The sequence below is a fragment of the Phoenix dactylifera genome, chromosome 7 (genome assembly GCF_051530095.1).
Source record: "Phoenix dactylifera cultivar Ajwa chromosome 7, Ajwa_hap1_PhDact_Kaust_v1.1, whole genome shotgun sequence".
NCBI lineage: Eukaryota > Viridiplantae > Streptophyta > Magnoliopsida > Arecales > Arecaceae > Phoenix > Phoenix dactylifera.
The window spans coordinates 16,259,752-16,331,840 of record NC_143196.1 but is presented as its reverse complement, the minus strand read 5'-3'; the positions used below and the strand labels follow the sequence as shown (position 1 = coordinate 16,331,840).

Here is a 72,089-nt window from a genome sequence, read left to right as displayed (position 1 = left end):
CTTAATGAGTTTTTCTGTCTGTTTTTCTACTTCAAATCTGAATTCTTTGAACCTTTCAAATGCTTCAGATTTTTGTCTCATAAGATAGACATAACCATACCGTGAGAAATCATCGGTAAAAGTAATAAAGTAGAAAAATTGACCCCTAGCCTGCACCATCAAATGGGCCACACACATCAGTGCGTACTAGGGCAAGTATTTCTGTGGACCTCTCCCCGTGTCCTACAAAGGATAATTTGGCCATTTTTTCTTGAAGGCAGGATTCACAAATCAGATATGACTCAGAAGTCAATGAACTCAAAAGTTCATGTTTCTCCAATTTGTTAATTCTGTCTTCTTCTATATGACCAAGTCTGAGGTGCCATAAATACTTTTGATCTATTTCATCTCTAGATCTTTTAGATCCTATGGTACTCACTATACGCTTAGATACGTTTACAAATACATCCATATGTAAGTGATAGAGACCGTCAATCATAAAACCATGTCCAAACAGTTTATTTCGCAAATAAATAGAAACATAGCCTTTATTTAAATTGAATTCATAATGTTTTTATGCTAGACAAGATACAGAAATCAGATTTCTGCTAGTACTAGGTACAAAATAACAATCTCTAAGTATCAAACTAAATTCTGACGGTAAATGCAAAAGGAATGTGCCCACAGCAACAGCAGCAACTCTTGCTCTATTGCCAACCCTTAAGGTTACCGTACCTTCCGTAAGCCTTCTACTTTCCTTTAGATCCTGCATGGTAGTGCACAAGTGAACACTAGAACCAGAGTCTATAATCCAACTGAAAATAGAAGAAACCGTTAGATTAGTTTCAATAATGAGCATATTAGATATACCTTCAGAAGGCGTGTCACCCTTCTTGCTCTTTATGTTTCCCATGTAGATAGGACAGTTCCTCTTTCAATAGCCGTCTTCATTGCAATGGAAATATTTTCCTTTGGGTTCGGCCTTCTTCTTAGGAACTTCCTTCTTCGGCTTTTTCTCGGTCTTCTGCTTCTTCGCAGGCTTCTTCTTCTTCCCAGTAGACTTTCTCTTAGAAGGAGAAGCTAGCTCAGCAGCGAGAACCGTGCCCCTTGAACCTTTCAAAGCTCCCTCAGTTGTTACCAACATATTCAACAATTAAAGTTTGTTGCATTCAATTTTATTCATATGGTAGTTTACAATAAACTGCCTATATGAAGATGGCAACGATTGTAGGATCAAATCTGTTTGCAAATCCTTGTGCATGGTCATGCCAAGCTTCTCAAACTCTTCAAGATCCTTGATCATGGTCAAACCATGTTCATGGACGGACTGCCCATCATGCATATTGGCTTTGAAGAGCCGCTTGCATACTTCAAACCTTGCTGCGCGACTCTGTTCACCATACAACTCTTGTAGGTGATCAAGTATGTCCTTAGCAGTCTTCATGCTCTCATGCTGGCATTGCAATTCGTTGGACATGGATGCCAAAATGTAGCACCTAACCTTATTGTCATCATCCAACCATTTTGCATGCGTCTCACGCTGCTCATCGGTTGCACGGGTTGGTAACACCGGGAGTTCATAGTCAAGAACTTAAGCTATCTTTTTGCAACTCAAGACAATCTTCAAGTTGCGGAGCCAATCTTTATAGTTTGGTCTGGTCAACCTATTGTTATCTAGAATTCGAACTATCGGGTTGGAAGCCATTGACATCTGCAGAGAGTAAAGATTCTAATTAGAAATTTGTATTTAACATTAATTTGTTTTAGAGACTTTTAAAACAAAATTGGATCAAATCCTTCCACTATTTTTCGAATCTCTCACACTCCCCTAGTAAAGATACGGAAACCTACGACTTAGGGTTTCGAGTGGGGTGCTGCGGTCCCACCAATCTACATGTCACCTCACCTAACAGTTATTGGAGACACATAGACGATGAGTGTACAACTTTTGTACAATGCTTCGTAAGCATATTGAGCTAATCTGGTCTCCAAGTCATAAGGATCTCACCTAACAGTTATTGGACCCGTTCCTTGGTTAAGTCAGACCCACCGTATATCCCGCGAAAATAAAACTATGATTGGGTCCTCACCTAACAGTTATTGGAGCCCAACCCCACCTTTATCCCACAACATCTCATGTTAATAGAGAAGTCCAATCCTCCGATGTAACTAGCCCACTGTATCCAGCCGAGACTAATCAACGCCGGAAAGATCTTAGCAACTCTACTACGGTGGAAGACCAATCGACTTAATATTGGGTAATCAGATCTTAGTGATTCCAATTTTGAGCTTTCCATAGGAGGTAATCGATCAATTGGCCAGGTAAGCAGGTGGGAGGCTCCCCTTACTCAGAGAGTAAGGTCCTAATTAAGTAACCACCTTTGAGCTTGCCTAGACACCAATTAGATTAATTAATCAAATATGGCTAGCTCAATGTATCGTTCACTCTCGATTGATTTAGGGAGGTTTTAGGTCTCTTGGGATTTACATCTAATGTAACCATCTACCCCATACCATATATCATTCGATTTACATCTTATGTAAATGTCACATTGGTTCAGGTTTACATCCTATGTAATTATGAAACCCTTTCATATATTATGTGATTACATCTTATGTAAATGACATAATTGTTTCAGTTTACATCTTATGTAAATGTCCTATTGTTTAAGAGTTTTATTTACATCTCATGCAAATAAATTTTTGTTTAACTAATACATATATTTCATGCATACATTATTTTAAACATAACCTTAAACGAGTATGAACATTATGATTATCATATGCATCTCATGTATATTTTCAGATCTGAAATTTTAAACCTATTATGCTATTCTCTGGATTTCAGATCATGCATTACTTGATTTAAAACATTGTAATCTAATTACAATTCTAAAATAATTTGCAAGATCATAGCAAATAAAAATCTGCATGCTGAAAATTTCAGCAATCTGAAATTTCAGCATGCAGAAAATCCAGCAAGCATAATTCCTTTAAAAATCAGATTAAAAATGTGGTAATCAATCCTTAGGTCCTAATCATGCTCCCTAGAACCATGGCTCTGATACCACTGCTAAGTTACGCCCCGTTCGATGCGACGTTCGCAGCAGAATTCGAACGGGACGTCGTTCATCGAATGAACGCGCCTCGGATCATAGAATTCAAAAAATTTTCTGGATCCAAATCCAGAAGATCTTTGAATTCATTAGGGAGGGAAGATTAGGATCTGAGGAAAGTTGATTAAGATTCATAAAACTGAAACTAAAATCAGAAGAAATTAATTTGAAGATCTCATCTTCAAAAATTCTGCAGGTGAATAGGTTAATTTGACAGCTTCCGAATAGGTCAGAGGATCATTATTCTGAACAATGTGGGCTTCATCATTCTCAATGATGAACCCATACCTTTCAAGTGCTCTTCGCACTCTATCTGACCTTTGGAGAGGAGATGTGTGTTGTGGTTGTACCTCATTTATGGGTACATCTGGTTGAAGAATTTTTTGTGTTTTTATTTGTAGGTCTTGAACTTCATTAAGTTCAATTCTTCTTTCACTGCCATTTTCTAAGATAAACTCTTTTTCTAAGAAAGTGGCATGTTTACTAACAAATATCTTTTGTTCAGTAGGGTGATAGAAGAGATATCCAATACTTTCTTTGGAATAACCTACAAATATATATTTATCTGATATAGCACTTAGCTTATGTCCAAAATTTCTTTTGACATATGCTTGGCACCCCCATATTTTAAAATATTTAAGATTAGGCTTCCTACCTCTCCATATTTCATATGGAGTACTAGATACAGATTTTGAAGGTATCCTGTTTAGCACATATGTGGCAGTTTCTAAAGCATAACCCTAGAAGAAAATAGGAAGATCTGTAAAGCACATCATGGACCTTACCATATCTAATAGAGTACGATTCCTCCGTTCAGCTACACCATTTAATTGTGGCGTATACGAAGGTGTCCATTCAGAGAGAATGCCCTTTTCTTTAAGATAATTTAAAAACTCACTAGAAAGGTATTCACCTCCTCGATCAGATCGAAGGATTTTAATACACTTTCCGGTTTGTTTTTCAACCATACTTTGGTACTCTTTAAACTTATCAAAAGTTTCGGATTTATGTTTCATAAGATACACAAATCCGAACCTTGATAAATCATCAGTGAATGTGATGAAGTAAGAGTATCCACCTCTAGCTGGAGTTGTCATAGGACCACATACATCTGTATGTATAAGTTCTAATAACTCACTTGCCCTTTCTCCATGTCCAGTGAATGGAGACTTGGTCATTTTTCCCATAAGACAAGATTCACAAGTTCCTAATGATTCATAATCATAAGGATCAAAGAACTCTTCTTATAAGACAAGATTCACAAGTTCCTAATGATTCATAATTATAAGGATCAAAGAACTCTTCTTTGTATAACTTGTTGATTCTTGATTCACTTATGTGACCAAGTCGGCAATGCCAAAGGAGGGTATTATTGATAGTCAACTTTAAAGACCACGCAATAGCACGTATCTGGTAGGATAGTGATTACGGGTATCGATCCACAGGGATTGGGGTACAGTTGTTTTTCTTTAAAAATAAAAATATTTAAAAGAAAGAGTTTGTGAAGAAAATTAAACTAAGAAATTTAATAAAAGAAAATGCAATTAAAAGGATATCAGTTTGGGGGAACCTAGGGCAAGAAATTCACCACTAACATCGGAACAAGGGTTATTTATAATTTATCTTATTCTTGGATTAACATGCAAATTGGCTACAAGCCTACTAAGCATTCGAATAGAAATTCACAAAAGTAATTTAGGCATAATCCATCTTCAGTTGGCATGAAATGTCTACCCTAATCTAAGGTGGCAGCACATCGCATCTTCCCTAAGCATGGACTATCTTATATTTACTTAGTGATCATGAAAAACAGTTGTATAAACATCATACTTAAAATCACAGAAATTAAATATGAGATGAAATAAAATATTCATTAAGAACAAAATAAAGTTTATACAACTCCAAGAATAGAAATCAAAAATATAAAATCCTTGGCCCTATGTTAGGGCTACATCCGGCCCTAGAGAAGATCAGCCTTCCATGAAGTTATGGGCGGCAGCAGCAGCACAGCAGCGGGCTCCTATTTGCATCATGATCAGCTTCCTTTCTTCCTCCCTCACCACTTCATTCTTATTTTTTTTATATACATGGGAAGTTATTCCCAAAATATCCAAACCTCTCTCCCTCCTCTGTTTTTTATGTGGGACTTCCACCCGAGAAGAGATGATGGGAGCAGCCCCCAGTGGGGGGCAGGGAATGCCCCCCTGTGGGGAAGGAGGAATGGAACGGAGGAGAGAATGGCTTCTCCTCTTCAAGCTTGACTCCTTTTATAGGCTCGGCGTCCCCTCTCTCTCTTCGTTTTCTGTGGTTGATCCGATCGTTGGATAAACTCGTGGAGGCTTCCTCTCTTCCGCAGATGATGGGAGATGTTATCAAGTTGATCCGGTCATTGGATGGTTGCTGGTTCTCCTCGGAAGGAGGCTGCAGACGTGGACGAATGGGAGCTAGGATCGGAATGGGATGAAGTCAGCTTGATCCTTGGCTGCAGGGGATGAAGGTTGGATGGATCTGTGAGCAGGGGATGAGCTTGGAACCAATCCGAAATGAAAGGAAGCTTAGGAACGGTTGGGCACGGGATAAGGATAAGAAAACTCGGCCTCCGTTCTGCTGGAAGGATGATCCGGAATCATGGGATGATTGCGGTTGAGATGAACTTGGATATGGCTTGGGAACAGGGGAGATGTTCCATGGGATTCGGCAGCTTGGATAGAAGTTTGTTTGGGATGAAGACACGGTTGGGAACGGATGTTAAGTGATCCGGAACAGGGGAGAATAAGCTTAGATGCCGTGTTTGCTGGTCCGTGAGGCTCGGGAGGATGGAGTTGCATTATGGGTTGAATGCGGTTGATGGAATGAAGATGGATGCTAAACGAAATGAAGGGGAGATGAGCTGAGGCTTTGAACGCGGAAGGGATGAAGCTGGGACGGCTTTGGGATAAAGATGGATTACGAACGGGATGTATGTGATAAGGATGCAATCCGAGATGCAGGGGAAGTTGGACTTGGCTGAAGGCTCGGGAACGGCTGGGAGGAAGATCGGATCCGCGGAGGAGATGAGGTTGAAAAGCTTGGACCTTATCCGTGGGTGATAATCGGAAGAATATTTGATGGCTGGGACGTTGTGGATGTTGACGGGAATAAAGGGAACGTGGGATGAAGAGAAGTTGAGAGAGAGACGTTGGGAAGATGAACTCGTGATGAAGATACGATGGGGAGGATGGAGCTTTGGGATTCGTGCAATTATGATGATATGCTTTGAGATCTGAGAGATAAATAATTGAAGAGATTTTATTGTTTTTGAGATTAAAATAGGAGAATTGGATCATGTGGAAAGAAAATTAGGTGACTGAATCAGAGGGTCTTGATTTGCAGGGTGCATGTGGTTTAGGTCCAGGAATAATTCCTAATGAACTTGACTCAACCTGCATATATTAGACTCAATCAGTAAATAAGTAAAACTTGAATTACCTTTAATAATTTATTAAAATGCAATGGTGAAGGTAACACAATTTTTTAGTTGAATTTACAAATATTTGAATTAAAATAATGATAAGTGCTATAAATAAGATATTAGTTTATGCATTATTTAGCACTTATCACACCCCCAAACCTACATTTTGCTAGTCCTCGAGCAAAATAAAATAAAAAAAACTAACTCACTTTCGCAGGAATCGCGATTGCATTTACCGTATGCAATGAGGCTTTAAACCCCTAGGTGGCCCTAGTGGACGAGTTTTGTCTCGTGAGGGTTTTCGGCTCAGATACCCACAAACTGTTGTCTCTACCCAAAGAGTTTATTGTTTTATAAAATCTAATTTCAAATGCATAAGTACCAAGAATTTCAAACGCACACAATGATGACCCAAAGATTGAGTTAAAGCTTGATTTTGATGATCACAAAACCTTGAAGTATAATTACTAATATTTGTGTTGCAAGAAGAAAGATAATTTATTTTGCAAGGAACATAGCAAGTTGGAAAAATACAAGAAGGCCTCAAAAGCTCTCAAAAAAGTTGAAAGAAAGCTTCACTTCATTGGCCCAAGTTTCAAGTTCAAAGGATTCAAGTTGAAGGAGCAAATTCAAAGAAAGATTCAAAAGAATAGTCCTCGAGTCGACTCCGGAAAGTTTAGAGTCGACTCTGGCACTCTAGAGTTTCAAGAAACAGTGCTCGAGTCGACTCCGATACTCTACGAGTCGACTTCGACTGAGAACAAACAAAAAACAGAGAGTTGATTTTCAGCGCTACAGTGATCTCGAGTCGACTCCAACTTCAGCGCTACAATGCGGAGCCGACTCCCAGCTACAGTGCCGACAGACTACTATTCACAAGTGACTCCTGTTTCAGCCGAGTCGACTCCTACTTCAGCCGAGTCGACTCCAGCACGCTGGGAGGCGTAACGGCTAGTTTTTTCTTGATTCCAACGGCTCTATTTTTGTCTCTAACGGCTAGATTTTTGTTTCCACTTCCTCTAAAGCTATAAAATCAAGAGGAGAGCTAGGGAAGAGGGTATGGAAGTGGGAGAGAATATTTAGGGAAGAGATTTCAAAGAGATTACAAGAAAAATCTCCCAAAAGCACAAAAGGGCCATTCAAAGCAAAATAGAGAGAAGAAGAGCATCCAAGCGAATCCCAAAGCTTCCTCTCAATCCGTGTGCTGCCTCGGTGATCCTCTACTTCGTGCAAAATTAGAAGAGGGTCAAGTAAAGAAGAAGCCGAGTTCCTTCATCTACAAATTTGTTTGAGGGCTTCTTCCCTTTACTTTACTTGTTTATATTTGATATATTTGCTTATTTGAGAAGCTTGTATTTGATTTAAATTCTTGCTCTAATATCTTGTAACTTGATTCAATCAAGGGATTGAATCAAGGGGTTAAGGTTTGTTGGTGAGCCAAAGGAAAAAACCAACGTTGTAAGGTTGTGATTGGTGAGCCTTTGGAAAAACCAACTGGGTTGATTGTGAACCCGGAAAACAATCGTTGTAAGGTTGTGGTTGGTGAGCCTTTGGAAAAACCAACTGGGTTGGATTGTGAGCCCGTGAAAATAATCGGTTGGTTCTAGTCGGTGAGCCTGTGAAAACCGACCGAGTTCGTTGTGATCTCGCAAAACAACAAGTTGGGTTGTGAGCTTGTAAAACAACCGACTGTAATCTGAGGGATTATAGTGAAATTCCCAAGAGGTCTTGGGGAGTGGATGTAGGTGCTGGGGTGCACCGAACCACTATATATCTTTGTGTTTGTGATGCCTTATTTCTTGCGTTTCATGCCTTACATACATACTTGACTGTGTAATATCTCTAGCTTTATTTCCTAATTGAGTATAAGAGATTGTTTAGAACTTGCTTAGCTTTCACTCTATTCTTACAATTTACATAGATTAAATTGATCATACAACTATAAGTTAATTAAGGATCAATTGCGTCCTAAAGCCATAGTATAATTGCTCTAGCTTAGTTTGTCACTGCATTACTTATAATTACCTAGAACTTAAGTAAGTAACATCTTATCATTCCGCTACATTCAATTTAAAGTAAAAAATTAGGAAACACAATTTTTAGAAAATCCAATTCACCCCCCCCTCTTGGGTTGTCATCTTGGGCAACAAGTGGTATCAGAGCAGGTGCTCAAGATTAATTGTTGATCTCACGATCAAGAGCTAAAGATCATGACAACTCAAATAGATAGTTTTCTAGGAGAGGGACAGTTAATTGATAGACCTCCACTGTTTAATGGCATAAACTACACATATTGGAAAGCACGCATGCGCATTTTTATTCAATCACAAAACTATTATTTATGGAAAATCATAATAAATGACCTTCACACACTGTCTCAAACTATTAATGAAAAGGACTTAGCACAATTGAATGCTAATGCTATGAACATATTATATTGTGCTATTCATGAAACGAAGTTTAATGAAATTTCTGCATGCTTATCTGCTAAGGAGATCTGGGATACTTTGGAAAATATTTATGATAAATCTCAGATTAGCTCACATGTGCTTCAATTACATACTAACAATGAGACTGCAGAAAAAGGTGTTGAATCTCCCACCTCAGCCGAGTCGACTCCCAGGTTGTCCGAGTCGACTCCTAGAGAAAAACAGAGACTTAGTTTTGGAGATCTTGTGAACGAGTCGACTCCAAGTATTTCAGAGTCGACCCTCAAGTTAACCGAGTCGACTCCGACAAGGCCCGAGTCGACTCCGAGGCAGAACAGTTCAAAAGACAGAGAATCATCTTTTAGGCCTCTGAGAACGAGACGTCTCCCGAAGATCTCGAGTCGACTCTCAAGTCAGTCGAGTCGACTCCAAGTAAACCCGAGTCGACTCGAGGAAGAAAGAACAACAAAAAAATTCAAAAGCTTCCTAAAGACAAAGAAGAAGAGGAAGCAAGAAGAAAGAAAGAAAGAGATAAAAAGGAAGAAAGTTTTGACCAAGGAAGAGTCAAGCAAGGAAAGAAAAGCTAGGAGCAACAATGATGATATTAGCTCCAAGGAACTACAAGAGGTAACTAACTTTTGCTTTATGGCACAAGAAGATAAGGTAAAATCTGAATCTAATTTTACACCAAATGAATTTCATGAAGAATTTTCTTATGATGAACTTTTAAATGCTTTTCATGATTTGTATGACGAATGTAGAAAATTAGCTATGAAAAATAAAAATCTTAAAAAGCTAAATTTGGAAATTTCAAAAGAAAGAAATTCTATTGCTGAAATACAAGACAAACTGAATTCTGAAAATAAAAGCTTAAGGTCATTTTCAGAAGAATTGATTCAGAAAAATCATAGCTTAATTAAAGAAAATCAAAACTTAAGTAAAAAAATTAATCAATTAAAATCTTTTATTAACAAATTCACCGTAAGTTCAGAACGATTAAAAATGATGTTTGAAAGCCAATATGTTGCTTATGATAAATCAAAACTTGGCTTGACTCCTTTACTTAACAATAAATCTCAAGAGAAAAAGGTTATCAATTCACCAAGCAAACCATTAAATAAGATAACTTATTTCAAACATGAAAAGAATGGGCATAACAACTTTTCCCATCGTTCTAACACAATTAAATCAAATGGTAAAGTTATTACTATTAAACAGATTTGGGTTCCAAAAGGAACCATATGTCCTAACTCTCAAGGACCCAAGCAAGCTTGGGTACCCAAAATGAAAATATGAGGATGTAGACATAGGTGTGCCAAAATACCCATGGAACAAAAGAAACTTAAAATATACTTATGAAAAGTAATTAACAAAAATAATAATAATGAAATCAGTAATCCTTGCATCTCATCATTATTTTTGCTTTAGTATTTGATATGAATTGCAAGTATTGATCAATTTTGTGATATAGAAAATACTTTTGGAAATATAATCAAATCATTTCATTTTATAGTATACTTTACTCACTATTGGATAAGTTGCTAAATGATTAATCAATTTATTAAGAATAACTCTATGAATTCTCTATATGCTTGATTGAGAGTTTTTATCCATGGCATTATTGTTTATTGATCATAGATATGATAATGTGTACTTGGTGTGCTTTTGAATATATGCACTATGAATACCAAGATTAAAGAAACCATCTTTGGCATATAAAATCAACTCATGCTAGTATGTACTTAATCTCAAAAGACCTTGTCATTGGCTTACTTAGATTATCTTCTGAAAGGTCAAAAATTTGCTATGCATGCTAACTAAGGAAACAAACAAGAATCAATTTCTAAATCTAAAGATGTAATTTCCATCACTAAGTTTTCAAAAGCTTACATTGGATTTGTTCTTGGCAAATAAAATTGAAGTATTTTCTGTATTTGCTAAATCTTGTAAAAGTGTTTCAAATGAAAAAGATTTCCAAACTGTGAAGATAAAGAGTTCAAGGCACAGTGTTGAAAACCAAAATCCTGATAAAGTTTATACAGAAAATAATATTAAATCCAATTATTTCAGCACCAAGGACACCATAAGTAAAATAGTGTTAATGGAACTCTTGAAGAAATGAAAAAGACAATGGTGTATGATAGTCTACTTAAATGATTTTTGTTAAAAGCTATCATCACTGCTTGTCATACATATGATTTCTATTATATCTATTTTTGATGAAAACTCCTTTTGATCTTCTGGAAAATAGAAAATAAACTATTGCATATCTTTCATATTTTTCAGTCGTACATGTTATGCTTGATATGTTCTTATGAAAATAATGCCAAATCTAATAGAGATATGTCTATCCTTGGATATCATTCATCAAGCAATGCATATAGAATATTCAATGAAAAGATTTTAGTTGCAGAAATATCAAGTCATTTTATTCTTTATGAGACTAATGATTTATTATCAAGATACTAAAATCAAATTATATATATATATGGTTAATCTTTTACATATAACAATCTGAAAACATGTTAATAATTAGAACCAAATTGAGTTTTTCAGAAATGCACTTAATGATGACTACTAAAAGACTAAATCAAGAAAAGATGAAATAGATCTTGATGAAATTCTTGCATGATTAGAAGTAAAGATCACCATTATCATTTGCTTGCTTTATGAGCTTTATATTCTATCAAATGAATGTGTAGAATGCACTCCTAGGTGCTTATTTTATTAAAGAAGATATATGTTAAATAACCACCATATTTGAAAACACTCATTACAAATATGATAAAGCAATATATAATTTGGAACAAGCATCAAAAGCATGATATAAAAGCTTAAGTAACCTTTTTTTTTTTGATAGAAAGTAATAGTGATAAATCTATGCATCAAAAAGAAGAATTTGTGATATCTTGTTTGCTCAAAGTATGCATTGATGACATCATTTTTGGTTCTACTAATGAAGAGTTATATGAAGATTTTACTTAGCTCATGCAAGGTGAGTTTGAAATATGTATGATGAATGAATTAACATCTTCTCTCAAACTCCAAATTAAGACAAACAAGAAAGGGGATCTTCATTGACCAAAGTTAGTCCACAAGAAAACTCTTATAGAAGATTGGCATGAAGAAGGTATGTCTATGACCCCATCTTGTAGAATTTGAAAAGGATGAGCAAAGTAGATCTATTGTTTTAGAGCTGTATTGAAGCATGATAGAATAATTATTTTATCATACAGCTAGTAGACCAGATTGTATGCTCATTATGTGACCTTGTGCAAGACTTCAATCTAACTTTAATGAATCATATTTTATTGATAACAGATAAATCATAATCTGAATTTTGATAGAAACAACTGTTTAAGATAAGTTGATTAAAACTTAGCTAGCGTGTCTTATTGATAATTATCTTAAGTAAATAAAATCTAAACTAAATCGATTTTGAAAATAAGAAATTGATTTGACCTTGATAAATCTTCCTATTGCCTCACATGCTTGTCCTTGAACCATCTTGGTTAATGAAACTATCCCTTTAGTTCAAGTGATATGTGCTTGCTTATATTTAGGCAATCTCTTGAGTAAAGTGACTCAATATTTAACTATTGTCATATCTTATATTGAGTCATCTAGTTAAAAATATGTTGGATTAATGTTTTGTATCTTGAAGAAACTAATGACTTTCTTTCAAGAAAGAAAAGGAGTTTGTTAATAATGCAGGATCCTTGAGCAAGAAAATGAGAGATTTCAACTTGAAGGACACCTCCACATAAGATACAATAAACATTCATATGCAAACAAGAGAGAGGACCTTCTTCAGCCAAAAGTTCACACATAAGAAATCTAGTTTGACTTGAAGAATATAGAATGAATCGGTAATTTTAGATACCTCTCTCATAAATTAGCTGAGCAAAGTCAATAACTTAAATCTTATTGTGGCATGGTTAAAATCTTTAATTATTAATTTCTTGATATCATGTATATATATGTATTAATTGACTTATGCTTTTAGAAATTGATTCATGGTTTGCTCAAACTAAAATATTCCTTTGCCTATATCATAACCATGAAATACACAAGTATATGCTTAAAATGCTGATTTAAAATGACTTGTGAGAAGCTATGAATTCTTGAGCATAATGAAAATATTGTTTGCATGATATACATCTATATGATACATAAGATTATTTCTTTATTCTGCTCTTTCATGTAAATTACTTGAGAATAACAAAAAGAGAGAGAGATAAAGAAAAGAAAATGGATATTATTCAAGAGAAGTAAAATCTAAGTAAAGGCAAATACTCCAATTTTAAGGAAAAGCAAAACAAGCATAATATATTCGGCACATTTGTGAGACTTGTGTGAGCATTCTTTTGGAAGGGATAAAATCCGTAATTAATTACACTTAAATAGGGAGAGTTTGAAGTAAACCTTTTAAATTTTCTATATTGCTCATCATAGGGATGGTGCCAATGGAGAGGCTAGTGGTAGTACCCGGCACTATTTGACCCAACTATTCGGTGTAGGGTATATTAGGGACGGCACAAGAGGGAGGCTAGTGGTAGTACCTCGTGCCCCTTCCAACTCCACCGGATAGGGAGCAAATAGAGTATAGAGCATAAGAAAGTAAAAACAAAAAAAAATAATATCAAAATGTTCGTTAATTGGTTAAGAAAAGAAATTCAAAAAAAAAGGAGGAAATGAATGACAAAGTAAATGAAAGTATATAAGAAGAATCAAGTCAAGTATTAATCACTTGGAAACACACCTTAAGGATGAAATTAGTGGAAGATTATATTTAAATAGGGGGAGTTAATTCGAAAACAATTGATTTTGATCCTTGACATGCTTGTTCTTAATATTTTAATGCATAACTTAACACATAATATATTTTGCATGTGGCATGATGTTTTGAATTATGGGTTCTCAATATTTTGTAATGCTCTATGCTTGAATAAGTTGATTGAAATATGTCTTAACTTGGAATATGTCTTAACTTTGCTCACAAGTCTTTGCTTCACCCTTGCCTCAAACTAACTTGTGTACCAATGCTTGAATGTTTAAAATACTACATAAAGTTTTTTTTTGGTAATATTAAAAAGAAATTTCAGTTTTATCATTCACGATTATCTTTGAAAGTTAAATAGATTTACAAAAAGAAGAAGAGAAGGATATTTCTATTTAGGCAAAATGAATTGATCTTGATCTATCTTTCTACTTGCCTAACTTTGATACATAATGTCCTAATACTTGTTAAAATATCCTTTATTTTGTATCGAAACTCAATATTAAATACAAAGATTCTGAAAGTGCTCGAATGTTATTGAAATATGTGTTTTCAATCTTAGTGATTTAAGATGAGCTACAATGTAGAAGATACATATCTCAAATTATAATTATGAAAGCCTTCTTGGAAATTCTTATGAAAATTCAGAATCTGATTTTGTATAAAAGCTTAAACTTAACTTAAAAATGCTTATATCGTTACATCTTTGTAACCTTAGTTATATGCTTCAATGATCACGTCATTCAGGAGAATAACTCAATATGATTTCTAAATGAAAATTTTAATATAAGAAAAACAGAATTAATTTTGACGCCTTGGTTGATTGTCTCGATACGCATCCGAAACATATCTTTTCTTATCCTTAAAGTGTACTAATATTGGTCCAAATGATGTGTCTTTCGATGATCTTGATTGAAAACAAAAATTTCTAAATATATGATTTTATTTTGATATTAAAAAGATTTATTGTGTTTCATGTATATATTGCTGAAAAACTATGATTAAGAAATTGAGTTCTATAAATATATATACCTCAATGATCATATATATGTTTTTCTCTCCTACATTCTTAAAGATTTCCATCAGAATATATATAGAGTGAATGATCTTAAAGCTAGAAATATTTCAGCTCACTCAAATGATTCTAAAAGAAAAAAAATGTAAATGCTTTTGAAAGAAACTGAGCTTCAAATGAATCATTTTCTGATTAATATTTCTATATATTTTCTCTAAGATTAAGAGAAAGCATAACTTGCTCTTGAAGGATTAGAAAGAGTAATTGCTACAAATTTTGAATAATACTAGATTACTCTACATTCTCGATATCATAGAATTTCAGTTTTATTCACGTTTATCATTAAAATCTGAAATTCAACAAAAGAAAAGAATGATTAAAGAAGAATGCATCTTTTGAGGGGGAGCTTTAGGTATTCAGTATCTTATCCAAAAGTTACTTTAATTTGATGCATACCTTGAATTTTATGGATTGATTTTGATGAACCTCATTGTGTTGCATGACTTCATGAATACATAATAAGCTTGTACCTTGAGATGAGTTGTATAAAGGTTGTTTTATCTCAAAATTTGAGCTTTATGGAAATAGAATATATTGAACATATATTTTCGGGTTTGACAATTTTATTGGACACTATCTTCAAATTTTAAACTCTTAAATGGAATGAATAATTAAGGGGGAGAAAGAAAATTTTAGAGGGAGAGATCATATGGAACTTAATCGCATAAATCCATAACTAAAGGAGAGAGAAAGAACACCGAATAAGAAGTGATCCTAATTTCAATTCAAACAGTTGATCTTAAGAGCCTCTAGGTTAAGAACACCGAATAATGTTGAACTTCATTGAGTAACTCTTAGAAAATCTATTTTGGAATTCACTAATGAGTTCTTATTGGCTTGCTCTTTAGAACTTTAATTTTGTGCCAATTCATTATTATATGTATCAAAATGTACTTATTTTTAAAGGAATAAAAGAACTTTGAAATCATACTTAATATATTGCTATTATACTCCAAAAAGAAAATTAGTTCAATTGCTCTCATGCTGCTAAAATACTTAATATATTGGGCAAAAGATCTTAAATGAACAAGCTTTCATACTTATTATTAAAGAATGATTAGATTTTCATTCGTGCTTTCTTTGAATATCATTCTTGGTACTTCTTGAATTAACTTGAGAAAGTTTCCACCTACACTTGATTTGAAAACTATCTTTGGAACCACATTCGATGTGTTCTCATTATAATTGGCTCTGATCTATGCTCATTAATCTTTTTCTAACATTATTGCCTTGAGTTATATGATTCATATTCTTGCAATAATTTGACATACAAATCAGAGTACAAAAAGAAAAAGAAATATTTGAGTATTCTTATCTTTGTGCTTAATGTTTCATTATCTTGCAACCTTTTTGATGTTGTCAAAAAGGGGGAGAAATATCTAAGTATATGCTCATAATGCTCTATGTTTTGAATTGAATACAAATCAGCTTAAATTGAAATATGTTGATTGTGTTAAGCTGATTAAATCTAAAGCATTATCATGAAGTATGTTTTAAATATATATGTTTTCTACTTCATGCAACTTAGCTATGCATTAGTTCTAGAACACAATATATTTTATATTGCACATACTCCAAGTTTTGTCATCATCAAAAAGGGGGAGACTGATGACCCAAAGATTGAGTTAAAGATTGATTTTGATGATCACAAAACCTTGAAGTATAATTACTAATATTTGTGTTGCAAGAAGAAAGATAATTTATTTTGCAAGGAACATAGCAAGTTGGAAAAATACAAGAAGGCCTCAAAAGCTCTCAAAAAAGTTGGAAGAAAGCTTCACTTCATTGGCCCAAGTTTCAAGTTCAAAGGATTCAAGTTGAAGGAGCAAATTCAAAGAAAGATTCAAAAGAATAGTCCTCGAGTCGACTCCGGAAAGTTTAGAGTCGACTCTGGCACCTAGAGTTTCAAGAAACAGTGCTCGAGTCGACTCCGATACTCTACGAGTCGACTCCGACTGAGAACAAACAAAAAATAGAGAGTTGATTTTCAGCGCTACAGTGATCTCGAGTCGACTCCAACTTCAGCGCTACAGTGCGGAGCCGACTCCCAGCTACAGTGCCGACAGACTACTATTCACAAGTGACTCCTGTTTCAGCCGAGTCGACTCCTACTTCAGCCGAGTCGACTCCAGCATGCTGGGAGGCATAACGGCTAGTTTTTTCTTGATTCCAACGGCTCTATTTTTGTCTCTAACGGCTAGTGGTATTGAACCCAATCCTGACTTCCAATCCCTCATCCATGTGGCATCTTTTTCAAAGTAGATAAATGTTGAGAACTCATAATTTAATTGTGCAAGGTAAACCCATAATGTGCTGGTAGAAGATGCAGAAATGGGATTGTTGGGGTTGAAATCTGGCATGAGGGTGACCACGTCGGAGGAGTGTGAGAAGCCGTCGACCGGGATGGAGAAAGGGAGGCCACCTCCTGCATGCTGGGGCACCTGCACAAAGTCTTGGCTGAAAATTCCGGCGAAGGCCCTCTGATGGCTAAGTTAGGGCAGTACCAAAATTTTTCTGAGGAGAAAAAGTCCCCTTTTGCGTACCTTTAATGGCTTATTTATAGTCCTCACAGGGGTGTCCAGGTGGTGGAGGGATGGTCCATCCTCCTCAAGGGAGGAGATGGTCTTGGCTAAGTAGCGTGTGGCACGCAAAAAGAGGTCTTGGTCCGGTAGCGTGTGGCACGCAAAAGGAGGTCTTGGCGGCATGTTAGGGTACGACCCTTGGTTGGCACGTTATGGCGTGGCTAGCAAATAAAGTATGGTGCAGTGAGGTTATTGCAGGGCATCATTATACCTACGGTCGATGGGGCCTTTTCGACTCTTGGTAACACTACAGGGCACCCTGAGCTCGGGGCGGGGTGTCATTGTAGATTCCGGTCGAGGTCGGGCAGGCTTGGAGGTCGCGACATATGCTTGACGAGGTCGGCTCGGCCTTCGGGAGGGTCCGAGGTCGGCCTGGCCTCTGGCTGAGGTCGGCTCGACCTTTGGCGGGGTCTGAGGTCGGCTTGGCTCTTAGCAGGACAGAAGCCTGGGCTGCTTGGCAAAAATTGGGTGGTTCCACGCTAGAGTAGGACGATCCATTTTCCCTCCCATCAGGGATCATGGTTGGGTGCGTCTAATGGGGAGAATAGTTTTGGATGTTTGGAAAACCACCAAACCATTCAATATAGTTTAAACTCTCTCTCCTCTTGTTGGATCCTTGAAGAAAAGAAATTAGAGGAACAATAGAATAATGAAAAGTCCTCCCAATCTCTAGGAAAATATGATACTTCTGCTATAATTAGAGAAAACTTTCCATGATTGTTCTCAGATCCAAGCAAACTATTGGGAGCTAGAAACGATTCAACCCAAGATTTCTTCATGCTTTCGGAGGGCATGTACTCTTCTTATTCCTCTCTTTTTTTTTTTAATATGTAAATATATGTTTATATGTATATATTTGCATGTCCGCACAAAGATATGTATGTCTTAGTTTGCAAATCAAATTATAAGGCCCCGTTTAAGGGAGTTGTTGGCAGTAGAGCTTTCTGAAAATAGAGCTTTTATAAAAAGTTGTTTGCTGTTTGGTAACTAAATTTCTAAAGTGCTGTGCCATTTTAATATGTATTTGGTAAAAAAAATGAGAAAATATTTTTGGTATGACAAAATGAGCATAAAGGATATTGCATAGTATTATACAGCAGAGCATAATAAAATATAATATGTATTAATACATAAATATAGGATATAGTATAATATTACTGTAATGTAATATAATATTATTATAATATAATAATATAATATTCTATACTATAGCATAATAATTTAATATAATATTAAATTATTTAACATAACATATTAATGTATTATGATATAATGTAATATAATATTATATTTATAGTATAATACAATAATAAAGATATAAAATATTATAATTATGAGCGTAAATTAATTTTTCATAATATAACAAATTTTCTAGTTAGGTGATAAAATTAGTTAAATAATTTTTAAAGAAACATTTTGTGTAATTGTTATATTTTATCATGGGTATTTTGGTAAAAAAACAGCTTTCCAATTAGGCCTAAAAGTGCTTTTCCGAAAAGCTCCAAAATGGAGCTTCTTCTGAAAAGCTATTCTTAGCTTTCTGAGAAAGTTAAAATAACTGTTCAAATTTTTTACCAAACACCCTTATTTCATTTAAAAGTGCTTTTGGAGGACCAAAAAGTGCTTTTTGGCCCTCCAAAAGCTCCCCAAATGGGGTTTAACTATTTTGCTCAAATAAATTTCTTTTTGTGAGTTATAATTTGGCTACTTGAAACTAAATCTTGTTATCTTTAAACTAATTATCTTACGTCACTTTTCTTGTCATTATATTTTTTCATGGTTCATGGTTCCTAACTTCCTATTTATGAAATAATATATTAAATATATTAAAGAAATAATTTCGAAATGTAGCAAAATAATTTATTGAACATTAAGTCTGCCGCCGAAACTTGACTTTATATATTTTTTTTCTAATATTAGGTACGCTTACAGAAGTTTCATTTCGAACACCACGTACAACAGAGCCAACCGTGTCAAAGTGCCCGAGCCCGCTTGTAAACCTTTATTCCCGCCCATTCCACCATATTTGCCCTATTCTTCCCGAACCATTCCCCTTTCCCATCTCCCTCTCTCTCTCTCACCCCGCTCACCACCCCCCCCCCCCCCCCCCCCCCCCCTCCACCCCTGGCGCCTGCCCCCCTCCCAGACGACAATGGACTCCACCACCGCCTCCTCCCTCCTCGGTGCCCTCCGGAGCTCCGATTGCAGGGGCCTGTACGATCGGTTCTCCTCCTTCTTGCTCCCATTCGGGAATTTCATACCTCTCGACTCCCACCGCCCCGGCGCTGGGAAGAGCACCGGTGCTGCCTCTAAGAAACGGGGCGCTCCTAAGAAGAAGAAGCCCGAGATTGACTCCCAACTGCTCCGCCCCCTTGCGAAGCAGTTCCTCCCCTTCCTCTGCCATGCTCTTAAGCTCCTGCCCGCCCTTCTCCGCAAGATCCCCAAACCGCCTTCCGATGGCGGGGGCGGTGGAGGACGAGAGGAGGATGAACAGCGGGCCACCGAGCTTCTCGGAGTTTATGGGCTCACCATCGATTGCTTGTCGTGCATCGGTCCCTGCCTCGCCGGAAAGCCCTACTCCGTTCACCTTCAGTGGGGCCGGCTGGTCTGCAGCTTGGAAGCATGGGGAAGGTACGCAAGGGCTGAAAAGGAGGCCATCTCTCTCCTCGAGAGCCTCCGCTCTGTTCTTGTTGCAGCCGCACCGGAACGCAAGTCACAGAGGGGAAAGGATGCCGATCCTATTAGCTTGTTACCTGATCCAAAGCTTGTCTGCGCTGATGATCCTGAAGTTGCCACGATGGCCATTGAGGTAATTATCTGCCTCGTGGGCTGTGCCTTCAAGAGCAAGTCAAGGGACGGGGCTGCCTACGAGAGGATTCTGGCTCTGGTTGACCAGGTCCAACCATGGCTTCAGTACGTGGAAAGTTATCTTCTGATAGATTACAGTTCCAATTCCAATCCAGAAATTACACTATATTTCCTTCCCCTTTTCGGTCGATGTGATTTGTTTAAATGTATGCAGGTTCCTAGATCCTGAGGCAATAAAAAAGTACCATTTGTTGCTTGTAAATGCCCTCTACAGGTGTTCGCAGTTCCTGGCTGGGGAGTCCATGTCGTTTGATGGTTATCTAGCGAAGGCTTTTTGTCTGAGGACATTGAGGGAGTGTTTGAAGTCGTCTTCAATGGATCGCTTCCCAATGGTATGTGCTTGATAGACTGTAGTTTCTTCATATGAATGTGTAATGCCTTTGTTGAGTTCTGGATCTTGGACATCCAAATGCAGATTGCTCGCAAAATCTGCTCTTCAATTGACTCAGAGTGGGAGGGTAGAGCCCCGCTTCTGCTTGATATGCTAAGAGAAACTCTGGAGTCTGGTGTATGTGGATGCAAGGTACTTTGTGCTTCCTCTTAGAAGTTCTGATGACACTTTCTGTGTTTATAGAGCTCTGTATTATGGGGTGACACACCTTTTGTTCATAAGATGGTCTTATGAAGGATATGAGTTGATTTTCGTAATAAAGTAACTCCTTGATATGTCATGCAAAGGACACATTGACACGTAAAACATGCAAACTGTTTCAGTCAACTTCTTCTTTTTCTTCTTCTTTGTGATAAGCATTTCTACTTTTTTACCTTTTCTTCATCATGAATGCCATAGATATTTGAAACTGTCTTGAAAATTGAACTGCTACTAAGTGAATCAGTCAACCAATTCCCATTTATTTGTAATTCTGATCAACATTTTCTAAAGTAGAAGCTTTGTACCAGGCATTTATCGGAAATCTGTTGAAGCAACTTCTGGATTAGATCCAAGAAGGAGAGAAAGAGGATTCGATTGTGAGATATAGTTTTAAACAAGATTATGATACTTGAATCTGCTAGAAGATATTCAGATGCTAGAAACTGCTAGATTATGATACTTGAATCTGCTAGAAGATATAGTTTTAATTTCTATGAGTACATATTTGTCTGATTGGGGTATAGATTTGGATAAGAAACTGACAAATATTCAGATGCTAAGGTTTTTTTTTTTTTTTTGCAAGATTCAGATCCAGATATCTGGTTAAATCATATGAGAAAATCCCTTTTAGATAAGGCATCTCCAAAATAGTGATCACCCCTTCTCTTTCCCTTCTTTTTTTTGTTGTCAACTGTGAACTGTTCCCTAGTTTCCCTCTGCCTCCACCAGTGACCTTGAGTCCTAGCATTTACCTTGCTTGTTTTTAGTAACTTCAAAAAATTAAAATTTTTAATTATTTATATGTTTATATCTAGATATCTATGTTAGGTTACATCTGGCTGAAAACAAGCTAACTAATCCTAGCTCATCTTCAGCTATCGTGTTTGGAGCTCAAAATTTTCACTTGTGTCAGCTTGTCTTGCGTGAGCCTGTTGCAAGCTAAATTTTGGGCCAAACACAAACTTCTCATAAAGAGCAGGTTTATTTGACAACCCTAGTCGTACAGCTATTTGGGCTTCCATTACACCAACATAGCTCAACTGAATATCAGGAAAAATATTAACAATGTATAATCACAAGTCTCCCTGAAAGGCTTTTGATATCACCAAAAGTATATCACATTTATGTTAAGCCTTTATTTGCAGCATAGAACTATATGTGTAAAATCTTGTTTACATATGCTAAGCAAGTGCTATCATCAGCTGAAGCTTTTCTTGAAATCTGACATTTTTAAATTCATATCTTGAAACACAATTTTATTGTAAATTTATTTGGCTTTTTTGTCAGAACTTGCATGAGGTTATTATTTTAGATACTAGCTTATTGTAATGTAAAGCATTCAAAAGAGGGGCAAATGGAGCTGCATATGATTAATAAAAGTTCGCTTGCTATGGTTTTCATGTCACTATTTACTCATGCATTTTACACCTTGTTAGTACAGAATGGAAGATCTACTATATTCTTGTCTTTGTGCTAACAATAAGGTAACTCTTTTTTGTATATAAACAGAAAATTTGTACTTTATATTACGTCTTGAAACAATTTCCACTGTTCTAAAGTTGAATCAGCCAGAAATTTCTACTAAGAATGGTATACCTCCTTCAGAAACTTGACCCACACCTGCTAGCTAAGCACTTGCCTTTCTTTTTATTTTTTTGATTTCTTTTGGAGAGATCTGCTTCCCAATAGTCACTTTTGAATCCAATTCCACAACCTGCTCCCATTTCTACAAACTAAGAGTTTACTTGGCTAAACTTTTATCCTGTTAAACTCTTCCATTTATCCGTATATAGTGTTTAAACTGTGACCAACTTTAAACTATTATAGTTGTTAACTTCATGTCATGTATATCTTAACTAAATTATTTTCGCAGGTTGGTGTCGTGAAAGCTGTAAATCATGTTCTTGAGTTTGTATCATATTGCGCTGACATAATTTGTGCTGCCAATGTAAATGTCTGTAAAAGTGCTCTGAAAGTATTATATGAACAAGGAGATGATTTCCTTCAGGTACATACTTTATTTTTGAATAGTCTATTTAATTGTTCTATTTACTAGTATGTAATTTCTCTGTCTTTCCTGTCTCTCACACTCTGTTTGTTCTAATTATTTTGCTTTCTCAGGTTTCACCTCCTTTTGCCTCGATTCTGATTCTTTATGCCAGTGGATTGTATATTAAGTCTAGCAATATTCAGGCTAGGCAATATGCTGATATTTTTCACAGTTCAAATGATGGCTCTTCAATTATATTATTGCTTGATAATGGAGAGAATGTGCAAAAATTGACTGATTCTCTGGGTAACTTAGCAAGATACTTTGACATGAAGAAAAGGGATTCAAGGGATTTGTCAACTGTAGTTCCAGAGTCTACCAAGCATGGAGCTTGTAAACACTTGCATGGAAGTGTTTCCTTTATATCATACTTAGACGCTTTGGAGTTTTTATGCAAGCTATTATATGAATATGTAAATATTGCTGCAAAGCACTTGGTTTCTGAAAGGAAAACTGTTCTCAGATTGGCTAATGCGAATCATGTCCTGGATGCTTTACATCAGTTCTGTGATTTCATTCTTTCTGCACTTGAGTAAGCCCTCTCTATGTGTCTTAGTAAGAAAATTTATCTGCATAGTTTGACATATTTTTAGTTCTGTTTATGCAAATCTTAGTATTTTTTGAATGTTATTCTTCTCATAACAGCTATTAATTTTAGAAGCATTCTTCACAAAAAAAGACAAAAAATTAAATATTATTGCTACTTTTCACTGTATAGATGCACCAAAACATTTGAAAGCTATAGAGAAAGGTTACATGATAGCTATGGAACATTGCTTCAAGTAGCAGCTTCAGCTTTCAAATTTTCCCTTCTGACTTTTGGAAACTACCAGGTTATTTTGATCTTGAGTTTTAAATTTCCAGAATTCATTTTCCATGTAATGTCTGCTGTTTATTTGTTTTCTTTCTAATTTGTCACTTTTTTATTTCAGAAGAGTCTGTGCTCTATTAATTGTATCATTTCAAGTGAATGGATCGAGCCTCAAGAGCTGAAGTTTCTGATTGCAGTGCTCAGTAATATTGGTGCCTCACTGTATGACATGGGGCACTTTGAAGAGGTACCAGTATTTTGCTAATATTGACATCATTTAATATGATTTTCAAGTTACTTGCCAATACTCAAACTGGGAAATTCCTTAGATGTTTTATGACTGATTTCATTTCTTGCAATCCAGAGATAAATAATAGCTACTCATGGTTATATGATTTTTTTCCATGCGATCAAATTGATTGGTTGGCCCACCAGTATAGCAAAAAAGTTTATGATTGAATTATGTGGCTATACACAACATACAAAACCCCCATAAACAGAAGACTTCACTTGTAAATATATCAGAGATTCAGTTTCATTCTTAAAAACATCCTCTAAACTCATGGGAAAAGCATTAAAAGGTTGCAAAGATACAATGAATGCACTATTGATAGTGGTCTATGTACATAAGCAATGCATTTTTTACAATCTTATTTAGAAACAATATATTTAAAGCCCAATCTCTTTCAAATTTATTGATCATGTTTATCTTGAAAAGTCTCACGCTGCCTTGTAGAGTGTGGGTAGAATGTTTACATTCAAGGAGGCATGGCTAATCGCTTAGTCCTATAACCTCAACACTTGCATATTGTTGATCGTAGGTCCATGATAATCTCATTGCATTAAATTAAATAGGCCAAATGTTGATTCAGTGTTTCACTTCTTAGAGTCCCAAAATAAGGAACCATCAACCTGATCCCTTTGGTCATGGTATTCGGCCTTTAGATCCTCTCAACCAATTTGTGGATCATATTTATGATGTCTTACTATATAGAAAACGTGATATTTTAGAGGCTCTCTGACTCTAACAAGAAGAAGAAAAATGATTCTTGATGTGACTGAAGATCCATAATTAAACTTACTAGGGTAACAAATAGCCGCCCCATACCGGGCGTACCGACCATATCCCATACCGAGTCTCAATATGTTGCATTGACCCCTATACAAGGCATACCGACATTGTACCACTATGGTATGAATACAAGATCCCGTACCGAGGCGGCAAACCTTGGTAACTATACTTATTGGCCAAATGACCAGATTTATTGCACCTATTAGCCCAACAGTAGCCGTCTAATAGGAAATAAATTAAAATATGATTACATTAAGAATCTTCAACACACGCTCAAGGTATATCATAAAATTTATGGCTCAAAAGATTGTAAGCTAAAGTAATTTCTTCCTAATGCCTTTGTGAATATGTGCAAAAAGGAAGAAAAGAAAATGTCTAACTACATCCTTCATCTTGGCATATATGATGATCATTTAAAAGGTTTCACAATTTGGATAAAATGATAATGCGCCTTGAAATGTTTTTTACATGGACTATTTTGAGTTGCTTGCTATAGTGGTGTGCCTGATTGTCGTAAATCACAATAAAATTAGTGGTGGCAATGCACTAGGTTGGGTTGGGTCAATGTCTTATATTAAATTTATATAGGCTTCACCCAAACCTGACTCAACCCACTAGTGGGCTACTCATGGTTGAGCCAAACCCAAGCAGAGTTAGCTTGGCTAAACTAAACCCAACCCATTTACCCACTTAATCAAAGGCACGTGGGAAAAAGAATGAGAAGGGAAAGAGAATTTTTGCTATGGTGATGGAAGGTGTAGTGGAATCTTCATATGGGTCAATGCGACATCGATAATGTTTGACAATGCGACAATGTAAGATGATGTTGTGTTTGTGGTGGGTCTTAAAATTGGTAGCCAATGAAAGGGCAGCATGCCTAAATGATGTTGATCAGGCATTAGGAGGACTTGTGTTGGCATTTCTTTAGTCCCACGTTGGTTGTGCGTTAGGGAGGTCTTAGGTACTTAAGCAGGGCAAGGACCACAATTATTAAACTTCGAGCTAGCCCTTTTTAGGTGATGTCTTAGGTTGTCACAAAAGGGTGTGAAACTGTCCTAGCCCATGATCTATGTAACTAGGGGACACTCCAGCATGAGCCCTTTTAGGACTGATCATGCGATAGTTGTGTTGTTCATGATTGGACTTGCGGCATGTCATTTTTTCTTAACCCAAACTTGATCCAAACCCAGCAAATGAACCTAACTTATTGAATTAAATGGGTCAGGTTAGGGAAATGGATGGGTTGAGATTGCCACCCTTAAATACAATTTCATGGGACCTTAAACTCGGAGTTCCATTTCTAGACTAAGATCCTTGAATGATAATATCCTATAAACTCTTTGTGTGGCCTTTGTACTAGAACATACAACCATAATATTCTATTTTCTTGTCCAAGTTTATAGCTTCCCTCCATCAAAGGTGCTATAGGAAAACCTACCCAAGTCAAAAATCAGAAAACCTTAGGTATGATGATGAACATTTTGTTTATATAAAACATTTATAATCTTGTCATTTGTCGCATTGAGATTTTTATGGGCAAGCATAAATTAGCTAATAACATTCAGATGTATAGAATATCTGGCAGATGTTTATGATCCTAACCAAAGACCTTTTTATTTTATTTATGTGGGGCTTTCAAATTCTTTGACAACTTTTTTGGAGGAGTACATTCTCTGATGATAGGAGTAACTCAAAAGATGCCCTTTGGTAACTCCTATTTTTTCTCATCATGTCCAAGCTAAATTTAACCTGCTGCTTGCATTGAGTTAATATTGTTTCTTTGCATCTGTTTAACGATTTAAATCAACAGTATTAATATGTCAAAATTAACTGCAAGAGGCCTTAGTCTGGGCTTTATCAATTAAAACATCATTTAATAAAGAAAATGCACTACAAAGCCATGTGAACTGTCAAGTTTCTGCACAAGTCTTCATCAAGCTTCCTTTCTTCTTGGTGGATTCATCAAGCTTGCTTGATAGCAAGAATTTCTTTACCATGTACATTTGATATCCTTTATCCCATAATTGAACCTCATCACAGTGTGATATTCAGCTAATACATGAGTCTCCTATCCATTTTTCTTAGCACAATATGAGGATAAATGATCTCCATAGGGGCCAACGTTCATATCTGAACATGCGGATGTTTTCAAATTAAGCAATATATTATTCACATGCAAAGATTGCTTGTAATTTAAACATTTTATGCAACGTTATTTATGTTTTGGTTTTTTAGTGTTTTATGACCCTGCAGGGCTGACAGGGTGGACCTGGTTGACCTATGATCTTATAGGCATTATAAATCAGGCTGAGTTCAGATCCTGAATTTGAATAAACATGCTTGATCCATCAACCTGGGTGGTTCGACTGTTAGAACCATATGTGTTGTGGCTCTTTTGATCCATGGAGTCAATGCTGGTGTTTAAAAAGTAAAAGAAAAAACAATAAAAGTTGAAAACCTTCAGTTCCCTTGAACCTTGAACGCTGTTTTCCCTCTTTCAAGCCACAACCATGGTCATTGCTGTCAGGGACCATAGAAAGTGGTCAAGTTGTTAGGCCATGGCTCAGAAATCGAATTTTTGCTGCTCACTGATCTTTGCTATCAACCTCTTGTTATCTCCTCTATTTCTAATCTACTTGACGATGCTGGGAAGAGGGAAAGCTGGGCTGGTGATCATTGAGGAGAGAACCAAGTCATGAAAGGTCAAACAAGTTTTACTTCTTTTCCTCTTTCCTCTTCTACAATTAACATAGTGGGGGTAGAGAATAGCAAGAAAGGCTCCTCCAGCAAGATCCAAGGTGAAATACATCCTCATTCTGATCTGGGTAGCCATCCTTCAATCTAAATTTCATGTGAAATCTTGATGAGAGTCGAAGTAGGGTAGGGATTTGATCTTAAATATATAGATACATGGATTTGGGGAAAGCTATTTTTTGATGAACAGGTCCAACCATTGTCACAATGGTGACCGGTAAGCCAGCCATTCAAATGAGTCCGTGGTGGGGACGAGTTTTAGACCACTGGTTTTGTGGATAGTCTATATGGTTCACTTTTGAAAACTTGTACATTCTATTTCTTCGAAGATTTTAGCTTCTGCTTGTAGAGATTATGACTGGTTCAATGAAACAAAGCAAACAAAAAAAAGGGGGATCTTGAGGTGTCCGATTGTTCAGCTGCTGTTGGATCAGTAACTTTAGATTCTGAAAATTAGATAAGGAGAAAGTAGTTTGATTTGGATCCCATGTTTCTTTTATTTTATAGTTTGTTTTTCTTTGTCAATATTTTATGTAAATTAGTTGTTCATGAAATGATTGCATGTAATTATTTTCTTTATTTGCAATCTTAAAATTCCTCCCCTTTGAATGGGTTTAGCCTCAACCTGCTGGCTTTATAATTCTTATATGATGCAATCAATTTATGTCTTAATAGCTCGTGATGGAGGACTCCAACATTCTTGATATTAAATTATCATTATATTTCTTTCTCAGGCAGCAATAGCATTGCAGTTATGTTGTAGAACAATGTGGACACATGTCAAGCTCCTTTGTCACTTAGGCAAATCGAATGGCACTGACATTGATGAAAATTCTGAGGATGGAATGAGAGATGTTATCAATAATGCATTCACAAGGACTGCTACAATAGTAGATATTCTTCACAAATGCAGTGCCAAAAATTTTCAGGAAGTTGTTGTCGAGAGTCTGTATGAATTTTCTGCGGCAGAAGATAGGTTTCAGAGTATGGCTTTCTCTTTGGACTTGGTGAAGATGTGGGTTAAGGTACTTTCTTGAAAAAATCTCATACTGTTTTATGCCATAGCATGTGTTAATTCTACTAAACCAATCTTGATACCTTAGATAGTATGCAAAGATTTTGAAGATGTCGATTCAGTGGATATGGCTCCTGTTCTCTATTCCTTGCTAATGAGCTATTATCCGATGTGGTCAAAGAAGACAGTGGGAATTTTAGCAAAAAAAAAGAAGACAGTGGGAAAGATTCTTGAGCAGGTTTGACTGTCTTTGGTTTATCTTTTGATGGCAGTGAGTTGCAATTGCTTCTTTTATTCAAGTGCCTCATTGAACATATTTCTGAACTTTTGCAGGAGCTTATAGCATATGGAATGATGGAAGCTAGATATCCAAAGATATGCCAGAAAATGCAACTAAAAGTTATAAATATTCTCTTAAATGAAGTATATACTACAAAAGATTATTATATTCAGAGATCAAGGATTTTTGTTAGAAAGGGAAAAGTAATTAGAGGTTGTGGAGTAGAAGGGCTCAGCCGCTGTATTGAGTGCCTCTCTGAAGCTATTTCCTTGCTTGTGAGTTTCTTTCCTTATCGTAATTCTTAATTTGTTGACTCTTATTTCCATGTAGCATTATCTGTCATTGTTATAAATATGGGAGTAAATTGAGTGGTTGATGTCTATTTCTTGATGCATCAGAAGGACATCTCAGGTAATCCTTCTCAGCGCAATGCTTCAGTTTTGCATCAGTTGGCTCTATACTGCTTGCTTGCACAGTGTGCTCAGGAAGCTAACCAAGATGGCAAGGTCGGTTTTGCGATAGTAATTCTTGAAGCTCTAAAAATTACATGTTTTGGGTGCTAATTTTCTTTGCAAACATCTTTTATAATCAGATATCTTATTATATCTGAAATATATACTTTTGTAACAGATAATCCTGGACAATGTCCAATATGCAATAAAGTTATGGTCGAGCATAGACATCCAAAGTTGTTCTGCAGATAGCCATCTTGAAAGGGCATCAGAAAATGTGATACCAATATTGTGTTCTGTAATTGATTTGTTGTCTTTGAAGGTAGGATATTTGGGCTGCATGACTGGTTGCTATGTCTTCATAACTTTTTTGGTCTGCATGTTATTAATGATTTTACTGACTGCTGCAATCCATATAATTCCTACATCACCTATCCAGGGTTGCTTGAAATTTCAGAATGACATCCGTCAACTGATGATCACGTTATGCAAGTGGGAAAACATCCCATTGGAAAAATGCATTGCTATGCTATGGAGTGGAAGAAGGCTTAATCATTCACTCTGCAGTTCTCCAATATCTGAGGATTTTATTTTGGATATGTCAAAAAACCCTGGTGTTAATGCGGACTCCTTTGATTATTGGATAAACTGTACAAAAAGTCATCCACCATCTCTATGCATGTTTCAACAGAATTTGTCACTTACTAATTCTGTTTTTCCTGAAGTAAGTGGATGTACTGAAAGATCCTTTGGTTCACAAATTACTGTGGATGAAGTTAAAAAGGTTGCATCATCTCTAACTGTGGATGTAAGTTTGTGGATATAATATGGCTACAATTTGTGCTAGATCTTTCTAAAGTTACCTTTAACTCTGTTTTATTTGGCTGTTGTAGGTTCCCTTGCCCGCTCAATCAGCTTTTATTGCTGGATATCTTTACTATGATTTGTCTGAAAGACTTTTCTCCAGTGGACGAATTTCCGAGGTAATTTGCACAATCTATCACCTGAGATGTTTTTACTTACTGATATGTTCAGTTTTCTATGATTTGGTTACCTTTTAAGTGATACATAAATCATGACTGACTGTTGATTGTTCCCACTAAAATGTCAGCAGAATGGCAAATCCTCATCACAAAAACGAGAACCATTAATATCATCAATCTGTACTCAGTAAAAGTAGTTTACTTATTGAATCTTAGGTTATTCTTATGTAGTTGATCTGTAACTTAAAATTTAAGGTGATAAAACGCTTCTTTGTTATTTGAATATGGGTGCTGTTGATTGGTGATGGATAACAGATAACAAAAGTTTGAATCGTTGGTGTTATAATCACTGTTATGTTGAACCAGACAACCTACTGCTACCCACCAGTCTGATTACATAATTAATTTTCTGGTGAATTCAAACCCTAAATTTGAACAGACAACAAAAGTTTTAAACAATTGGTGTTATAATCAAGCCCAAAGTTTCTTCTTCTCTTCCTATTCCTATCACATGATAATGATGGCCCACAGCATGTAGGCAGTGACCCATTTCTTCTCCCATGACATGGTAGGCCAGACTCTTCTCCCACAACACAATCTCCACTGCTGGCTCTTTTCAGGCTCCAACTTCAGGATAGAGAAGAAGAGGCACTGGTCTCATCCATCAGTAATGTCAACGGAAGGCGAGTGCAAGATAGAGGAGAGCAAAAAAGTGCAGGAGCATGTCAAATCAGCAAGAAGGGATTATATATTCGATATTGAAGTTTTCTCCCTGCTTGTTGATATTGAGCTTCTGACCTAGGTGGTTTGAAGTTGAATAACCAAACCATTTAAAGTGGCAATTTTAGGAGTTCTCAAACAGTTTCAGGCCTAGGTGTGACACAACCTGCTAAAACTTTCAAGTGTTAGGTTAAACCAAGGTTCACTATCTTGGTACTGGACCTATACCGGTACCATACTATTATAGTGTCGGCATGCAGTTCGATATAGTACGGAACATCATACCGAATGTCGGTATGGTATGGTATGGAACAACGTACTAGTTTAGTATCGGTACGGTACATTGGTACAGCAAACTTTGTTAAACCTGTTTACTCATTGACTTGTTCAGTTGTCAAAACATTGCTTTTGCGTAAATCTGATATGGAATTAGGACAGAATGGGAAATGTGACCTTAAAACTATCCTATAATTTAAGAACAAGAATAGTTGAGTTCCCTAAGACTGGTTGTAGGGAAAGATACAATACATATAAGAAACATAAATGATGCTTTCACTTTGAGCATATTGATTAACTAGTACTTGAAGCTTGTTGTTAGATCAAAAAGATGTTGCATTGTGAGAATATGGAAGGAGGGAACTGTTGTTGCTGAAAATCGGACCCGGGGGTGATCGCGAACCAGGAGGAGGAGCTTCTGCCACAGGCGGTGGCGGACGGCTGTCTCTGGCAGACCTGCAAGAAGCCTAGGCCGGGGGATCCGGCGAAGGCCCTCCGATGCTTAAGTCGGAGAGGATCCGTAGATATTTTAATGGAGAAATCTTTTTGTAAAGGGGGAGAAAAGTCCCCTCTCTCTTCGGAGTTCCCCCCTCTTTATAGGAGGGGGTGTGGCTGTTATTCGCAATCGGATGTGATTGGGCAAATCTTGGGTTAAATAGATTACCTTAGATGGCACGAAAATTCAGATTAGCTGGCAATTGATTGAGATTGCAAGGATTCAGGTTTGACAGCTGTTGTAGCGGAGAATGCGGGATTTGATCCCGAATATGGAGGATTTGGTGACCCCTTTTTTATGCAGACGCTTCGATTGAGAGATCGGCTTGACTTTCGGTGGAGTTGGGGTCGGTCTCAGCTTCTGACTAGGTCTTTCTTGGCCTCGAGGTCAACCAAGCTTTGCTTAGCCGAGATCATGCTTACCGAGATCACGCTCGCCGAGACCATGCTCGCCGAGACCATGCTTACCGAGATCACGTTCGCCGAGACTATGCCCGCCGAGACTAGGCTTGCCGGGACTAGGCTTACTGTCGAATTTGGGTGCTTTAACCATATGCGTTGGTTGATCCACTTTTTCCCCCATCATCTACCTCCCGACTTTCGAGTTCGAGCCGTTTTCGAGCTCGGGCGAAGGAAGTAGCCAATTCTGTCATGTTAATGAGATTAGGCGGTTTCAAATTATTTTGTCATTTCGAAAGAAGGAAAAGAGGCACTTTTGGGTGTTTTTAATGAAGGCACCAGGCAGCAGTTTTTTTCGAGACGATTTTGAGCTGTGGCTTCATAATGGGACTCCAGTGCTCGAAAAGACGGCTGCCACTATTCCGTTTTTAAAGCGGCGATTCAGGTTGATATGCTGGGCTGATTTTCGAGGCTGATACGTGGTGTAATCTAGGCGAGAGGCGCGGCTTGCTCTCGTTGATCTGATCCGTTGAAAGAGTCTATATAAAGCCCTAACCAGCCTTAAGAACCTTCATTTGGCCGCCATAGTCTTCATCTTCTCCTTTCTTCGTTCCACTTTGCCCTGATTGTTGTTTAGTCTTCCCTGAAGGTGCTTAGGGATGTTTTCTGGCAATTTTTCTTTATTTTTGGCCGTCAATACTTTGGGTGAGAACCACGGTAGGTTTTCTACTCACGCTTGCTCGGAGGCCTACTTTTTCTTCTCTCTCTATTTCTTCATCCTTCTTCCTTTTCTCTTTTTCTCTTCTTTTTTCTTTTTTTTAACTTCGTGAGCGGGACAATGTCGGGTGGTGCTTCATCTTCTGCTGGGGCTCTTTGTCGTGGGAAGGAGGTCGAGCCAGAGGTGGGCCATGGCCCAAGCGGAGTCGGGTCAAACCTGACTGAGGAAGAATTAGGCATGATTCGAGCTCGGTTTTTCTTTCCGCGCGAGTTCACTCTCGAGTTCGCGAGGCCGGAGGACCGGGTTATGAGACCCCCCAAGGTCGGATCGGAGTGTACATGGAAACACTTCGGGCCGTTCTGAGATTCCCTCTGCACGGGTTCGTGAACGAGCTCCTGGCGATGTATTGTCTCGTCCTAGCGTAGCTCGCTCCGAACTCGTGGAGGATAATTATTGGTTTCCTATCTCTTTGTCTTGCTCACACAATACCGACCTCAGTAAATGTCTTCTGTGGGTCTTATATGCTGAAATCTAGCCCCGCAGATGGAGGATGGCTATACTTTGCCCTTCGGGGAGGTAAGCCGTTCTTTCGAGGTGCTCCTTCCTCCATTTGTGGGTGGAAGGAGAAGTTTTTCTTTCTCTCCTCCGAGCATTCGTGAGGGTTCAACCCATCGTGGGGCCTGCCACTACTCAAGGCCAATAACAAGCCCCCTAAACTCATCGTGAACGAGAAGGAAATTCTTGATGCTCTTCGCAATCTTAAAGCGGATATTCTTCCGACTGACCTCTTAAGCGAGGAGACTTTGATGAACGTTGGCCTAAGCTCGGCGCATCCTGGGGGTAAGGGCGGTTGTACTGCTCCTTTCTTTATTCCGTCGTCCTTCGTTTCATTTCTTCTTTCTTATTCTTTTTCTTCCCTCCTTTCTTTTTTGGGTTGGTCTGAGACTTTACTTGAGTTTCCTTTTCCTTTTCAGAGATCGCAGGGATGGTGTTCAGCAACGACGCCCTCCTCACCAGGTACAACAAAAGAGTAGCCGAAGCTGGCGGAGCTCGTCCCTTACCTAGGAAGAGACCTAGGCCGGCCTCGACTTCGACCCCTGCGGAGGCTGAGGATCTTGAGGCTAGGACGTCCGACCTCGTTCAGAAGAACAACAAAAAGAAGGTCGGGGAGCCAAGATCGGAAGAAGCTCCCCCCGCCAAGCGCGCAGCTTCTATTGAGGCCACAAAGGAGTCAGCGGCCCGTGCTTGCCCGACCTCGGGCCCTCAAAAAGTCTGCAGGGTCGTCCGTCTGCGGCGCTCGGGCCCTGAGCCGGGCAGCGGTCTCGGGGTTCCGAGTTCTTCGTGTGCTCCCCTGCCAGGCTCTTCAAGACTCAACCCCCCGAGCTCTTCAGGGGTTGAGGATCGTTCTGAGAAGAGGCCCTACTCCCCCAAGTGGCTAGTTTTTGAGGACGACTCAGCCCTCCATAATAGCGAAGTTGCTCGGGAGGTCGTCCGCTGTGCACTACTTCCAGCTGACCGAGCTGAGCTCGAAGCCGGCGAGGTCAGCAATTTTGTTGACCAGGCTTATTGTTCCGCTGTTCGAGTAAGTTTTTCTCATGCTTTCATATTCTTCTAAGTTCTCAATCTCGGCTAACTTTTATTTTTCTTCGTTACAGCACCTCCACAAAATTGACATGTTAGCTTCCGCGACGGCTGACTATCAAAGCCTGGCCTGCGAGCTCAGACTGGGTGTCATTTGTTAGAGCGGAAAAGTGACTACATCCCGACCAGAGGTATTGTCCACTTTGGGGGAGCAGACACGTGCTTAACACTATGCGCGGTTCGTACACGGCAATTTCTCCCTCACGGCTTTGTCCTTCTTAAAAGGGTCCTCTGGAAGGAAATGGGGTGGCCCCTCCTTATAAGGTACAATCCTTTCCACTACACTTTCGATGTGGGACTAAAGTCCCGGGTCCCCCGTCCACCCTCCAACACTAGCCTTCAGCGGGAAGGATTCGTGCGGAAAAGTTTCGGCAGGGCTCTTCCTCTAGCGCCATCTGTTAGAGCGGGAAAGTGACTGCGTTCTGACCAGAGGTATTGTCCGCTTTGGGGGAGCACGCACGTGCTTAACACTATGCGGGGTTCGTACACGATAATTTCTCCCTTGCGGCTTTGTCCTTCTCAAAAGGGCCCCTCTGGAAGGAAAGGGGTGGTCCCCCCTATAAGGCACAATCCTTTCCGCTACTCTTCCAATGTGGGACTAAAGTCCCGGGTCCCCCATCCGCCCCCCAACAGGAAAAGTTTTTGAAGTTTCAGGGTTGGTTATAATGCATAGCTATATAACTAACTTGTGGTTATAGTTTTTTTTTTTATAAATAACTTGCTTATTTTCATTGACAACTTAGTTTTACTACTAGTCAAAAGTTTAAGTTTTCTTATAGTGTGGCTAATGTATGTTTTGGGGGAGTTTCTCAACTCACATGGATCCTGAGCATTTGCAAAATTGTTTGTAATCCTGTATACTCATCCTTGCATAGCTATGAAGATGTCAAGCATAATATTAAACTACTGTTGTGCTTGACAATAAGTAGATGACTTAATTGTGATTTCACTAGTAGGAATGGGAGTAAATTCAAAATTCAACAATGGGGAAGCAATAGATCTAGAAAGTGCAACAAAGTGAGTAAGCCTAAAGACAATAAAGTGAGTTGAAGTAATGCTTAAAATATCATGGTTAAATCTTTCTTTTGGTTTATAATTACAAAAAGATCTTTTATGATTGAACTAATATATGGCAAAAGAACACCAACTAAAACTTTTTAGCTAGAAGTTATTTAAATATGTTCGTGGCCTACGTTTAATAGATGACTTCATCTAACACTCAAACATTAGTTGGTATGGCAATTAGCTGTGGGTCCATCAAAAGAAATTCTTAGATACTAGAACGATCAGACACTTAGACATACATTTGCACAAACACAAATAACCAAAATCATGTAACATAGATCATAGCAGGGAACGTCGAATCAATCCAAACCAGTGGTATATATCGAACCTAATCGATGCTGACTTGGGGCAGTTTGATTGTGCATGTCGATTTGGCCTGTAAATTCCCCCCCTCCGACGACTTCTCTTAATGACCGATCATGCCTTTGCTTCGCCGCTCTCTCTTCTTTTGACGTCAGTTGTCACTAATGAGGTAAGTCCCCTCCTCTCTCTCTGCCCGCAATAGGTTTTCTTGATCATGTCGTAGTCTCGAAGTCCCGATTGTTCCTTCAAGCCACTCTCTCTCTCTCGATATCGATCGCCACTGTTGAGGTAAGCCCCCCTTCTCTCTCTTTCTCCCTCTCCAATAGCGATCATCGACCCCCTTTTCTCTCTCTCTCCCCCTCCCTCTCTCTCTCTTCCTCCCTCCCTCTTCTTCTCCCTCTCCCCCTCTCTATAGGCCCTCTCTCTCTCTCGCCTTCTCCCTCTACTACCCTGTTCCCTCTCCCTTTTCCTAGTTCGGTACGTGTCGCATAAAATTTAGGAAAAATAAAGAAAATATAAGAAAAATATAAAGCATGTGTGTAGGCCTACCTCAATTAGATGCATGCAATGTTTTAAAAATTATTCAATCAGAACCAAATTCTTATCATCATCATTTTTCCAAAATTACTTTACTATTTCCAACAAATGATAGCCATTGCTGGGTACTTTAGTTGTGCTGGGTTCCTAGATACAGTTTTTTTCCTGCTCTTTCTTCGTATGCTACTAATTCTTCTTTATAATATAACACTGTTGCAACCCTAAACATAAATATTCTTGTCAAATTTTTGAAGGGTAAGAAGAGAACTGGCTATGAGAACTCGCTTTGTGTTACTTTTCCATATGTCCTTTTGTTTGAGTTATTCTTTAGCCATCTCCTATGAAAGATATTTATGTCTGCAATGTCTTTAACAATTACTTAATGTAAGCTTTCTCGTTCTAGTGCAATACTGACTCAAAGATATAATATTATTATTTATGGATGTAGCAGATTAATTTCCTCTTTAGGTTTTGGCCTTAATATGCATCACTTGATTTACTTTTTACAAGTGCTTTATCATGAATTAACAATACATTTAGGCTCTTTCATATGCGAGAGAGGCCTTCCGCTTGCGCAAAAAGCTTTTGCAGAGAAAATTCATATATTCTGTTGAGAAGCAGTCTGCAAAATCAATTGGTTCAGCACGAGTAACTCAATCTGGGCATGACCATATTTGCCTTGAGGCAATGGGATCAGTTATTACTGAAGTTTGGCCAGATATTTTCAAATCAGGCAACTCAGGAGATTTTATTCTGACACCATGGAGCATTCTTGGATGCTACCTTGAGAGCATTTTGCAGGTCTTTATTCTTTTTTTTTAATTCAAAATGGATAATTGCACTTTCATTCACTGCTTCACATTGGTAACTCTTTTTAGTAATTGATAATTCTGTACTCAGGTTGGAATAATCCATGAATCAATGGGTAATGGGACAGAAGCCGAAAATCTTTTCCAGAGGGGAAAAGGGATATCCTCTTTGCAAGGTTTACCCATTCTTGAGATTGCTTTTACATCATTACTAGGTACTCCTTTTATAGTATATTACCTTTTCTTTCTGGCAGTAAGTTATCTATATTTCTTCTTTTTGTTAATATGACTTAAATACTAGTAATATCTTATTCCCAGGGTTTTATTTCAGGTCAATTATACCGTAGGAAACAACTCTGGGATTTAGCAGAAACAGAGTTCAATAATGCCAGGACACTTCTTGCAAAAAATGACATGATTATTTCCTGCAAGCACTGCAAGTTAGCCTTTGAAGTTACAATTGATATGCAGATTGGAGATTTATTTAGAAACCTCTTTGATAAAGGTTTGAAGATAGAATCAACAAAGAGCTTATCAGATGCTCTTGACTTGTATAGATCGGCTCTAAAGAAACTGAATCGTGCTGAATCATGCAGTTATCCTACAGAAGATGCAAAGCATGGAGATGTGAATGCTGATAAAGTGCGGTTTCTGGCGAAGAAAGTGAGATCACCTGTCTGCAGTATCCGTGCTTCATTAAATCACATTTCTGGCATCCCTCATGCTGGACAGATGCCATCAGAGGATGACAGACTGTCTCTTCTGAATGCTGTAGGTAAAAAGTCACTTTTAAACATGAAACTGAGGAAAAGATGTAAAAATTCATCAAAATTTATTGCAAAGGAACAAAATTTGAATGCTGAACTTAAACCAAGAAGAACTCGTTCTACTAACCGAGATGCAAATATGGAAACTGAAGTGGAAAGCAAGTATGACAGATCTGACAGTTGTGAGTTTTGTCCTGATACCGAGAGTCTTGGCAAAGTTGAAAAGAAACAGGATGAAACTTCTTCATCTGACTTTGGGTGCAGTGAACAATGCATATGCAACAAATTAACTTGTTCGAGATGCCTTGTAACCAACGTGATGCAAACTGGATCCATGAAAAATATTATCCATCTGAAGAGGGAATGTCACCGTAGGCGTTTTGTATTGGTGCTGCTCTTAAAGATAGGTATAAACTGTTGGAAGCAAATCTTTTAAGTATAAGACCACAATGTTCAAATATGTCTTTTTCCTTTTTAATGTTGCCTCATATCTGACAATTTATCAACATACTATAAATAAATTTGTTTATCACCTCTGGATTTTTTTTTCCAGCAAGATGTTTAGGGGCTCATGATGGGAAACATGCAGAACATGAAGTACATGATGCATTATTGCAATATATATCTGTATTGTTCAGTATAAAACCATTCTGTCAGAGTTGTCATGGAATTCCTGACTGCCGCTTGATTGAGCTTGTTGTCGATGAGAATTCAGGTTATGCTTTTTCTATTGAACGTGCAGCACTTTTATACAACATGAGCTGGCTTTTACTAAAGGACTGCCTCACAGAGCATCCCAGGTGATATACATTTGGTTCAAATTATACTAATACTGCAACATGTATCATGTTTACTTCAATTGTACTATAGCAATATGCCTAACCTTTCATAACTTTATTTTGTATTTTTTGGCCTTTACCAGGACCATGTGTTGCAGTCTTTCCAAAATGCAGATGTCGAATATTGTTTCATGGTTGTTGAGAGCCTTCATACTCTGTCGTCAGCTCCCCTTACTTTCTCAAAAGGTCTTACTCTTTTTATATGCTTTATTTCTCATGAAAATGCATGTCTCACCAATTGTTAATATGTATGAACATTTTCCGCCAATCACATATTTGACATTTGGCATTCAACTTTGAGCATTTTTCTTTTATCTTTTTTTGGGTCAGCTATCAACTATGTAGCTGGTGGTGGCTCTAAATTAGTTTCCATGTCTGCAATGCAGGTCTCCAGGCTCCTTTCTTCTATATTCTTACTTTCCACATTAGATGGCTCCATTACATTACCTTTGCATTCTGAAAAATCTCTCTCTCTAAATCATTGGGCTGCATATTTTCATCAAGCTTCCATTGGTACTTATATGCATTGTCAATACCTTTCTTGTGTTAGAGATGTGGCCTGCAACAACAATAAGACTTCAGAGGTTCGTTCATGTGTTCGCTTTAGCATGTATACTTCTAGGGCCCTATTAACTTGGGTTTTATGAAATTGAAGAAAACTTAGTATATAACTTTGCTTTCTTTCTTTATTTCAGCTGTTTTTATAATGATTATGCATTAGCTATCATTGGTTTTTTGTAAATAATTAATGACTTGTAAATTTGCAGATAAACAATCTTTTTTATTTAATCTTATTCTAGACCTCATACCATGTATTAAATTATACTAGAGTTTTGCATGTGAGGTACACATGACCTTCAAATATGGTCTAGAAAAATTAATGATGACAGCTCAGAGATGTTTGGAATAGTAATTGATATGAAAATAAATTCAAAGAAGGCTTACAGTTCAACCAATACAAATTGGCTGTGGACCCAATTATGGGGGTTCTCTACTTGAGTTTAATCTCATGTGGCCTCAACAGTAGAGTTACTTAATGGAAAAAATAAAGAACTTGAAGAGCAGTTAAGTTGAGGGGGTGAGTGACACTCCCTAGTGCACATGCCTAGAGAAAAGATAGGTGGATGGGTGGAGCTTTTAGGGAAAGACAGAACAGAGATGAGCAAAGTTGCTCGCTCTCTTGGAGAAATAAGAAAATAGGAGTAGAGGTGGAGCTAGTCTGAGGGGTGAAGTCAAGCCCTCAAGTATTCAAAAACAATCTAGTAAACATAGAGGGGCTTTTTTTTCAAAAATGATCTGTTTTTGTTTTCTAGTATCAGATCATTTTTATAGCTGTTGCAAGAATGATGTAGTTTTTATATTTTTGATACCTTTTCTACCAACCATAGTAATACATCTAGTCATATGTTTAAGTGAGATCGAATGCATATATCTTTTGTGTGGATGCACATATTTTTGATACTAAATGCATATATATATATATATATATATATATATATATATATATTGGGTCACAGTGTACATTCACGGTCTAGAGCCATTCGAGGGTCAAAGGAGGCCAAAACCCCAACAAACATGAACCTAATCTAATATCTGGGATTTGGCTCAAGAAAAGGGATCCAATAACTTATCTACTAGGGTTTGGGTTCTAATTTTAATCCTAAAAGACATTTACCTGGTCGGATTGGGTTTTGGATTGGCATATCAAAAAAATCTAAAAAACGACCCAATTTTAGAAATGCATGCATGCATGCATGCATCCATGTATGTGTGCATATATACTATATTCATAGGTGCATGCATGTATACATATAAGGTTTTAAGTTTTGGCTAAAAACGCTCTATTTTGGCCAAAATGGATTGGTTTCAGTTGACATTGAACTGAAGCTGATATAGTTTTTGTGTTTTGTTTGTTTTCAATAGTTTTAGCTAGTTTCCGTTACTGAATTTATATTTTTCTTAAGAAGTAAAAAGGTTTCAAATTTTCAATGATTTTCTTTTGATTCTTCTCTTTTTTTTCTTGCTTAGATGTTTTTTCCTCTTTCTTCAAAAATAAATGAAATATCAAAATGAAGTAATGAGAGGTTATTAAAATGAAATAGAATAAAATATACTATGGATTCCTTTCCGGCTTAGATGGGTCATTAATTTTATATTTGTGTGGTATTGAATAGGTATTTGTAATTATTTCTGTACTCTTGTGTTCTTGTTACTTTTTGCTTGATGTTTGGTATTTGCACTTTTTGGTTTAGTACATAGTTGTTGTCTACTTAATGAGTTAAGCTTTGATATAGTTCACTTTCAACCTGAAACTATCCATCTATAGATTATGATCTTAGAACTAGTATGGGAGGAAGCTCAACTGATTTGTTTAGCTTCATTTTATAGTTAATGTAAACTAATTTCCCGAATTAGTTGTGTTAGGCGATTCCTCACTTTTGAGCAAAAAAGGATGAAGATGCCCTAGTTTCTCTCGCACCCGTGCAGTCCGTAAGTGAACTTGGATTGCCATTCTCCATAGGATGGTGTCGAGCCGCCATATCAGTGTCATCACTTGATTGTGAGCAAAATTTAAGCCTACAAATTATATGATAGAATTGAAAAATGCATAAATTCAATTCAATAGAAACTTTGTGCCCTAAACTGTATCGAGCCACCATATCAGCGTCATCACAAGATTGTGAGCAAAATTTAAGCCGACAAATTATATGATAGAATTGAAAAATGCATAAATTCAATTCAATGAAACTTAGTGCCCTAAACTATATCAATCTTTGTTTTGTCTCTTGGCTACTGCCTCACTCTTTATAAAGCTACCATAACCTCCTTAAATTCCTTCAGTTGAATTTCTTTGACATTAGAGAAGTTAAAGTAACATAATGGATTTAAGACAAGTTAAATCTTGGGAAATTATATGAAAATTCACAGAAGATAGCACTTTCACCAAAAGGGTCTATTCCAAAGGAGCATTTTTTTTTGCATTCACCATCCAACCAAGCAGACAATTTTGCCCTCAACAAGATGGAGGATGAGATAAGGATCATTTTGCCGAGATAAGTGTAGTGTTCAAAAGTGGGGCCACAAAGTTATCCAACATGTTGCAGAAATGAGGGTATTAACAACTACCCTAGTGAATAAAAATAAGAAAGACCTATGTTAACAAGTACACTACACCTAGCTAGGAACCAATGCAAGGACACAATGCATGTCCAAGCTTTTAGGAAAATAAGAAAAAAATTGCTAGCTCTTTTTGTCTCTTTCGATTTTATCAATATCCCCCCCTCCTTGCCTCCTCTCATCCATGTTACTTCCTTCTCTAGCATCGCCCAATACTTCAATGGACATCCTCATGCTCTCCTTCCCCAATTCTTTGACGGGTGCTTGCAGCAGATCCTTTAGGTTGAAATTGTACACCAACCATTCTTAACAAATACCAACTGGAGGAATCCTCTCCCCTTTCGCTACCCTTCCTAGCACCTATCTCCTCAAATGACGCCATCCCCATCTTTGCTAGCCTTCCTTCTTCCTTTGATCTCTGTCGATGCCATTAGCTAACTTTGTCCTCCACCTCTCCATCACCGACTATTTATACTCCCTCTTCCTTTAGAAAGGCACCACAGCTTATTTCTTCATCATCCTCCTCAACCTCTACTGTCCCTCGGACCTGCCAATTACATTGTCATTGACACTTGGGGCGACAAGTAGGGGTGCAAATAGGTCGGGTCGGGTCGGCTCTTGAGTGACCCCGACCCAATCTGGTTTTTTGTTCGGGTCCTAATTTTGGACCCAGACCCAACCCAATAAAAGATCGCGTTGGTTCGGGTCAAGGCTACAATTTTTGACCCAACAAGTCATTCGGTTCGGGTCGGGTCGGGTCTATGTATAACCCGGACCCAATCCAAAAAATTCGGGTCCGGTTCGGGTCTGGGTCGGGTCGGGTCGGGCATGGTATGAACTATAAATATATTTCGTGTCCTGTTGGGGCAAGTAAAAATTAGATAAGCCCTCCCAAGAAAAAGCTTGGCAACCCTATGTTCAACCATCTCCGTGCATTAGCTTGGACTAATCTTCTGGTTCCAAGAGTAGCGTACAAAACTTATTTTCTTATGGGCCAAAGCATGTTTTGAAGGTTATGTTGTGCTGTGATTGGGGCTTGGTAGTGAGCCCATTAACAACGCCATCGTCCATGCTTCACTTATTAAATCTCCATCAGACTTTATTTGCTTTCAAGCTCTGAACAAAGGGACTTCCTTAAATTCTTGGCAGCTTTTGCTTTTGATAAAAAGCGGCGGCAGCTCTCACCATTCAATTAGAGCACCCATCCCTTTTCTATAAAATCACGCCATCTGTTGGTTCAAGAAACGCATAGGGAAGGTGCCCTGTTCTCGCCAGGAGAGATGACAGAGACAGTGGTAAAGAGGGAAGCAGCGAGAGGATATATTGCTAATTAGCTACGATGCAAAGTAACGGCCAATGGCTATTTGGGTCCTATGGCGGTGCGAAGGTAAGTTACCGTATGGGCCATCTGCCAACTCTGGCCTTTCTGGGCAAAATAGAGAGGGGGTCTGGTCTGGGCCGGAGCTCTAGGCCAGGCCTTAAGCACCCAGTTTTGGGCTTCCAGCTGACTTGTTTGGTTTGTACCCCTGCGGCCCGTGGGCCCAAATAATTTTATAGATTTGGGTCAGATCAGGTCGGAGCGGGTCGTAGGATTGAAAATTCAAAATTATCCAAATTTCAAATAGGTCGGATCGGATCGAGTCAGGTCTGAATTCAGTAAATCCAGACCCAACCCGAAAAATAAAATGGATCCAATTTTAGGACTCGACCCGGCCCCACGGGTCCTCCAAAATGGGCCGGGTCGGGTCTAAGCAGGTTGGGTCATGTCACGGGTCAAACCGGCCCACTTGCAGCCTTAGTGACGAGGCCTTCATGAAAGCCTTGAAATTTTGTAAGCCCAACCTCATCTAGTCCTAGTCTTGCAAGCCTAAAAAGCATGGTACGCCATATCGTACTGAACCGGGGATATGGGGTATACCGTATTATATTGGTTTGGTACTAGCATACGGTACGGAGGGCGTACTAACACTCATATGCCGAACCGGCTCTGTACAGTACCGTATCAACACAGTGATGGCACCAGTATAGGGCCTGGTATCGAGATGGCTTGCCTTGCTAAAAAATACACCAAGATCCCACATTTTGATGAGATCCATCAGAACCCTGATGCCAAGTACCTCCATAATTGTGCCAACTACCAACAAGACCATCCACAGCATCAAGTTCAAGAATTGCCCTATGTTGGCGAATAGAAATTTAATCTTGGTTATTGGCATGTTGTATAACATTAGTTCAAAGTCCATCTATGTCTCCCAAGTTCGGCATGATCTACGATTATGTGCAGAAGAACATCGACTTAGTGGGGGTCACCATCGTGCTTGTGCGCTATAATCTTATCGTCAATACCCAGCTAACCACTTTGATTACAAGATCCATGAGGGTAGTGCATCGCTTTACAAGTCACCACCATGCTTCATTATCTGTATGTGTGGTTTGGTGTTCGAGGATTTGCTGGAGCATGGTGGGTTGGTGGAGATCAAGAAGAAGAATGCAAAGGATGGTGGATGGAGACTGTGTAGTTGATTTTTTTTCTTAGTTTGGAACAAGCATCACCAATATATATTAGGAGAGGTTGCTGATGTTAATGAGATTAACATTACAGGATTCTCGATACTCAGTTTTCACTACATATGGAACAATTTATGCAGGACTACTTTTAAATATTGTTTATACGGACGAAATGAAACACACTCCACCTTATGCTTCATCTCCCATAGAGGCAAAATCGTTCATCGACCCCATGATGGATGAAAACTAAAATGGCCATCCAAAGTAGACTGTTTCCATGGAAGTGGCATCTTCAAGAACTTTTTATGTAATTTACTGTAAATCTTTATTACCTCTTTGTTAGTAGTCAATGTCTTATCTTCATTACATTCTAGCCTATTTATCATATTCTTGACAATCAAGAGTGCTTGGTTGGTAGGGAGGGAGGTCATTACTTGTATTTGTAAGCTTGATCTAGGTAGTAAGCCATGTTAGAAGGCAATTACCATAAATATGAAAACTAACTGAAAATTATGTTTGAACGGTTATTGGAAAATCTTTTAAATTCTTAGAAACTAAAAACTAGAAAGAACAATGGACATGCTTGGACTAAATTTCTCCACAATTCAAAGACATGGCGAAAGCCGCATGGTCAGAGTATGATTACCCCACAAGTGTGGAAGGCATCTAACAATAGATTCAATAAGGCAGTGGAATAAAATTAGAGCAACTAATTTGCAAATTAATAATTAACAAGTCCATAAACATAAAAAAAATTCAAAGTTCACAAGAATCTAACTTCAGCTACTTTCCAGATGTTTAATTAAAAAAAGAAAACCTATAAAATGCCTCCAACAATTACAATAAGAAAACAAATACTAGTTCTAGACTATACTAAGAGTTCTACTCTTGTATCTAGTCACACTCCCATAATGGTATCTCGTCAACAACTAGTTCTATGGATTTGTAAAGAAGAGACCAAATAATGAACTTAACAACCCAAACTAGATTACTCAAGTAATAAATTAATGATATTTTCATGCTAATACTCAGCATATAAGCACAATCATTATATTTTAATTAGACAATTTTTATATTCAAGAATATCTAAATTTGTTCAAGCATTCATTTTTCATATTCATAAAATAATTTAAAATATCATATTTCAAGTACATAGCCATTTAGACTATAACCATATTTATGCACTATGGCTGGTCTAGAGGATCGCACTTGTGTACCTTGTGAAATGGGCTAGAATACCGTACTTATACCTATGGAACGGGCCAAAATACTGCACTTATACCCTATAGAGATAATAAGTTCCAGATTAGTCAAGGTACTAATATATAAACCCCATTTGCAAGACCCAAAACTTAGTTAGACTGAGAGTCTTCAAAGCTATTCATAAAACATTTATATATCAAATTCTAAACAATTAAGCACATTCAAAAAAGATTTATGAACAAAATAAGCAAGATATTTGAAAATAGACATAAAAGGAATACTTTTATTTTACAATTTTATTTTCCATTCAAAGCACAATTACATAAAATTCATAATTTGAGTATTCGTCAAGTTCTAATCAAATATTTATTCAAAGGAAAATAAATAGAAAGCTTAAGAAAAGTTGAATCATTACTTACAAGCATATTCAATAAACAAATCCAATTAATCTTGAAAAATTTCTCCAGAAACTAATGTTCCAAAAGTTATATTTTTATCATAATATAGCCATGATAAATTTTAAAATAAAAATTATAGGTCTTTGATAAACTATGATCTAGACAAAACCTAATCATTACCTGATACAAGCATGATCCGGAGCCTACATAAAATTGACCAACTGAAAAATCAATTCTGCATATTATTTATTCAAAATAATATATCATAAGATATACTAAGCATAGTCTGCCATCTAGGTACCGGATCTCGTTCTGGTGCCACACTAGCACAGTATTGATACGATCTGGTAAGAAATTTTTTTGGCGTACCGACACTCGGTACGCTATCTGTACCGGGTATCGAATTGGTATGGTACGGTGCTTCCCATATCGTCTGGTTCAGGCCGGTGTGGTATACCTTGATGCTAAGTAAATTTTAACTACCTTATTCTGTTCTGAATTTTCAGATCAACATTTAATAGAAATAAGTTTCCTAAATATGTTATGCAGAATATAAGTAAATAATTTATATATATACACATATACAGGAAGTTTAATAATCTGAATTTTAGATGTAATTTATTTTTTAAAACTAATTACATAATTTTCAGTTTACATAAATTATTTAGATTTTGATATAGCAATATAAATATGGAAACTGATGCATGGATATCCAGAAAATTATTTTGCAGAAATTGAATTCCTAGAATATAATATAGAGAAATTTAATTACCAGAAATTAGATTATTTTTATTTGTTACCCAGAAATTAATTTAAAGAATTTATTAATTTCACAGAAATTAAATTACAGAATTTATAATATATATGAATCTAATATGCAAAATTTGGTCATTAAAATACGATATTCAGAAAATTGAATTGCGGAAATTAAAAGCAGATTTTGTTTTGCTGAAAATAAATATTGCAGAATTCATTTCATAGAAGTTAATTTCTTGAGCTAACTTATAACAACTTGTAACAACGAATATACCCGCAGAGCGCGACTGGTTAGGGGATTTAAATAGACCCGTGGGGTGGGTTTGGGGTGTGCCGTCTCCTCTAAAGTGTGTACAGCAAGGGGGCTGGTATGTGGTTCCCCATCATGGGGCAGGGGCAAGCAATATCATGCCTGCCCTGTTGCCACCCCTAGATAAAACAAGGTTAGGTTCTAAATGATCAGAACATATATGGTGTGTCCTCGCACTTGCGTCCGATCTTTAGATCCTTTTTAGCTCACTTCCTGTATCTGAATATTTGGAGATGACAGCAACCCAACCCCTAGATTAAACTGACAGCCACACTGAGCCACATAATAATGGTTGTGACCACCATGATTTGAAGCTTGCATGAACACTACAAACTCTAGCCCTTAGTCTTCTAAAAACTTCCAATTGAACCCATAAAAGCACAAAGTAATCCCAAACGATCTGTAGGATTCTTTACAACTCCTTAAGAACTCTAAAGAAAACTATACCTCTAGAAAGAGTGCAACAATAAGCCTAAACCTACTCTAACCCTAGATTGCATTGGATTTCTCCATTGTGCAAATCTCATCCTCCAGATATTGATGGTGACTAATTCTTGTAATCAAATGATTGGATGGTTGATGTAATGCCTCTTTCTTTTCAACAATGAAACACTTAATTAACCACCAGATGAAGCAGATTGAAGGATTCTTCAAATGAAGATGAACAGAACTTTGAAAGTTGGGCTTCAATCAACATTACAGGATAAGCAGGGCTTGTTCCATATTGATTTGATCTGATTATTGATGCATCGCTATAAGTTTGCTAATGGTTGAATTCTCTATCAAGTTAATTGATGAATGCTGGTTAGTGGATCCTTGTTTATCTTGTTCATGGTCTCTCTATGAGAAGAAGGGTCTTTATCTTCTTTAACTTGACCAGCTTTTTGTTCATCCTCTTTCTCCTTCCTATGTGAAGATATCATAATCTCATCACAAGCAATCAACTCATCAATCTTTCTTATCATCCACCCCACAAAGTGTGGATATTGATCAACATTTTATTGGCATGATTCCTCAGTGTCAACACCACTGCTGATGTTGTCAAATGCCTTGTTTGCAATCATTTTGTCCCCACATGTCTAGGTTTTGCTTCTCTAATACCAAATTGTTGCAGACGACAAAGGGTGATCAACCTCCAAAATATTATATCTGAATTTCTCAGGTTTTATGCGGAAAATCTGCATATGGTTAAGTCTATGATTTAGGGGTTTTCCATGTCCTGGAAATGTAATTCTGTAAACCTTAGTTGAAGGGAAAGCTGCACAAAACAAAATGATGGGGAATGTAAGATCATGATAACATGCCAAAGTGAATGATGATGGTTAAGGGTAATGAAGCAGTAAGAAAGTAAGGGACACAAGAAAGTTATAGAGAATAGTTAAAGAGATATAAAAGGCGGATAGGTAGCCTGACTTGCATGTGGATGCAGCAATAACTTGCATAATGGGATGCTCATTGACAATCTTGGAATCCATATTTCCCTCTTTATCTTGATTCTTAGCAAGTCCTGTTCAATGTTGGAGGGATTCTCCTTAGTTACATGGGACTAATATAGTGCGAAGTATGACTTCCAAGGAAGATAAGGACTATGGTATAATATTGTCCAGCTATACAACCCAAGAGGGGTGGTGGTGAATTGGGCTTTTCAAAAAAATTTAAGTGATATGTAGCGGAATAAAACTCGATAAGTGTATATGAGTTGCAAGGAGTAAATAACAAAAGTAAATATGTAAGAGATCAAAGCAGGTAGTTCATGCACGACAAACACAACAACTTTATAATGGTTCCGTGCCAATCCTGCATCTCCGTCCATTCTTCAAGATATTCTTTTTGAAAATTTTTACTATAATCTTTCCAAAATGTCCATTTGTTTTTGCCGAGCTTACAATCAACCCAGCTGATTTTCACTAGCAATCAATCAAAACTACGGCCGAGCCTATTCCTAGGCTCAATACAATCCAATTCAAGATTTGGACGAACCTTTCCTAAGTTTCAGTCCTTGAAAGTTGTCACGACAGAGTATAGAGAATAATATATAACACAATAAAATATAGCTCCTTAAAGATAATTACAAAGAATAAATGAAGCTTTGAATTAGTTGGTTGGCCTTGGTTGAACTTGAATGCACTTTACGATCTCTCTCAGTTGCAGTAGATGTAATCTTTCAGCTCTTAATGAATGCACTTGAATATTTCTCTTTTTGAAGCTCTCTTCTTTTTTTTGGCTATTCAATTCATTCTATTTTTCATCTCTTTGCTTTTTTTGGTATTCTCATGCATTTATATCACTTAGGAATGGTTGGAAGACTCTCCTAGCCATTAGATAGGTCGAAAGAGCCATTGTGAGACAAAAACGACTATTCTGATTTACAGAAAAATTAGTTGTTACTGTTGTCAGGCACAGAAGGGCCGACTTAATATTTTTAAGGGTCGACTCGACATTTTTAGGGGTCGACTCATGATCTCCAGGAGTTGACTCGTGATTTTCAAGAGTTTTTGTTGTGCTCTTTCTCCTACGATCATTATAGAGTTGACTCTTTTGGTTTATGGGTCGACTCTTCAACATACTGAATTTTACTGCTTTCTATCTTTTATCGGTAGTCATTTAGGGGTCGATTCGTTTGCTTCTGGGGTCGATTCGTATTTGATTGGAGTCAGCTCATTGGTCTTTTGTCTTCATCGATCGACTCACCAATTTGGTGAAATTTACAACTCTCTGTCTTTGTGGCCAGTCCAAGGTCGACTCGCTTGCTTTTGAGGTCGACTCTTGTCTGATTGGAGTCGGCTCATATTCTTTATGGGTTGACTTGCCAATATGGTGAAATTTACATCTCTGTCTTCTCTGGGACTATTCTGGAGTCGACTCGTGTAAGCGTATCAATCTGTATCAGTGTGCCAGGGTCGACTTATTGTAATCTAAGGGTCGACTTTTTGAGATAGCCCAAGTCGGAATTTTCTGTATTTGCATGTGAGCTTTCAAGGGTTGCTTTAAGGCTTTTTTGGATAATTAATCTTCACTTGAGAGTTACTGAAGGCTTTCTTCTTGGCTTTTTGTAAACATTCAAGTATACTTAAAAGCAACTGTTTAGTGAACTTTTTACTCAAATATTTTGTATCATTAAAATCAAACCTTTAGTGTCAACATATAACTTGTTTGTTCCTTTTGAATTTTCTGTATGGTACAAGTTTCCTCCTTAAATGTCCTCGTGCATGGTACCAGTTCTCCCTCTTTTTTTCCCCTAACTACAAGTTTCCTCCTTAAATGTCCTCGTGCATGGTACCAGTTCTCCCTCTTTTTTTCCCCTAACATGCTTTTATATGTTTCAGGGTCTCCCTTCTGCTAACATTATGGATGCAGATACCAAGGCTTCCATGTTCTTCAGGTCTAAGTGTGTTAAATCATCTAAAGAGCAAATTATGTGCTTCAATTGCATGATTTCTGCTTCTACATTCCCCCATTTCTTTTCTTATATCTTTTCCCCGTTTTCGATGCAGATCTGCGCCAGAAAAACTTGAACATATTGAACAACATGTGAAGGGCTTCTTCCAGAGCCTCCCCAGGGTTCCAATTATCTGTATAAGCATGCTTGGAGGTGATTATGTGAACCTCCTTGGAGAATCATCTGTTCTACCATCTAGTTGCCCTGCATGGATGTTGCTATCAAGATTGGATGCATTTAGTGAACCAGTTGTCATGCTTCTTCCTGTAGACATTCTGGAAGGTACTCCAGCTTTCATTTCTGTACTTGCACTTCTTTCTTAAAAATAATGACATTTCTTTTAAATATTTTCTTCGTTTATTTGATCAGATATTCAACTTGAAGATACTAACTCTGACAAAAGATTAATCTGCACAAACATGGGATCAGGCAGGGATTGGCAGTGCCCTTGGAATTACACTATTGTAGATCATGTTGCTCCATCTTTTAAACTTCTTTTGGAAGAAAACTTCTTATCAGTATCTAGCACAACCCTTACACCAGCTAATGCACAAATGAGCAATGTTGGGTGGTGGTTGCTGAGGACAAGGCTCAACAGTTGCCTCAATAAGTTGCTGAAGTGAGCTTCTTTGGACATTGGCCTTTAAATTTTATCTTTCAATTTTCAACTTTTCCACAGGGATTTCTAATCTAATATATTCTGCTTGATTGATCATCTTGTTTGCATCTGTGGAACTTCATAAATTTTATGGTAGTTTTTTCTAACTTACTAATCAAAGCACATCTAGTATAACTCAACTTTTATGTCAAAATAAATAGTGTTTACATGACTTGGACTGAAGTCATATTATTTTGAAGCAGAAGCATGGAAGAATCATGGTTGGGACCCTGGAGGTGCTTGCTTTTGGGTCAGCATTCTGACCCTGAATATTTGGATATAACAGTTTCCAAATTAATCAGAGATCTGAAATCACAGTTCAAGTTTGAAGTAAATGTTAGCCTCATTAGAGCAATCCTTGGTGGTGCAAAGTCTGTAGATGATGCAGAAGCATGTATTTCTCAGCTGCTACTTTACAAAGGCTACTTTGGCAGGGGAGCTTGTTGTGGGGAGGAAAGATTTGGGGCCCTTTCGGCTGCATGCCATTCTGGAATTGAAAGTGTGTCTGAGTTGGTTCACAGTTTAATACAGGAAGCAACTAAAAAACAAGAAGAACGAATTCACAGAGATCCAATAATTTTAGTTCTGGATTCTGATTTGCAGGTGAATCATCTAAACTAGACTTCCTGGTTGAGAATTTTTTCTCTTTTCTGGTTCATATTTGCTATTATTTTTGGTTACTTATATCTCATGATAGCAACATATAAAACATGTCCAATAATGGCACAGCAACCCTGGTAGCAAATTCTAAATTTAATAAGGAGCTTTTTCTCAATAGTCAATATAATGCCACCATGAAGCTTGGTGATTTGTTTATTCACTTAAGCTGCTAAAGCTTCGTGTAAATTGTTCATATGCAGAGACAGAGTCTTAGCTCAACTGGCATTATACCACGTTCATTTTAGAAATTAGAGATCTATTGAATTATTCTGCTTTTTCAGTTCATATGTTTTGCCTTCTGTCTAATTCATTAATAGATTTCTAAAATTAGGAGGCATAATTTGATGGTCATGCTTCATGAGGAACCTACTTTATATCCATGAGAATCTTTCTATTTCTTATGGTTTAGTCTGAGGGTTTAGTCTGAGTTAAAAGCATCACTGGTAACTGACTGCAGATGCTCCCTTGGGAAAATCTACCAATATTAAGGAGTCAGGAGGTTTATCGCATGCTTTCTGTTGGGTCTATCCTTTCAGTGCTTAACAGATGCTGTTCCGTTCACAAGTTGGATAAGGACTTTAGTGCTGTCCTTCCAGCTGTTGACCCTTTCAACACTTACTACTTGTTGAACCCTAGTGGAGATCTTGACAGCACGCAGGCGGAATTTGAACAGTGGTTCAGAGACCAGAAGTGGGAGGTAATCTAATGCATGTTTATGGGATTTTTGTATTTCTTATTAAATATCATAAGAAAATTATTTTAAGAGTTGAATATCTGCTAACTTGCTGATATGCATCTTGCTCTCATCTAGGATAATGACTACATGAGGCTAATTTCATAAGGGTTGAAAAACCAATGTATTTTCAGTATAGCAATCTTCAGTCCTTCAATGCAGATATAATATAAGTCCAACCATTGATAGTGATATGCCATATTTGAGATACTTAGAAATAAGAAGACGTGTATTTTGAAGGTCTCTTATCTAGTGGACACAATCAATAGTACAAATAGTGCTAATGTTAAAATGAGTGACAGGGCTTAAGAATCTTATATCAAGTCACGACTATGATCTACACATCTGAATACATGTGTGAACCAATATTGGACACACTGTCAGCTTATGAACCAGAAATCATATTGAAATAACGTGACATGCCATTTCAGTTTTTTCATTTTATGATTAATTATATATATCTAAGAAAACTTAAGACCTTTTGATTATTTATTTGTAGGCACACTAGATGTTAGATTATGCAGGGCCAAGGATAGCACAGTGATTATGTTCCACTCCAAAAAACCATATACACCTGGCTGGACACTTCCAAAAAACCATATACACTTGGCTGGACACTTCTAAACTACACAGTAATACAATCCATCCTATAAATAAACAATCCATCTCTGAAGTCATAACCACTCATTAATCAAAATTTTGATCCTTCTTTCCAGGAATTTTACACGCTATAATGTGTTGTGCTTGTTCTAATTAAATAATCATCATGTGCTTTCAGCTAAAAACATCCAGGCTCAAATTCCCTAGATAGGATTGTAGTTCAAATGTGTTTATTAGATTCTATTTGATAGTATATAGTCACCTCGATAGACAAAAATACATAGTATGTCAAATAGCCCATCTGACCTTAAGTAATGGATGTGGCATATCAACTAGGCATTCGGGCAATTGGCTAGGCAAATATCGTAAAACCTGTTATACAGCATATACAATTACAATTTTGAATACTTTGTTGATTTCGCAAAAGTATTGTAGCTTTTAAAATGATCATTTTGTTGGAAAGCTATAAACACTAGTATCATATGTTGTTCTTCTTTTCACTCAAATGATGGAGGTTATTGAGCTTCCTTAGTCGAACTTTCTGGGGGTTGAAACATTTCTCTAAGGTTTTGGAGAAAGACCATTAGTTACCCCTCAAGCTGATTCTGTTCTTTTTTCATAATTTTTTGGATGTATTCTGTGGTCCGTTCAAGTTTGATGGATCTAACAACCAGATCAGTACACCTTTACCAATTTTTGCAAGTAGGAAATATAAAATGTGATACCTGAAGGTTCAGAAAATAAGTTTCAGTTTCAATATTGGCTAGAAAAAATGAATTTTGATTTTTTTTCGTTCTATTGGGATCAGCAGTTCTGGTCCCAGATTAGATAATTGCAGTAAAAAATGTAACAGGAATTCAACAATCAAAATAAGGATAAAAGTCATAAAGTACAGAAATTAAAACAAGTAAATGTAACAAAGTGGAGTTCATTTCAAATCATATCTTATTGTATTGGGCCATTTGGATGTACGATTTTGATGGTTTTACATTTATAAAATCAAATAATCAAATTGTTTATTAAAATGTTTTAGTAGTCATTCATAAAAGGGTGCAAATAGAATGCACATAAGGTGTAAAGTGAGGACTTCATGCCCCTCATGTGTTTCGATATTTGGGGTTGAAAGGTGTGCGTGTGTGTCTATAATATAGATAGATAGATAGTGTATTAAGAAAATATATTTTGGAGGCCCCTTGCATATGAATCATGTGACATGAAAATCAACTCCCAGTATTTTGATTACTAGGACTATATATGTGAGAGTCTTGATGCAAAAGCATGACGCCTCCAAAGCATGTAAAATTTTTTACCTTAGCATTTTAAGCCTTGTAGAATAATACATCCGCTACAGGCTTGCATTTTTTGACCCCCAGCATTGATATCCATTGTGTTTATAACCATACTCTTCGCCAAATGTTTCAATCATCATCCTTACATTATGTATATCCTTTTATTATTTGATATTGACATCACATATTATAATGACATATGACAATCTAGCAAGACTTAAGCTATAAAATAGCTGAACAAAATATTGTTGCAATCTTTCCAAATTATCTAAAAGCTAGTAAAGTTGAAGCCTAATTTTGATGGAATGTTACTTGATATGTAAAGAAATAATAAATGAGAAAAAGAAAATTGGCATAGATAGTTCATATATGCACCATATGCTAAGTTAAAATATCAGACACCTCAATTTCAGATTATTTCTAGTTGAGACCAACACATTTTGGTATCAGGTTTGGACTTTAAGAAATTGTTGAAGGTGGGAAAGGGGGCTTTACATACACCACCAAGATTACTTAAACACCTTTTGCTTTGTTCTCATCATTTCGAAGGTAAGAAGACTTTTTTAATCTAGAAAAAATTATAGTTTCACCCTCTCTATTTTGGGCAATCCCTACACCCCCCCCCTCATCTTGAAAATTTTACAAAGTGGCCCTTCAAGTTTTCAGATCATTCTAAAATAGTCCTACTATTCATCTCCTTTAACAGAGTAGTGTCACATGACCATTACATGATAACATAAATTTATTGTTGACCAAAATGCCTTTGTTATCATTTTTTTTGGAGTTGAGTCCTGATTTAAGGAATAGATGGGAAGTGGGTTGTATCTTTCACAAAAAAGAAGAATTCACCTTCATGCCTTTATCACCCAACGCACAGATCCCAAAGCACTCTGAACTTCTCTATTCATTTGGTTGCATAGATTTCAAAATGACCAGTGGATGATTTGCTAGTGGATTGTGCACGAATAGAGTTCCCTCTCCCTGACATCAAACGAGAAGCGTTTGAAGAGGGCCTTGTGGGCCTCGGCGAAGAGATCCACCTTGGCCATTGTTGGCGCCAACCCCTTCTTTTTCGGCAACAATCAAGAGATGGGGTAAGGCTTCTCCTTAGTGTCGCAACCCCCGACAGTGCCCTTGGCCATCATAATCCACCACTGGCATTGGTTGCCGCTCATAGTCGCAACCCATAACAACCTATCACCATCGCAGAAACCTTAGCCCTAACTCTAATCGTAGCTCTCTTGATGGAGGACTCCTTCACGTGCAACGGCGGTGGAGGACAGTAAGGGTGCTAGGGTTAGGTCGCCCCTTCTCTTTGTCACTTCCATTTTGAATCCAATGGTGCAAGCCCTCTTTGCCTCCTTGAGTCCACCTCTGGCAGTGAGGCCCAGACCAAGGATATGGTAGTGATCGCTCGGGTCGCTGCCATCAAGACTGCTGCTAGTTGAGAGGAGGGAACGATCTCTTGTGCTTTTCTTTCAAAAAAAGGAGTTGGACCCCTATTTCCTAATAGAGTCACCGGCCAGCCCTATTTTTTTCGGCCATCGGCCACCTCCATGTTTGAATCTGGTCCCTAATGCAGTCACCTCCATCGTCGGCCAGTCCTATGGGTGCAGCTGTCGTCCGTAACAAGCCCCTTCATAGGCTGAGTCTTTCTTTTTTTTTTCCTTCTTCTCTCTCTTCTATTCCTCTTCAGTTTTGCAACTGAAATCTATGCTCCTTGTTGGGTCATCAGGTGGTGGGAGAAGGCCATGAATGCTGAATCAAGGTCTCAGCCCTACGAAGCCACCTTCCCTTCCTCCTCCTATTGCTCTCTCTGCTACTTTGTTGCTTCCCTCACGGGCCCATGGCCAAGCCACCACCACCAGCTGACACCCATCTCTTCCTTTTCTTCTCTTCCCTTTCTTCTTCTTCCTATTTCTCTTTTCACTTATTCTTCTTTTTTTCTCCTCTCTTTCTCCTTGAGTGAAGAGGTGAGCTACCTGAGGGTTGAAAATAATCAATGAGATAATCACCGAAAAAGGAAGGATTGGAAGGTTGGAATAGAATGGTCGAAGTTGGGGATCGTGGAAAGGTCATTTGAAGATGCCTGAAGATTGCGAGAGCATTTTGGTCATTTGAAATGATGGGTTAACGACGTTGGCTGGTTAATGAGTCGAAGGATCATTTTGGAATGATTTGGAAACTTGAAAGGCCATTTTGAAAATTTCTAAAGAACTAAAAGGGTTCAAATATCCTCAAAAGAGTCCAGCATACAGGATACAAGGACATGTTCGCTGTTTGAATTAATTACAAGAATACCTTTGTCCTTTCAAGTGTTTAAAAATTAGGATGGATGTTTACATCATTTGATCAATGTGCATAAACTTCTCTAAAATTACCTAATTGTTCTAGTTTTTATCCACGAAATTAGAAGTAGAATGTGAGAGAGTTTGAATGGGCTCCTTGTGAGAGCATTTGCCTTAAATACTTCTATATTTGCTATCATTAGACTAAAAGCTGGATGTTTGGATCAAATGTCTAGAAGAAAAGACTTAAGTGACTCTTTTAATTTTCCAAATGTATCATTTTTCCATTATTCCCCAAATTGGACCCTATCATTTTCTTCCTTGCCTAATGCCCCCCACCTCCCCCCCTCCCTCCCTCCCTGCCTAGTGATCTCTACCAAACCCACTTCATCGCAGGTGGCACCTCCACTATTCATCTCTTTTACCCACTTAGATGGTCAACCCATCTCTGTAGACTGCACACCCAGTCTGTTTGGGGCTCTCTTTCGTTGCTCCTATGCCACCTATTGTCATTCGCCTATTGCCCCTTATAGCCAATGACCACCTCCCTCCCTCCACTCAATTGTCTCGACTAGACACACCCAAACCATTGCCCCTCCAAACCCAACAGGCTGCTAGCACAATCTTTTCCAATTGCTACCCCCTCAGCTTAATCATCTCTACCACCAGCCTTTCTGGCAGCCAATTGGGTGGGTTAGGGAGCAGAAGCTTAGAAGTGGGGAAGAGATGGGTGTGTCAAAAATCAGAGTGGTGGCTTTGCTAGTAGGGGAAGGGCATCGATTTAGAGAGGTGCTATTGGACTGATAAATCACTTGGAAGAGGAGACACAGAGAGCACAAATATTCAATTGCCCAGGGAACAATGTAAGAGAGGTCGCTGCAAGCAGCGCAGTCTCCATGATAGAAAGGGATCAAGTGTTTGTCACTTTGTTGGAGGGGGTTGTGAGCTTAAAGAGGGTGAGACTGATTATGGTCTTGAGGGTAGACCGATAGTTTCATGAAAAGATTGTCTTGTGCAGATTCCAAAGCTAATATGATGGTAAAGAAACTTAGGAGCATCTAGGGCTAAATGCCCTCGAAAGCCGCCCAGCTGAACTCTCTATATATTATAGACACATAAATACATATCTCGTAACCTATATACTTATCTACATACAGTGTATTTATACTTTACATGTATATATTAGTGTGTGTATGAATTAGAAAAATGTTTGAGGCACTGATTCACATCACCGATGTTGTGGTGGTCTGACCATCTTTTTCCTAGGCATTACGAGGCCAGATTGTTACCCATGCATGTCTGCATATTTATACTAGTATATATTCTAATCAATACCGTTTTAGTTAAGGCGTATGATGAAGTTAAACAAATTGAATGAAGTTTGCACAAGGATTCATATTCCTTATTTTCCTTTTCTTTTTCCTTTGGTCTATGTTACTTGGACCCTCTTGTTTAGTCTTAAATACCTGCATTTGACATTGAGGTATGAGTGCTATGACACTTTATGTGGGTCCACTGCCAACTCTTATATCCAAGTCTGTAGAACATAGAATACTAGGGCTCAACCTTCAAAATGTATTTGGGACTGATACAAACAACTGTATTTCTGTAAAAACAAATAGCAGCCTGTGTACCACATGCTACTATTTAAGTCGCTAAACTATGAAATGAAAGGATTCAAGGGAATCAAAAAGTTTATGTAGTTAATAAGAATAATTAATAGTTGAAAATATAACTTAGGATCTCTTTTCGATCTGGTAGTGACTTGGAGTAATTTATTAAATAACAGGAACCTTGGAGCTAATCAATTGATTATAAAATGTTAACTAGTATTTGGTACTACTTGCCCTTGGATACAGAAAAATAATTCAAAGTTCTTAAGTGAAAATCTTTCAAATTTAGTCAAGTTGAAATTAGATGGTTATATCAAGGTCCGCCGTACCGGTACCGGTCGGCGTACCGATGGCCGGCCGGACCGGTACGGTACCGGTCCGGTCCGGTACATACCGGCCGGTACGCGGTGGTTTCAAAAACCACAGCGCAAGGTGCTGTGGTTCTAAAAAAAAAAAAAACATCGTACCGGTGCCAACCGGCCGGTTTGCACCGGTACGGGCTTCGAACCGGCCGGCACGGGCCCCGAACTGGCCGGTTCGGCTAAAAAACCGGAAAATAGCGGTTTTTTATTGGTTCTGGTACCGGTCTAGGATCGGACCGGTACGTACCGGCCCGTACCGGCCGGTACGGGCCGGTACGGCATTCCATGGTTATATGAATTCATCTTATTGTAAAAGTCAAATGGAGGTTCTGAAATATGATTTTTATGACTACATTGTTCTTATGGGGTCCTTTTCTTCCTGCATCAAATTTGGCTAATTGGGGCCCATGATGGAACTTTAAATGTATATTCTGAAGATCACTGCGATGGACGTTATAGCTTCTTTTTTCCCTTTCAAGACAGCCTGATGTATAGGTGCTTTATGGACTGTTGAGTATGCATATTTTGTGATCCAAAGAAATTAACATGGGGGTCTCGTGCAGGGAATAGCTGGAAATGTTCCAACAACTGAAGAATTAGTTTTGGCATTGCAAAATCATGAGCTGTTTCTATACTTTGGCCATGGAAGTGGTATGTTGACCAAAGGCACATCCCTTCTCTGAATCTATTATTGCAGATATTGTTCATTTAAATAGTGCTGTGCTTGCTACCAAAATGATTGATTTCTAACTCAATAGTTGATGCCATGTTATGATGCAGGAACACAATATATCTCAGTACATGAAATTCAGAAATTGGATCGTTGTGCAGCCTCTCTTCTTATGGGCTGTAGTAGTGGATCCCTCGTGCACAATGGGTGTTATGCTCCTCAAGGAGTCCCTATTTCCTATTTGTTTGCTGGTTCTCCTGCTGTCATTGCAAATCTTTGGGATGTAACGGATAAGGATATTGACCGGTTTGGCAGGGCCATTCTTGATTCATGGCTGCAAGAAGAATCTGCTGCCCTCGACAATTGTACTAGGTGCGACCAATTAGTTAGACATTTTGGATGCATGGGCATAGATGGTGAGGGAAATGATACCATTTTAAAGACTAGAAAAAGAACATACAGAGGAAAGAAGTTGCAACAATCGAGTGAAAGCAATAAATGCAAGGGTTATGGAAGAAGAAAGATGATAGCATCATTCATGAGCCAAGCACGAGATGCTTGCAAACTCCCCCTACTTATTGGAGCATCTCCTGTTTGTTATGGTGTACCTACAATTATAAGTAGGAAATCATAATGATAGACTCCCTCCAAGTAAGATTATCCTCATATTAAGAGTTTCCAAGGAGCTTATACCTCCCTTGTACAACGAAGTGTACCCAGAATGCAAAGTCATCTGATTAGAGATGGCTATAATTTTACATTCATCTTGCTTGTGAGTTTTTCTTTGTTGCACATGGAGAGTGGTGCCCTCTGATTCAGATTTTGGCTGCCTACAAATTGTGGCAACACGGCTGTGGTCCAAACATTCCTGGATGGAAGGATAAGGTTTGCATGCCATATTCCAACCACGCCATCCTTTGTAAATTTCTGGCACCCATCAGTGATCTTCCTAAGCTGACCTTGGCTTATGCAGTTTGCATTCGGGAGGTGTAGGCCAGATGATGTGCATTAGATTGTGTGCTCTGTTTGATTGTGGTTCACCTGTGCTTGCTGGATGCCTGGTGTGGTGCCTCAATATTTCAACGTGCATGACTCTGTACTAAAGTGAGTGCATAAATTATCCATGATTGCTTAGTACTTGGTGCTGTGGCAACCTTTTCTAGGTTTGTTGGTTTGCCACGTGCTTTCATGGAACCAATACATCACTTATCCAGAGCAATGTAGAATGCACTACTCGGACAATCCACTCACTGTAAATTTTGTTCATATCCTAGATTTCACTTTGTTTATTCTGTTTATTGTCATTCAGTGACCATCATGATTAGCTATTTTCTATCGGTGCATGGGTTCGATGCTTTTCCTTAATTCTGTACAAGTGGTATAGATCCCATCACTGCTAGATTAACTCAGTTGTTTTTCTCGGGAAGTTCATGATGCTGGGTATTTCATTATTTTGGAAGGCAATAAACTTTCATGTACAACACTTCTTAGACAGTCATTTTAGATCGTAATAGTTTTTTTTTCTTTTTATTTTTTTAATAATATTAACCAGGTTTGCCTTTGGGTAACAGGATTGGCAATACTTATGTGAGACCCAAGCTTTGAATCGAACTGGGCTGGTCCGCTTGACCGGCCCAGCCACTAGTTTTGGCCTCATATGCGTCACACGTGAGGGCACATGGTCAGGAGGGAGATCCATCCCAAAGAAGCCGAGATTTCTTGTTCTAGGGCGTCTTCATCCTCCCCTTTGAGATCACCCTAGGTAGAGCCGCCACGCCGGAGTCTCGTTCTGGTTGGGGATTCTTCCTCCTTGGGTTGCTGGCAGAGAGAGAGAGAGAGAGAGAGAGAGAGAGAGAGAGAGAGAGAGAGAGAGAGAGCCATTAAAAAAAAAAAACAAAGTTTCCTTCGACACGGGTAATCCTTTTCCTCCATTGCCGTCGGAGAGGAAGAAAGCCGCCAGACCTTTGTCGGGGTTGAGGTAAGAGTTTCTAGCCTTCTTCTCCTGCTTTTTGGGTGATTAGCCATGGTGTATGGTGGTTTTGAGTCGGCCGATCGTCGAAAATTGGGTCAAAAAACAAAAATGGTGTTCTGTTCGGCTCGAAAGCTCTTGGGTCAAAAAACAAAAATGGGGCTAGCCACCATGGTCGCCCGTGAGACCGACCGAGAAGAAAGAAAAAGAAAGAAAAAAAGGGGGAAGGAAGAGAGGAAGCTTCGGGAGAAGAAAGAAAAAGAAAAAGAAAAGAAGGAAAAAGAAAAAGAAAAGAAAAAGAAAAAGGAAAAGAAAAGAAAAAAAAGGGGAAGGGGGTGGTTTAGGAGGATGAATCCGAATCCGAATCTGAACCCGGGGTGCTAAACACTTCTGCAGGATCGGTCCTCGGAGGATGTTAAAATTTAGATTTATATATATTATGATGAATTTTAAAAGAAAAATATGATTTTTGGACATTAGGTTCTGCGAGGGATATGTGAGATTAATTAGATTTATTGTGGATCACGTTCGAAGTAAGTAATGAACTGCCTTTTCTAGACTCTTCATTTATATAATATTATTTTTGCATCGAATAAATTGTTGATGAATTTATATGTGATTTATGAATTTTACAAGATAATGATTTGAATAAAAAATAGATATGTGAATTGGAATAATATTTTTTGGACTATTGTTACATTTATTGTTTTTACATCATATATGCATATTTAGATCGGATTATGATATATATATTATGTGACAAAAAGAATTTTGATGTCCATCAGATTTGGAACTCTCAGCCTGTATGCATTGTGTTGCCCAAGGTGACAACCTAAGAGGGGGGTGAATTGGGTTTTCTAAATTTTATGACCTCAAATTTATTTTTAATGAATTGCACAGCAGAAGTCTAGTGGAATATTAGATAAAAGACTAAGTATCTTCATTTGTTTAAGAATTAAGGTATGCAAAATTTCGAGGACGAAATTTCTTTTAAGGGGGGAAGAATGTAAATCTCGACCCATCTGGAAACTTGGGAGGAATGGCGGTGGAGATCGGCAACTGTTGAGGCGGTTATAACCGCCCGACAGCCACGATCACCACGACTTCTCCCTCCCCGCCGAGGTTTATAAAAACCCAAAGACTCTTCAGATTCTTCATCCCTCACCCTCTCACTGCCTCTCATTCCCTTTTCCTTCTATGTAACGGAAACGGATCGGGAGCAGCAGCGCCGGAGGAGGAGGGATTTCCAGCTCGTCACTGCACGGCGTCGCCGGAGCAGACACAGCAGCTTGCCGAAAATGCCTCACAGCTTCTCGGAGCTAGGTAAACCCTTAACTTTTCTTCCACTCATGATTTACATGCTATTAGCCTAGACCTAATTTAGCTAACAGATGATTAACAGAGGAATAGGGTTGGGAAGAAGATGAAGAGGAGGGAGGATAAAGGTCTATGCAATGATCGGCTGTGATCCGACATTGGCCGAGGACCTTTCTCCTTCATCCGATGGTGGCTTCCCCTTCCCATTAAAACCCTAGATCTAATAATCTAAAGAGGTCAACCTACCTCTGATGCACGGAAGGGCCCTCGGCTCGGACAGATGGGGTTCCCAGGGGTGGAACCAGTTTGATCTTGGCCGAAGGGGAGCGGAGAAGACGGGCCGAAGGGAGATCTCCTCGAGGGCCATGGATGCCGCCGGCTCAGGGCACTGCGGACACAATCGGGGCGACCACAGGCATCGGCCGTGCACTACGCGGGCACCCCCGACTTTGGCTGGGCCTTGCTGATCCTCGATGGGTGCCGCACCCCGGTGGAGGAGGAGAGCGGCCATTTAGGCCGCGCCCACTGCAGGAGGGGCCACGGCCGCCGTAGCTACCGCCGATTGGCTGCGCCGCCGGCTTCGGGCCGGCCTCTCCCGAGCACCTTTCGAGGAAAAGAGGAAGAGGAGCTCGGGAAGGGAAGAAGAGAGAAAGGGGGAAAGGAAGATCGGAAAGGGAAGAAGAAAGAAGGAGAAGAGAAGAAGAAAAGAAAGAAGAGGGAGGAAGGTTCGGGAAGGGAGAAGAGAAGAAAAAGAAAGAAAAAGAAAAAGAAAAGAAGAAGAAGAAAAGAAAAGAAAAGAAGAAAGAAAAATAAAATAAAAAATTGATATGGGCCGAGTTGGGCTTGATTCTAGCGGTGGGCTTCATAGGAACCGGACTTTAAAGACCCGAGGCCAGGCTAGGCCCTGGTCCGAGCCCAATATTTTTAAACCCAGAATTAACTAAACCAGTATGCAATTGACCCAAGTCTGAAATAGTATGCAATGGACCCAAGCCTGAACCAGAAATTAAATTAGGCTATGGACCCGAAAATGAAATTGAGTCCTATGGATGGGCTGTAAATGACTTTAAGATTATGAATAAATAGAAATTAAATGTGCAAGTGACATGTAATTTAATGATCTTGCTAGGTATTGGAGACTTGGCATTTGGTGAGCAAATTAAGGTAAGTAACATGTCTTAATCTTATTATGGATTATATATCACGTTTTATAAGATGAAAAAGTATTATTTAAGCAATTGGAATTGTGTATATAAATTGTGGAAAAAGCAATCCTGATATAATCTTATGTTTTATCAAATATTTGTGACTACTCGATTATGAAATTTATATGATTATTTATGTTTTCACAAAATTAGGATCAAGCATGTGTTAGCAAATGATTACATGATTTTGGATCATGATGATTATTATATTATATACACATGATTATGATGATGGAGAAAGATGCATAGAAAAATAAAGTTTTCAGCATGATCATGAGTTTTATTTAGCATGATGCCATTATTCACTTTCCAATGTATCTATTAGAAAAGATTTATGAAAAGCATGATATGTTTTAAGAACTCTCAGATCGCTATGCACGACCCCGGCCAGTGGGTAACAGTAAACTAGGCATATATGACCCCCGCCAGTGGGTAAAAGTAACTTGGCTTTACGACCTCCGCCAGTGGGTAATAGTAACTGGAAGAAGACCCTGCCAACGGAGAACATTAGTTGGCAAAGATTATGGCCCTCGCCAGCAGGTTATAGTAGCTCGGCATACGGCCCTCGCCAGCGGGTTATAATAGCTTAGCTTAGACCCTGCCAACGGGGAACAATAGTTGGCAAAGATTATGGCCCTCACCAGCGGGTTACAGTAGCTCGGCATACGGCCCTCACCAGCGGGTTATAGTAGCTTGGCTTAGACCCTGCCAACGGGGAATAATAGTTGGTAGAGATTATGGCCCTATCACGGGTAATAATAGTGACCATAGCTGCATTATTATCTGAGAGCATGAATTTCGAAGCAATGAATTATGACAAGCACGGATTTCAAAGCATGAATTATGATAAGTACGGATTTCAAAGTATGGAATAATGGCAAAATGTTTTTATGATGCATAATCATATTTATGATGTTGCATGAATGGACATGCATAGTTTTATGACTGATTTGCTTATATGAAATATTTACTTTGTTTCAACTGTTAGATCCTTAAAATAATGCATTAGCATACAAAACATTATGCTTGATCCGATAAGATTATGCTTGTTTACTTACTGGGCTAGCTCACACCATTTTATTTATGTCCTTACAGATGAATAGAAAATGCTAGAAACAAGGAGCGTAACATGCTCCAGGGTTATGGAAAAGACGAATGTTAAATGTAGATATTGTTTTTAGAAGCTTTGTATGCATTTTAATACATGAACATTTAATGATTTTCATGAATATAGTTGTTTACAATTTGAAGTTTTAAAGTGGCTGCGTGTTATTGCGGGCTAAGATTTGCAATAGCACGGCTGTGTCATGATCCGAATTCGGGGCGTGACATTAAGTGGTATCAGAGCAATAAGTTTAACCATGATTTAAAAACTTTTAAAATTAATCATGGGAATGGGTAGCTAAGTTAACTTTCCCATAATTGGAATCACAGTAAGAACAATAATGATATTCTAAATAATAATAATAATAATAATAATAATAATAAAAGAAAAAAAATATATATATATATTTAAATACATATATATATATATATAATGTGATGAAATGGAAAAGGATTAATACTATATTTTGATAGGTGACGATGAGTGATAGCGAGAATGAAGTTCTGGCTAACTATAAAAGAAAAGGAGTGAAAGCATCCTCCCAAGAAGCTACCAACATGCCAGCTAGGCCAGCTCCAAACACTGTAGCCACTCAGGCAGATCTTGTTGGGGTATGCCAAGTGGTGGCATAGCTTTTCCAGCAGCAGCAGCAGACGCAGCTCTCCTTCCGACCTGTGTCGTCCACCGATACTTCTTATGAGAAATTTCGGAGCCTGCATCCTCCAATGTTTGAGGGAGGGGCTGATTACTTGGCTGTTGAGACCTGAATTTGGGAGATAGAGGAGATGTACGATGCCCTACAATTTCCTAAGGAAGTTAAGGTCAAATTGGCGGTTCCTATGCTTAGAGAAAATGCCAAGTTCTGGTGGATAGCTATGAAGGCTGCTGTTCAAGGAAAAGGTGAACAACTAACATAGGAGGAATTTAAAGGTAAATTCTACAATCAGTACTTCCCCCAGTCAGTGAGATTGGTGAAGCAGAACGAATTTTTGGCCCTGAAACAGACCGAGAATATGACAGTATTGGAATATGCCAGGAAGTTTAATGAATTGGGCAGGTTTTGTCCTCAGTTCATGGAGTAAGAGATAAGTAAAGCTAATAGGTTTGAACAAGGCCTGAGATATGGGATCAGGTCCAGGTTGGCTGTTCTGCTTTTCACTAGTTACCAGGATGTATTGGAAAGGTTTCTAAAATTGGAAGCTGAATTGAAGAGATCAGAAAAAGAAAGAGGTGACTAGAAGAGACCCAAAATGACAGAAAGTCTGAGTGACAGGCCACTAACTCTGAAGGTAATACAAATAAGAAGAAGAGATTTGAGGCCTGTACCTATTGTGGCAAGACTCATAGGGGGCCTTGTTTTAAGAAGATGGGAGTCTGCTTCATTTGTGGTCAACATGGACATTTGGCACGGGACTGTCCAAATAAAAAGAAGAACGACTCGGAACCTACTGAATTAGGAGCTCAGCTTTTGCATTGATTTAGTAGAATGCCAGTATAAGTGACCAAAAAGTGACAAGTACCATTTTGGATAATTCCATGAAGGCCATGTGTCAATTGATTGTAAATTTTTCGATCCTTTTTGTATCTTCTGGGTTTCTAACTCTCTATAATGCACGTCATAAGAATTGAACCAGTCTTTATGTGATGTCATCTCTCTTAAGAAAGCTATTCTTATGGATGTTATGTTTAAGAATCTTTTCACTTAAATGAGAAAGTTACAGTTAATACAAATTTAGATTGAGCTTTAGACACGTTGGGCTCAATCAGAATTGCACAGCATAAGTCTAGTGGAATATTAGATAAAAGACTAAGTATCTTCATTTGTTTAAGAATTAAGGTATGTAAAATTTCGAGGACGAAATTTCTTTTAAGGGGGGAAGAATGTAAATTCCGGCCCATCTGGAAACTTGGAAGGAATGGCGGTGGAGATCGGCAACTGTTGAGGCGGTTATAACCGCCTGACAGCCACGATCACCACCACTTCTCCCTCCTCGCCGAGGTCTATAAAAACCCAAAGACTCTTCAGATTCTTCATCCCTCACCCTCTCACTGCCTCTCATTCCCTTTTCCTTCTGTGTAACGGAAACGGATCGGGAGCAGCAGCGCCGGAGGAGGAGGGATTTCCAGCTCGTCACTGCACGGCGTCGCCGGAGTAGACACAGTAGCTCGCCGGAAACGCTTCACAGCTCCTCGGAGCTAGGTAAACCCTTAACTTTTCTTCCACTCATGATTTACATGCTATTAGCTTAGACCTAATTTAGCTAACATATGATTAACAGAGGAATAGGGGTGGGAAAAAGATGAAGAGGAGGGAGGATAAAGGTCTATGCAATGATCGGCTGTGATCCGACATTGGCCGAGGACCTTTCTCCTTCATCCGATGGTGGTTTTTCCTTCCCATTAAAATCCTAGATCTAATAATCTAAAGAGGTCAACCTACCTCTGATGCACAGAAGGGCCCTCGGCTCGGACAGATCGGGTTCCCAGGGGTGGAACCGGTTTGATCTTGGCCGGAGGGGAGTAGAGAAGACGGGCCGAAGGGAGATCTCCCCGTTGGCCATGGATGCCGCCGGCTCAGGGCACTGCGGACACCATCGGGCTGACCACAGGCGTCGGCCGTGCACTATGCGGGCACCCCCGGCTTTGGCTGGGCCTCGCTGCTCCTCGATGTGTGCCGCACCCCATCTCCTCCACCGGAGGTGGAGGAGGAGAGCGGCCATTTGGGCCGCGCCCACTGCAGGAGGGGCCACGGCCGCCGTAGCTGCCGCCGATTGGCCGTGCCGCCGGCTTCGGGCCGGCCTCTCCCGAGCACCTCCGAGGAAAAGAGGAAGAGGAGCTCGGGAAGGGAAGAAGAGAGAAAGGGGGAAAGGAAGATCGGGAAGGGAAGAAGAAAGAAGGAGAAGAGAAGAAGAAAAGAAAGAAGAGGGAGGAAGGTTCGGGAAGGGAGAAGAGAAGAAAAAGAAAGAAAAAGAAAAAGAAAAGAAGAAGAAGAAAAGAAAAGAAAAGAAGAAAGAAAAATAAAATAAAAAATTGATATGGGCCGAGTTGGGCTTGATTCCAGCGGTGGGCTTCATAGGAACCGGACTTTAAAGACTTGAGGCCAGGCTAGGCCCTGGTCCGAGCCCAATATTTTTAAACCCAGAATTAACTAAACCAGTATGCAATTGATCCAGGTCTGAACCAGTATGTAATGGACCCAAGCTTGAACCAGAAATTAAATTAGGCTGGACCTGAAAATGAAATTGAGTCCTATGGATGGGCTGTAAATGACTTTAAGATTATGAATAAATAGAAATTAAATGTGCAAGTGACATGTAATTTAATGATCTTGCTAGGTATTGGAGACTTGGCATTTGGTGAGCAAATTAAGGTAAGTAACATGTCTTAATCTTATTATGGATTATATATCACGTTTTATAAGATGAAAAAGTATTATTTAAGCAATTGGAATTGTGTATATAAATTGTGAAAAAAGTAATCCTGATATAATCTTATGTTTTATCAATTTGTGACTACTCGATTATGAAATTTATATGATTATTTATGTTTTCACAAAATTAGGATCAAGCATGTGTTAGCAAATGATTACATGATTTTGGATCATGATGATTATTATATTATATACACATGATTATGATGATGTAGAAAGATGCATAGAAAAATAAAGTTTTCAGCATGATCATGAGTTTTATTTAGCGTGATGCCATTATTCATTTTCCAATGTATCTATGAGAAAAGATTTATAAAAAGCATGATATATTTTAAGAACTCTCAGATCGCTATGCACGACCCCGCCCAGTGGGTAACAGTAAACTAGGCATATGACCCCCGCCAGTGGGTAAAAGTAACTTGGCTTTACGACCCCCACCAGTGGGTAAAAGTAATTTGGCTTTACGACCCCCGCCAGTGGGTAATAGTAACTGGAAGAAGACCTGCCAACGGGGAACAATAGTTGGCAAAGATTATGGCCCTCGCCAGCGGGTTATAGTAGCTCGGCATACGGCCCTCGCCAGCGGGTTATAATAGCTTGGCTTAGACCCTGCCAACGGGGAACAATAGTTGGCAAAGATTATGGCCCTCGCCAGCGGGTTACAGTAGCTCGGCATACGGCCCTCGCCAGCGGGTTATAGTAGCTTGCCTTAGACCCTTCCAACGGGAAATAATAGTTGGTAGAGATTATGGCCCTGTCACAATAATAATAGTGACCATAGCTGCACTATTATCCGAGAGCACGAATTTCAAAGCAATAAATTATGACAAGCACGGATTTCAAAGCATGAATTATGACAAGTACGGATTTCGAAGCATGGAATGATGGCAAAAGATTTTTATGATGCATAATCATATTTATGATGTTGCATGAATGGATATGCATAGTTTTATGACTGATTTGTTTATATGAAATATTTACTTTGTTACAACTGTTAGACCCTTAAAATAATGCATTAGCATACAAAACATTATGCTTGATCCGATAGGATTATGCTTGTTTACTTACTGGGCTTTATAGCTCACACCATTTTATTTATGTCCTTACAGATGAATAGGAAATGTTAGGAACATGGAGCGTAACATGCTCCAGGGTTATGGGAAAGATGAATGTTAAATATAGATATTGTATTTAGAAGCTTTGTATGCATTTTAATACATGAACATTTAATGATTTTCATGAATATAGTTGTTTACAATTTGAAGTTTTAAAGTGGCTGCATATTATTGCGGGCTAAGATTTGCAATAGCATGGCCATGTCATGATCCGAATTTGGGGCGTCACAGATTGGATCCTATAAGATTTAACTCTGGATCTAGATTCATACCTTTGCGGAATCAGAAGGTAATGGATCCGATGCTCGAGCTCCATAGCCACACAGTCGTTTGGCCTCTACGAGTAATCCACGCGAAGCTCCTGGAGAGATCCAATCCCTTGGAAGTGCTAGCTTGCGCAGGATCATTTGTTGCTGAAATTCGATCTTCCCAACACTATCAACTTTTGATTTGCCTTCTTGGAAGAATTTGGAGGAATGGTTTGTAGGAATTAAAGAGGACTTAGATCTGATCTAAAAGCTTTTTTCAAGAACCCCATCAGTTATGGCGAGATGGACCTCGAGGAGGATGAATGGGCAAGATGGACTAGGCTGAATGTCATGGTGTTGGCGACACAAGGAGATCATCCTTTTATTGGCACGCCATCTGATCATTTGAATTCAAAATTCAAATAGAAATCTGGTATCTTGTTGGCGCATGAAGGGCTGGGTTGTAACAAGATAAATTCTATCTCGTTTGAATTCAAAATTCAAATAATAAATGGTTCATGCGAGTGAGATAAGATCAAAATGGATGGTGCTGATTTTTCCATTCAATTTTAATTTGAAATTCCCATTGATAATTTTCAAAATTCCACTCGCCATATCCTTATTTAGTTGGTGGATGAATGAGCCATCTGATTCATAGTTTTCATGTGACTTAATATTTGAATTCAAAATTCAAACTCAACTCATGTCGCCACCCATTTGAAGCATGCTTCATTCATGTGCCATGAAGGAATTAGGTTTGACACTTATCATGAGATCTTATCTCATGTTGCCCCTTCTAGATGGTTGCCACGTGTCCCATGGCACCATTAAATAATTTAAATTAATTTTTAATCATATTAAAATTTAATTCATGGCGCCATGCATGAACATGTGACATGTGGATTCCTAGATCCGAACAATTCAGATTAAACCTATTTAACTCGATCAAATCCTAACAATTAGGGAAGTCCAATCTCCTTGGGTTGAACCTAATCCAATTAGGCCAAAACTTAATTAAGCACAAATTGAATCTAATTCAATTTGGTCAACTTAAGTTCTCTTTTTTTTTTTTTGTGAAAACGGCAATTTATATAGCTCTAACGTGAGTACATCCTGCCAAATCACATGAAAGTAAAAAGTACAATGAGGATGGTAAATCTACTGTGGGCGTCCAAAAGATCTTCCCGGAGTGTCGCGCAACAAAGGAGGCGATCCAGTCTGCTGCCCGGTTCGTCTTTCGGAACACATGTGCCGCCTGGAAGTCAACCAACTCCATAGCCAGCTATGAGTCTCACGAATAAGAGGGTGACCATCTCTGTACCTGTCTGCACCCTGGATCCAATCGATCACCACCGATGAGTCCCCCTCGAGGTACACCCGCTCGGCACGAAGAGTCCGCCTCGCGTAAGATAGACCCTTCCAAGCTGCACGCAGCTCTGCCCCAACTGCAGTAAGTCCTGTCGTATGGCGTCCTCCAGCTGCAACCAGCCTGCCAAAGTGGTCTCTGATCACAAATCCCACACCTCCGGATACTCCATCCATCAACATGCTACCGTCAAAGTTTATCTTGAGATAGCCAAGGGGTGGGGGCACCCAAGTAACAAGGGCGAACCTGGGCGCTGTAGCAGCGAAAAGAGTACCTCAGATGTCCCTGACCATCCCAGGAGAGAACATAGCAGCACATGAAATAACCTCCCTAGCCTGAAGCACAGCTCTATCCACCACCATCCTCAACTTAAGTTCTCTTGGTTCAGACCTAATCCAATCAGGTCAAAACCCTGATTGAGCCCAAAATTGAATCCAATTCAATTTAGCTCATCCTTAGTCCAATTACTCAATCAAATTGAGTTTATTAATAATCTAATTACCAATTAATCTCCAATAATTACTTTAATTATTTTATAGGATAATTTACCAATCGAATTGATCAAGTTACCCCAGAATGATTCTCAATCATCCATCAGCCATCTTGATCAATCAGGAAACTTCTATGCGTATGACCTCATAGGTTCAAAACTAAATCGTTAGTACAGGAACAACTTCCTGCACTAACGATGTGACCATCTAGCAATGGTACCCGACGTTCGGATAGGTCGAATATATGCGAAGCAAATATTCTGGAACCCTGGATTATGGTTACTGCATAATTCATCCCTTTGACCCCTAATGCTAGGATGACTCCATAGTTCTGTCAACTCCATCCACTATGTGATCAACTTTAGAAATCCTATGACTCAT

The 72,089-nt window shown here is 38.3% G+C and overlaps 1 protein-coding gene across 4 annotated transcripts; it reads left to right on the top strand.

Moving 5' to 3' along the window:
• Positions 1 to 19,450: 19,450 nt before the first annotated feature.
• ESP (separase) lies at positions 19,451 to 60,751 on the top strand. Of its 4 annotated transcripts, none has more exons than XM_088701260.2 (27): positions 19,451 to 20,325; positions 20,435 to 20,612; positions 20,696 to 20,803; positions 22,746 to 22,880; positions 22,994 to 23,454; positions 23,641 to 23,755; positions 23,855 to 23,980; positions 28,294 to 28,584; positions 28,663 to 28,812; positions 28,908 to 29,129; positions 29,253 to 29,360; positions 29,485 to 29,628; positions 29,746 to 30,114; positions 30,200 to 30,289; positions 36,984 to 37,244; positions 37,344 to 37,467; positions 37,584 to 38,426; positions 38,573 to 38,819; positions 38,942 to 39,044; positions 39,245 to 39,442; positions 50,477 to 50,532; positions 50,645 to 50,871; positions 50,959 to 51,208; positions 51,451 to 51,850; positions 52,365 to 52,604; positions 59,356 to 59,443; positions 59,573 to 60,751. In XM_088701260.2, exons 1-27 carry the CDS (start codon positions 19,565 to 19,567, stop codon positions 60,094 to 60,096), a joined length of 6,819 nt encoding a protein of 2,272 aa, XP_088557386.2. In that variant the 5' UTR covers positions 19,451 to 19,564; the 3' UTR covers positions 60,097 to 60,751. The 4 variants fall into 4 exon arrangements, with proteins under 4 accessions (XP_088557386.2, XP_088557387.2, XP_088557388.2 ...); XM_088701261.2 differs by having other exon boundaries at positions 19,535 to 20,325; positions 29,764 to 30,114; positions 50,477 to 50,538; XM_088701262.2 differs by having other exon boundaries at positions 19,535 to 20,325; positions 37,344 to 37,428; positions 50,477 to 50,538.
• The last annotated feature ends 11,338 nt before the right edge of the window (positions 60,752 to 72,089 follow it).

What these genes read in the sequence shown, in the direction of transcription:
- ESP (XM_088701259.2), top strand. Translation starts at nt 19,565, where the DNA reads ATGGACTCCACCACCGCCTCCTCCCTCCTCGGTGCCCTCCGGAGCTCC. An exon ending in ACATGGGGCACTTTGAAGAG is followed by an intron (nt 23,981 to 28,293) that starts GTACCAGTATTT and finishes TTTCTTTCTCAG; the next exon opens with GCAGCAATAGCATTGCAGTT. An exon ending in TCAGAGACCAGAAGTGGGAG is followed by an intron (nt 52,605 to 59,355) that starts GTAATCTAATGC and finishes GGTCTCGTGCAG; the next exon opens with GGAATAGCTGGAAATGTTCC.